Below are 72,089 nucleotides of genomic sequence, written 5' to 3' on the forward strand. Positions count from 1 at the left end.
CTTTTGAACGGCCTCCAAAATTGTGTCTACTAATTCTCACATAGTCGTTAATTGCATCAGCCGAACACCCATATGCCAAAATTTGAACAACCAGAATGCACTTCAACAGAGAGTTTGCACTTATTCGCATGCATTAATTTGAAGCTTGAACCATTCATCATACTTCTTAACAACTTTTACAATGGCTAGCAAAAGATGTTTGTGCATCCTAAAGCGTCGGCGTAAGTACTTCTCCGGATATGTTGGATATGGATCAAAATAGTCTCTCATGATCTTGGCATGGTCCTCCGATCTATCACAATTGAGTTGTATGCGGACAACTGTGATCCTCTCCTCGGTCGTCGAATATCATCATTGAAAATCATGCCAAAACGGGTTCAAAGTCTTCGTCATCTTCTTCCTCTTGTGATGACGATGAGTCCTCGAAGACCATCTCTTTCAAACTCTTCATGTGCAGTTCAAACGGCTATGTTCAATTCGATTGTATAAAACAAAACAAAATGAAAGAAAAATATATATCAGAAATCTCACGTAGGCAAACCCTCAAGAACTTGCAAGGCGGTGGTGGTGCATCGGCCGGCCAATGTCGTTTTGGCCAAACCACAGACGACAAATCGTGGGAATGACCTGCAACGATGCGCAAGCAAGGGTCACATGTGGCCGCCACCAAAGAGGAAAAAGATTTAAGAGCAATCCAATGAATCGGTTATGGGGATGATGGCGGCGTGTCACCATAATTGCGGTGACAATGACGAGTGGTGAACGAGCTCGGAGTTGAGCAGCAGGGCGCTAGGGCCACCGGAGGCAATGAGATAGCAGCGGGGCCGACTAACTTTCTCTGGGAGGTGCGCCGACAAATATGCAGTGGGAGGGGGGAGGGTGCTAGAGAGGCAGATTTTTTCCTCTGAGTTGAAGCGGACGAGTATATTTAGTCATCAGGTATGGGGCGGAGTAATTTTTTTAATCCTTATTCGGTTTAGAGGATTGGTTAAGTGTCGTTTAGATGTGTCAAACCAAAATTTTATTCTTATACCGCCAAATAGGGGATCGACTAAAGTTGTCCTAAGATCGTTCTAAAAGCCGGGATCCCTTTCGATTGGGACTATATGTGGCCATGGGCAGCCCGGCTCGGCCAGCCCGGTCCGACCCGGCCCGAGGCCCGAAAAAGCCCGACCTGACCTTGCACACGGCCCAGGCCTGGGCCTAGATTTTGAGCCTGGCAACGGGCCGGGCCGCGCTCAGGCCCGTCATATTTGCACTTTAAGGAAGAGGCCCGGATCGAGGCCCGATGGGCTTTTTACTAATGGACCGGGTTTGGGCCTGATTTTTAGGCCCGATGGTATTTTTTTGCTGATGGGCTGGCCTTAGGCCTGATTTTTAGGCTCATCTGCTGGGCCGGGCCGGACTCAGGCCTAGGTTTTCTGTGTCGGCCTTTGGTAGGCCCGGCCGAAACCCGGCCCGGCCGACGGATTGCCAGGTATACTTGGGACTGGCCTAGAAAAGTAGTTTCCGTCACATTCCTCGTTAAGTAACTTGAACAACTATTTACAAGACATGCATTGTTTCTTCAAATGCGTGTTACTTTCTTACAGATAGTATTATGCGGGTAAGCTTATGGATAAGGATGTGTGTAGCTCCTTCTGATTTTCATATGCATCGATACATGCATCTACTGCTTGCTGACTAGAATAGCAAAGTGCTCGGCCGGCTATTGTATTCCGCCCCAGATTGTGCACGGATGGCTCTACCCGTTGTTTCTCGGTGCACAACTTCAGAATTCAGATACAAGGCACAACAACTCATGAATATACATGCATCTACACCCCTGTACTGCGACTGCGAGTAATCCGTACTCCATCATACGTTCTCCACAGATACGAATGTTCAGTGCACATCATCTAAAACAAATGGATTGTTCGGTGCCAATGCTCGTTTGTTAACTCACTGGGTTGACTCATGATCTTCATGAAAATATCTTACTCCACCACCGTAAATCGTTGCTAATTTCGTACTGCACTTCTCAGGCAGACAGGGGGCCTGCACAACTCGCCAAACGAGAACACCTAGGCCTCTACTGAATACATAATCGTAGGAGTATGCTTGTTCTATGCTTAACTAGTAATCTCTGCTGCCTAAGCGGGAGACCCTGGCGGCAGCTCCCATGCCATTGCCAGTACCTTTGCTTTGGGTTAAAGAGACATGGACAGCTACGACTAACGCTGCGCGCCTACCTTCGCTTTCGCTTTCATGGGGATCGCGATGAAGCGCACAAGCACATCGGCATCAGTTAACTAACCGCCCACTTAGTAGCAGCCCATAATTGGTGTCTCCTCGGCCTAATCCGGGGGTTGTTAGCCATATTCCGTTTCTTCCCGCGTCCTGATACGATGCCACAAAGGACAGAGAGAGAGACACCGCAGCTGAGCTCTGCAAAAGCCAGCCTCTCTGGAGCTCGTGTCTTTAGCTCTGGATGGGTGCAACATGCTCGAATAATCTGGCTGGAGTCAGTCAATGCACCATAACCAAAGCTCAACTGTAAACAAAGATAAAAGCAATGTCAGCCGTGGCTATGCTCTTTTATGTCTTTTGAGAACTTCCAAGGAGCTTCTGCGTTTGGAATGCTATAGCTATCCCTTGTGTAATAGACTTTAGACAGTTCTGAAGTGTGCGTATTTATGCATCTTTGACTTTAGTGCTTTTCATAGAAGTTTTGAGAGATTCAGATTCTAGGATGATTCTTCTATATCGGTTGTTTGATTTGTACGATTGAATTCCATTGTTAAAAAAAATCCATATATTTCTTTTACTGTATTTAAAAAAATATCTGTTTTGGCTCAAACCTATTGGAAACGTATTTACTTTTCTCAAGATCTAATCGGGCAATGTTTAGTACAGATTTGTCACACTTCATTCCGGAAATGCACGTTTTAGTGTAGGATCACACTCTCATGCCTATGTGAATACAAAATTACTGAATTTTCATATTATTACTTGGCTATCTATTTAATTATAACTCCGAGTTTGTTAATGTTATGAAAAGTAAGACCCGAGGTTGCATCCTCGAAAACTTGCCAATGTAGGGACGGATCGGTAATTCGTCACAAACTGACAAATGGTTGAGCAAAATATCGTGTTCGTGTCAACCGAAGAAATCCTAATTATGTGAACAAAATTAAGAGGAGGTTCATACCATAGTTGGGCCCACATGTCAGATTGATAGGCTCCCAGTGACCTCCGCCACTGCCATCGTGCAAAAATATTCTTGTAGCAATAGAAGTGAACACACTGAATAATAGTGCAAAACAAAGGGCATCACCAAGGATATGAAGCTGGAGATGTATTGCGTGACTATGCCAATGAGCATGGGTATGACAAAGATTTGGTAGCAAATCACTACCATCAAACATACATGTGGTGTACAAGAAGTAGGTTAAGAGGGGAAAGATCAGCTCTCAAAGTTGGTTCGAAATAAAATTCTAGTATGATATATATCTTAACCTAGCATAAATTAAAAGAGTACCACCAATGTCAGGTTCAAGTCAAAATAGCACTTCTTTTCACCAAGGAAAAAGTGGAGTGGGTCGGGGTTGGGGCGGAATTCCAGGCACCCTCAAGCATGAGAAACAAAATTTTGTGATCATTTTAGCTTTTAGAGGGTGACTAAATGTTTCCATCTCGCTTATAGATTTTTTTAGTCTTCCAATCATAGGCCCGATCCAAAAGGCCCAAATAGTTCACGCGGCCCAACCCTAGGTCTCTATTACCCTAGCCACCTCTCTCTCCATCATACCCATCCTCCATTCCTATGTGCTCTGGCTGGCGGCGGCGCCTCTTCCTTTCCCATGGATCGAAGGGATCTCCCTGATGGTTTCGCATCTGGTTCCTACTAGAAGATACCATGCATGTTGGAGACCGTGGTCGTGCTAGCAAGATTAGCCTTGCCTTGACTGGTGGATCCTCACATGGAGTGACACTGTCTTTAGCCGCCGCAGCGGCAACTCCCGCTACACAATCTTCACCTCACAAAGTAGGTAAGTGACAAGTTTACCACATTTCCTCTTAGATAATGGGGTACTAAATTATATTCAGATGTAGCATAGCATCTAATAAGTTAATTTGTTTCATGATTTTTTAGTTAGTTATCGCCTATTCGGAGGAATTAAAATACTAAAAAATGCATATTATCTTTTGTGAATTTCATTTGATCTAATTTGTTTCCATGGCTTGCTTTGTGTAGACTGTTGAGATGAAGCCAACATGTTTTTATCATTCATCTTTGGTTGTTTATATTAAGGTGTTGGTTGCAGATGCACTTGATTATTCCATACTATTTGAGACATTTGATAGTTAAGTACTGCATAAGGACAATAGGGACGATGCAAGTAATATTATTATATTCTTATAGATAAATGAAAATATTATAAGTTAAAACAATTAGGAAAATCAGTTATGTTGTCATGGAGTGCATGCTTTACATTCATCGGGCATATTGGCTTCATTGAGGAAGGTCTCAATTGACAAAATTTAATACAAAACCGAAGATGGGGAGCGCCATCTCAAAATTTAACAACAACTTCAGTGAGAAATGTGTGGACACGCAATGATTGATGTTGACACACTTGATAACGATGACTTTGATGTCCAAGTTAATATCGCAATTGCAAGATCAATGAGGATTGGATCTTTGACATGGAGTCGAGATGAATGCTGGCATAAAATGCAGGACATGGAGGGGATTTTGCCTCTTGTGGTGGTAAACGTGGAAAGTTTGAGGTGTATCTCGCCAAAATCTACTTTGGTAGAAGAGAACTGGCTTCATATAATTCCTGATAGACAAAAGTAGCAAGAATTAGTGAAGTTTAGGCATGTTGGTTTTATGCTAATGTTATTCCTAGAGGATAGTCAACTACTATTACTTTTGAGTAGCATTATTTCTTTCTACAGAGTCGGGTGTAGTGAAGCCTCTCCAGGCTCTGATGTTCATGGGAAATGTCTGGCTACCAACCGGATGGACTTGAAGGAATAGTCCAGCAACTCAAAGATGACTATGAGCAATTATGGTGTGAAAAATAACATGTGACTCATGGTAAAGTCCTACCATCATGAGCATCACTAGTTTTACGGTGTACTTCAATGATGAAAATGCTATTTGACAAGATTTTCAATAGCCCAAAATATTAATTCAAAATGCAAGTAACAATAAATCTCCCGACACTTATGCCATAACCATTGTTCAATCTCATGTTGTTTGATTTCTATTGCCCATATTTGGCATGCATATTTCCCGTGATTTGAGAATAAGAATGCGATTATCGATGAGACTGATCATGAGTTGGTATCCAATAATGTAAAGTACACATTAGCTAATTATTGTCTCTTCTAGGTATTTTCTTGGTCCCTAGAGGACATACCAAATTTAAGGATAGCCATGATGCTGGATGCAGCTGACAAGTTAAGATGTGTGATATCAAAATCAGTGATGGGAGTGACACAATTCTTGGACTTTCATGCTAATACATGTAAGTTATCAAGGTGAGTTTTTTTATTGTTATTCCCTTTTGCAATGTGACGGTACCACTCCTTGATCCAAAAGTGTGATATTCATGTTGTCTCTAAATATGAATCATCTAGATGTTGCAAACAAATTTGGAGTCTCTTTGTTCCACATGAAGTGAACTAACCAATTGACTGATGAAGAATCGCATGATCTTGTGTACAAGAAAATAATATTGAGTGGGGGAAGTGGTAATTTCAGCCTATTTCCATGATGATGGATGTCACATTTTTTGGTGAAGATAACCCATTAGTGCAAGATCAATGAGGATTGGATCTTTGACATGGAGTCGAGATGAATGCTCGCATCAAATGTAGGACATGGAGGGAATTTTGCCTCTTGTGGTGGTAGACATGGATAGTTTGATATGTATCTTCGCCAAAATCTACTTTTTTAGAACTGAACTAACTTCATATAATTACTAGTAGACAAAAGTAGCAAGAATTAGTGAAGTTTAGGCATGTTGGTTTTATGCTAATGTTATTCCTAGAAGATAGAAACTACTATTATTTTTTATTATCATTATTTATTTCCATTGAGCTAGGTGTAGTGAAGCCTCTCCAGGCTCTGATGTTGATGGGAAATGTCTAGCTACCAACTGGATGGACTTGAAGGATTGTCCAGCAACTTAAAGATGACCCGGAGCAATTATGGTGTGATAAATAACATGTGACTCATGGATAAGTCCTACCAACATGAGCATCACTGGTTTTATGGTGTACTACAATGAGGAAAATGCTTTTTGACAAGATTTTCAATAGCCCAAAATATTAATTCAAAATGCAAGTAACAAGAAATCTCTGACACTTATGCCATACCATTGTTCATTCTCATGGTGTTTGACTTATATTGCCCATATTTGGCACACATATTTCTCGTGATTTGAGAATAAGAATGCAATTATCGATGAGACTGATCATGAGTTGGTATCCAATAATGTAAAGCACACATTAGCTAATTAACATGGATTGTAACACGTTTAGTGCATTATTGTATCTTCTAGGTATTCTCTTGGTCCCCGGAGGTCATACCAAATATAAGGATGGCCATGGTGCTAGATGCAGCTGAAAAGTTAAGATGTGTGATATCAAAATCAATGATGGGAGTGACACAATTCTTGGACTTCCATGCTAATACATGTAAGTTATCAAGGTGAGTTTTTTAATTATTGTTATCCCTTTTGCAATGTGATGGTACCACTCTTTGATCCGAAAGTGTGATATTCATATTGTCTCTAAATATGAATCATCCAGATGTTGCAAAAAAATCGGAGTCTCTTTGTTACACACAAAGTTAACTAACCAATCGAATGATGAAGAATTGCATGATCTTGTGTACAAGAAAATAATATTGAGTGGGGGAAGTGGTAATTTCAGCCTATTGCTATGATGATGGATGTCACATTTTCTCGTGAAGATAACCCATTAGTGAAAAGACCAAACAATTCAATGAATGAACCTAGTATAATTTTAGATGAAAGATAGTCACCCTCACCCATGCACACTTTTTGATGAAATAAATTGAGAGAGTACAAAGGGAAAACTTCCTCGTAAAAAACACAAAACCTATTTACAAGAGAAGAAATAAAAACAGAAAGACAAAGACACTTCATGTCCTTGCAAAAATAGAAGTTTGAGAAAAAAATATGAAATGTCGACCGAAGATGAGAAATTGGATGACTTTGCCAAAAGTGATGATGGCGATGGTGATAATGTAGATAAATACGAAGTTGACGCGATCAAGTCACTCGATGGTAACAATTATGTTAGTAATGAAGAAAGAATGAAGATGAGGACATATACCGCTCTATTTTCTTCAGGCGATTACATCTCCTCAGGCCCACTCCCTTCTTCATATAAATATTATAGTTGCCATCGGTTGGTTTGATCTCTTCATTCTCTTTCTCCTATACATTATCATCATCATCATCATCATTATTGGTGAACTCATCCTCGCAGTCAACATCTTTGGTCAGCCCAATATTCCTCTTTGCCTTTCTCAAACTTCTATGTTTTGCAACAAGCATTAAGTTTATTTTCTTTCTTTTTGTTGTGGTGACCAAGCTTTCCCTTTGCAATCTTCCTCCCGATTTACTTATTCAACAACAAATTTACATGGGTGGCTCTTCACGTAAAATTAGTCTAGATTCCACCCAATGAGTGATTTAGCCGTTCCATTACTAGGTTATTTTGACCAAACTTTGTGCGCATCCACCACTATGGAGATAGGATCATGTTCCCTCTCGTCTCTCAATATATTTTTGTTGTGTCTCGTGTTGTAGTTCACATACACAAGATCATGCATATTTTCATAACCCAGTTGGTTCCTTAATTACGTGTAGATCAGCAAAAATGAGTTTTGGTTGCATTCACATCAACTACATGATACACATTGGGCGAAAGTACTAAAGGCACACCGTTGAAAGATTTGGAATTCTCATATAATACAACAACCAAAGATAAGCTATGAAATGTAATGAATAAAATTTATTAAGGGAAGTACACTACAATGCAAACCAAATAACAAAAATACTATAAAAACTATGTTTGGTAACGGGGCATTGTTCGAAATTTCCTTTATTCCCACGTAAGTCCAGTAAACGTCTCAAGAACAAAAAATACAATGCAAAAAATAAAATAAAGTGTGTTACAATCCATTTCGATTATTTAACGAGTAGTTTATAACATTGGAAAGTTGTAAAGGTACCATTCATTACCTTCTTTGATCCCTTTGTATGTGTAAAGATAGTGAACCCTCGGAGCCATGTTACAAATCCCTACACTAAAACGAGCTTTCATTGAATGAAAAGCATGTGCCATCCTAGGTTGGAAATTATGAGCCATGGCATTTTTGTTGACTAGCATGTCATAGCACCATATATAATAGTTCCACTGCATAAGACCCCCCACTCATATTAGCAATCCATTGACAATTTGTCAAACAATGTTCTACATAATCAAAGTATGGATTACTTCTCTTATCAATGTCCTCAAATATGTTGATACCATCCATTCCAAGAACTTATCCCTCCTAAAAAATGTACGATGAAAAATAACCATTGTTCGAGTAAGTCTTACATTGAAAAATAACTTATCCCTTCAACTTACCCATTGTTGAAGGACATTGTGCGACACTATGTTTTAAATATGGGTGTCATAGGGGCTTTTAACTATGTGTGATGTACTTAACTGCACTAGTCAATGTTGTTGGTATCGCTCCATGGGAAGTTTATCCATGGAATGTCGAACCCTATCCGTCGCCGCCATCGCTGGACGGTAGACAACGAGCCCGGCTCTCCTCCTCTCTGTGCGAGGGGGTCTCTTGCCGAGATGCAACGGTGACCTTGGGCGCCCGACGTGGAGGCGGAGTTGGCATGATGGGGGCAGCGGCCTGATGGAATTCCGACGGTGGCTGAGCCACCACGACCTCGGGGCAGTGTAGGGCCTGCCATGGTGGTTGGCAGCGGAGGATTTGGGGTTCCCCACCCCAGATCAGTTCTCCTCCAGGTGGTGCGGGCTCGGGCGCCGGTCGGCATCCTTGAGCGGTGGTGGGCTGGAGGACCGACCATGCTAGGTATTAGGCGTGGTCCAGATCTAATGCACATGCTGGATGAAGGTTCGTCGAGAAGATCCAGGTGAAAGGCCTGCTCCCTACTTGGTGCCAAGGCCGGTGATGGCGACGATGTTCTGTGTCATCTGCTTCTTGAAGTTATCGTCGTGGAGTAGCTCGAGTCTTCTATTCTCTACCTCGAGGGGAACCCTAGACCAGTCGATTAGATGATGGTGGCACTCTTGTATCGGGGAGGGGGGGGGGTCGATCAAAAGGGAGGAGATCGGATCGGGGAGGGGGGTCGATCAAAAGAGAGGAGATCGGATTTGGAGGGAAGGGGAGCGTTGTTCATATAACTCAGCCTGGACGAGACGAGCGGTCTTTCGGACCGGCTCGTGGCTCGCTCGGTCCGGGCCGGCTCGGTAAAAAAACGGCCGGTCTGGGCTAAGAAAACAGGACCGAAAAATCCTCGGTCCGCTCCGGTTAAAGCTCGGCCCGACCGAGCGGACCGAGCGAAGCTCTAGTGGCATGGCGGGAGCATGGCCGAGGCAGGGCGGGGGCGTGGACGGAGCGTGGCTGGGGCTTGCCGGGGCCACAATGATGGTGTGTGAGGTGTGTGGCGAGGGCGTGGTTGCCGAGGCATGGCAGGGGTGGTCGCCGTCGTGGTGGCCGCCGTCCGTGGTTCCGCGCGGCCAACACACTCGTCGCCGTCGTGGTGGCCGCCGTCCGTGGTTCCGCGCGGCCAACACACTCTCTGGACCTGGAAATCGTGTCCACTCGACCCGCTCCACTTGGATCTATCATCTCCATAAAAAATATTGACGAGGGAGGTCCTACATCGCCGCATCAGCCATCGTCTCTTTCATCTCCGTCCACAGGCCGTCGTGTCAGATTCGTCGTCGATGAGCCCCCTCTTGTGTTCTTGCTGGTCATGTAGCTTCCTCTGATTCCTCTCAAGCTCCGAGACATCTTTTCGATGAGCTACGCTTCCTCCAGCTTCGATGAGCCGTCGTCGGAGCTCTAGAACACGCTCTGTCCATGTCTTGACCGGTCCTCTCGGTTCGGCCCGAGCTCGGCCATTGCCGGTCCGATCCCTAAAGACAGGACCGCGACGTTGCTCGGTCCGGTCAAACGCCGGCTCGGACCGGGACCGTGTCCAGGCTGACATATAATAACCATGTACCAATATATATTACAAAATTGCTCCACTATGCTCGATCAGAGCTGTTCCAAGGATCCCTCTCATTCATTCCCTCATGCATGCATCAAGCTCAGCTCGTTTTATTCTAGTACTAACCTGAGCAATACTGCTACTAAAATTTCGGCTCTAACACATGGAGTGGTCCTCCGTTAAAGAACATTAAACTAGCTAAACCTGCCGAATCGATCCTCTTCACATCACGCTGCAAGAATTGGCATTCTCGTCGTTGAACATGTCGCCGTAGGCCTCCCGCGGCGGCGAGAAGGCGCTCCTCTGCGGCGGCGGCGGCGGCGCTCCGTAGTAGTAGTCGTCGGCCGCAGAACGCTGATGCTGGTATGGCGACGGCTGGGGATCAGAGTAGTAGTAGGGCTCGTACGACGATGGCGCCGGCCGGCTGTAGTAGTTCGGAGGCGCGTACTCGTCTATGTAGCCGCCCTGCAATGGCCCCGGCCTCGCCATGGGCATGGGCATCGGCATCGCCGCCGGCGTTGGCGCCGCGGCGTAGTAGGACGAGCTCGCCATCGGCCGCGCCACGTTGTAGCTCATGACGTGAACCGGCGGCTGCCGTGTGGCTGGCATGTACTGCTGGTGGCCTCCGTAGCCGTAGATGCTTCTGCTGCGGGCATCGTCGAACTCCATCGTCACCCTGGCATCCATCGGCTTATCATGATGATCATGCTGCTGCTGCTGCGTCCCGTTCGCCTCGTTGGGTGGTTGTTGCGGCCCTGTCTCTGCCTTGGGCTCGTTGGGCTCTTTGCTTTCTTGAGCCGGCGGTGGCGTTTCGTTGGTGGTCTTCTCGGGCTCTGGCGCCGGAGGCTGTGCGTTGCTCGGCTCGGCGGCGGCGGCGGCGGCTGGAGCGGGACTCTCGGCGGCGTCGTTAGGCTTGCTGGCATCATCGGTTTGGTTCTTGGTTTCCTGACTTTGGCTCTCTGCAGGAGGAGGCGGCTCCTGCTGCTGCTTGGGCTGCTCCGGCCACGGCTCCGCCAGCTTGCCGGACTTGCGCAGCCTGGCGATGAGGATGCCGGCGTCGATCTTTGTAGAGGTTGTGACCGCTACCCTGTTGCTCCGGGCGTCGATGTCGCATCTGAACACGCCTGCAAGATCAAATGAACCGAAATTTTGGTCAGTAAACATACTATAACCATGTTTTATTTTGGTTATGGCATCTTCTATGCACATGCAACTGAACCTATCAGAGTCCCCAACATGGAAATTTCTACTAGGCATTTGAAACCACCGATCAATCAAATTGATGAGGCGTACCATCAACATGTAGGAGTACTTTCTTCACCTTCTTTTTGCACCCTTCACAATGGATGGACACTCTGAGCACCACAACCTACATCAGAACAAACAAAACCATATCATCAGCACACTTCCATGCATATCTTGTCAAGAAGCCAACAACAACTCACACATGACTAAATAGTAATCCAACCAAACAAAAATCTAGCAGCTGTTCAGCCACATGAACAAGCTAATGACCAGAAGGACCACTAGTACAACAACACAATTACAGAAAGGGTTACTAGCATGTTGAATGTTTTCACCTGGCACTCTACAGGTTCCGACGCCATGTCGAGCGGCGAGCGGAATGATTCGCAGCCGAGGGGAGGGGAAAGTGGGGGAGCCTTGTGGGGGAGGGCTGAGGAGATTTTATACCCGGCACTGATTTAGCAAGTGAAAGGTGTAGAAAGAAGAACCATGGAGAGTAGTGGGCGTTCGGTTGGGCATATGCATAAACTAGTTGGTTTGTGACTAGGGGGAGGTGGCTTTACATGTGGACAAAACACACCCTTTGAGGCTTCTCTCTTCTTTTCTGAAGAAACATTTGAGCAGGAGGAGGTAATATAAAGTTGCTTGGAACTAAACCTATTGCCTATGGAGGAGGAGGTACGTACTGGTGATGGCTCTTTCCCCTTCTTTTTGAGCTCATCATGAGCTGTATAGGTGAGATTTTGATGTAGGCCGGAGCTGCTTTTAGTGGACGAATGGCGCTTGAATGTGTCTTTCTGGTGCTGAATCTTTTTCAGTTCGCACATCGGTCGGTCAAATCGCCGTGTCGTAATATGGTCATCTCTGAATTTCTCAAAGTTAGGAAGCTCACAAACTTCACATGCAAAATTCCTCACGGCATTCTGTTAGCTTAACATTCAATATCCCTATCTATTACTCAAAACTAGGAATTATTATTGCTTTAAGATTTACATATCTCAAATATGTCCCCTTTTGATCTGTTGTTGTAATACCATTTTCATTTACGGGCAGCAAAGTTTCACTACTCACGCAAGATAAAGCGAGGATAGCTAGATTCCAGGAAGGCGACGGCACAAAACCACGACGCGCAAGGACACACAACCAAAGATAATCTAACACACACACCAGGAGAATTCCTCCCGTAGAGTTCTTGCTAAGATTCTTTGCCTCTTCTATGGAGTGTTGTGGTGGTGTAGGCAACCGGGCATGGACGGAGTGATTGATTAGTCGTGCATAGTGGCCGCCTTTATCATGCCAAATGCGCGAAAGAAAGGCCACCGCTTTCGCTCCCCTGCTCAAAGGAAGAGTTTTGTTTTGTCACAAAGTCGAACTGGTGCGTGTGCGTGTTTGTGTGAGAGAGAGATTTTATGATATGATATGCCTTTGTTTTTGCATGGAGGAGGAGAGGAAAGCATCTATTCCGGCCTCTCGGCCTCCTTTTGACGGTGCTGAGGTGTCCAAATGACAGTTATTTATACATGGCTTGCTTTAGTTTATTGTTAATTAAACGCCAAATTAGTGGTGTTGCTTGCCCACAATTGCAAAAGCTAAAGTGTGGATTCATCTGGAATCAGGGAAAACTGGGGCTGCAGCTTGATGCATGGTATATTTTGTTCCTCTGAAAAGAAGAAAGAAAATTTTACAGGTATGTGTATCCTTGGGACACATCATATATACGCCTGATTCCAATTGGCACCGGAAGGTCAGAAAAAGAAGAGCAAAACAATGGTGGCACGACCAAAAGTGAACCAACCCCTTGGACTGCTGCGGAAAACACCAGCTCGAGGTGCTAAACTAATCTGTATGAAATAGTCATGGCAGTCTGGCAGGAGAGCATATTGTGCTGATGAGCAACAAAACAAAGCTGTAGCCGTCAACGGCAGGAAGGGATGCAGAAAGTGTGAGCTATATGTGCACACTTCGATGGTAAGAGATTTTCCGTCACCCATGCCACTCTAGCTTCTGCTGTTTCTCACTCTGGGAAAGCAAGAAAAGGATGCCTTTGACCCATGGGTTTTACCAGCGCCATCAGTTTCAGAAGCAATGCCAATGCCATCACGTTCACGTATTCGATTTTTTCCGTGAGACGGCCGAGTTTGGCATGGAAAAAACACGTGATTTCCCATGCATACCGAGCCTGTACGCCACGAATTAAACACGTAGCTCATATTTACTCTGCTAATCTGTTTTTTTATTTATTTGGAAAGGTGGAACACCCCGGTCTCTGCATCTTGATCCATGCAGCGATATTATGAAAGAAAAACTTCAAAAAGAATCTATGGTTTAATGCAAGCTCCTAAGAAGAGCGAAAGTACAATGATAAAAAAGTAATCACGACGGATGAAAATAGATTCAGATGATTAAATATCTAATCTATCATTGAACGTCATCTAAACCATTTTGAAGTACTGGCGGAGCTAGCCAATCAATGGAGCAGGGCAAAATACAAGGGGTATTTGGTTCATGGGCATTTACCCACTAAAACTGATGATTGATTCTTCATCTCCTTCAGTAATCAAATCTTCAGTAATCAAATGGAAGTTTCTTGGTAGTCCGGACAACTCCCCACGGTCGTCGGGAGGTGGCTCCGATCACTGTTTGTAAGTATTCCGTGCTAATCTATCTTGTGAATGTTCTGTTTAAATCCTTGCTCTCCCTAGGAAGAAGCCTAGGCATTTCACATCCACGTGTGGTCGAGCGCGTCCCCTTCAGGAATCTCTTGCTGGACCCAACCTCTTCCCATGGCCACGGGACAGAAGAGCTCACATGGCCACAGGACAAAAGAGCAGCTCTCTTCGTCACTTCTTTCCGCTTCATTAGCTGGAAAAGAAAAAGAGAAAGAAAGAGAGATAATAACAGGAGCTGGTGCTTGCCCACCATTATTTATGTCTTACTTTAGTCCATTTCTTTTGCGGGACGTGTCACTTTAGTCCAAGATTAATCGACTGAGAATTAGTGAAATCTTAGTGAATGATGCAACTATTCGATTTTACATGAAGATTTGTATGCTTTTTTCTTCTGGGTTGTCGGTTGCATAATTAGATTTGCTTTTTTAGCTTCACAATTTTGTTCTTTTCTTTAATATTTATACTTTCTCTGAATAGTTGTCAAGTTGGGCCCTTGCATTTATGCATGTAACTCTTGTTGCAAGCATGGCATGACAATACATAACTAGAGGATCATTGGGGGTCGGTAAGGTTGTTATGTCCCTCCTAAGTGCACCACATAATGAAACTAACAAAAAAACAACTTCACAATTCACAGTACAGTTCCACGTCGCCACATAATGAAACTAACAAAGGAAAAAACAAGAGTTGGAAAAGAAAAAAACGCCCTACACTTAGTTGTGATCTAGGCACATCGTTGATTAACAGAAATTGCTGTCTCGGGTCCAATTGCACCTGAATTGAATATAACAACAACAACAACAACAACAACAACAACAACAACAACAATAATAATAATAATAATAATAATAATAATAATAATAATAATAATAATAATAATAAAGAGTTAGACATTTTAAAACAAACATGATCGATACTAAATAAAAATTACTAACGAAGGAATGTCTTTCCTGATATTCTAGATTTAAAAAGGTATTAAATAAAAGTTACCATTCACATTTTTTGGACTTCTAATCTTTTTTTTTTGCCGACAATACCCCGAAAGTCATTTCTCCGCGAATTATTCCACGTGATTGTTGTGCTAGGCATGTTTGTTACAAAAAAGTTGTAGAAGTTTTTGACTCTTTTTTTTATTTTTAAAAAATGTTTTTTAATTCGGGTCCATCGGCCCATGTTCGAAAGATCCATGTCCATTAATTAAATGCTAAATTAATCCTTGTCTTGACCACAATTACAATAGCTAAAGTGTGGATTCATATGGAATCAAGGAAATTGGAATTTCCACTTTATGGTATAATTTCTTTTTCTGAAGAGAAGAAAGAAGAAACCATGCATGCACAACTGCAACACATAAAAACAATTTTGTTCTTCCCCATTCCCTTCTATCACTGAGAGGCGGCTAGGGCTTGCTGATGTTCCCCACTAATTCCACTGGGTTCACCCCTCATCGTATGCCTCTCAGGTGATGTAAAGGGGTAGATATGTAAGGGTTAGAGTTCTGCGGCAATCCGTATTTCATCGTATCACTGGAAGCAAGTCTGGTAGGTATACTAATCTGTATATTTAGTCATGGCAGCTGGCAGGAGAAGTGCATGTGTCGAGCTGAGACCAGATGAACAACGGTACAAAGATGTAGCCGTCAACGACCGTGATGCGGCAAGACGGAGCTAGTGTTTTTTCAGGCATTTGATTTTCGCCTGACCGGGTTTTGACAAAGCATGCACTTGATTTCCCATACAAAACCTGATCAGGCACACCTCTTTTCCTTCTGCAGGATCCGTTCGCGTCACGTATCAGCAATGCTGGGCTACTTCGTGAAGAGCAAGAAGCTAGCCCAGACATTTCACGTCCCCTTCAGGAATCTCCTACTGGCATCAACCTCCCCCCATGGCCACACAACCCAACAGCTCTCTCCCTCTCTCGTTGCTCCTTTCCGCTCAATCATTAACCGGCCGGAGAAAAGGAGATTGCAACGGGAGCGATCTCATGGCCATCGAGGGCTGCTCCGTGAACCGTGACGAAAGCAAAAGCTTGTACTGCAAGAAGAAAGCAACGGCGTGGTGTGGATGCAGCAGAGAGGGACGGAGAGCTCGGCTGCGCTGTGGCTTTCAGTCTCTCTGCTTTCTTTGCCGAGGCCGGACATTCGTGTCGTCGTCTCCGGCCGTCGCTGTGCGGGGAGGAGTGAGGAATATGGCTGGCGTCCGTCGGCGTCGTGGCCGAGAGGTGGCGCCGTCGACGACGACGCTGAGGTCCGGATGGGCACGTATGCGGCAGCGCGGGAAAGCGGAGCGGAGACGGCGACCCGGGCATGGGAAAGAAAGAGGACGGGGGTCGTTGCGTTTGGTGTGCGGTAGTACGTGGGATTGGCAAGGCGGAGCTGGGGCTGGTGCACAGGGAAAAACCCAGACGGGAAACCGGAGGGAATTCTCGGGCCAGAACCCACCGGGATCTCCCCTTTGCCGGCTTGCCGCGCCAGCTGAGAGTTTCAGATGTTTCGCTCAATTTTCCGTGTCACGGAATCTACACATGAACTGCTAGGACCGAAAGATTACGGCATTGTTAGTTCTCATGGGGTGTTTGTTTTTAAGGGACTAGATTTTTTTAGTCCATAGACTAAAAAAAAAGTCTTTCAATAGAGTATTTTTTGTCTCTTAAAGAAAAATTCCTTCCGTTTGGTTACATAGGAACTAAAAATGATTTTTTTAGTCTAGTCCATGTGAACAAACAGGGCATCAGTTGATTGAAAAATAACTACTTCTCTATTAATTCCTAAACCATCAGTTTCACACAGTGATTCGTGCAGGGTTTTTTCTTCTTCTATATTTTGAAAAATCTGTCATACAATAAATATCTGCTGAATGGAAAATAATATTTCTCAATCCATTAGATCTAGCAACACCATTTTTTTAGGAGTGCCACTCATTCATTGACATCAACACGTACCAATTGCATGATTGTACAGTTGTAAGATTCCCGTTGTTGGATATCTTCACGTTTTCGGGTTTTTTCCCTCTGTGTGTGTGGGTTTTGTGGGCATGGCAACATGGGTTGATATTGAGATGCTGTGTTTTTCTTTTTCGCATAATTGGGATCAAATAGGCCTTTAAGTACGAAATCATTAATTAAGTTGTATCTGTAGCAAAAGTGTGACAACCCGAGACCGACGTTTCAGAAGATTTCCCTTTTATTTCGTTTTCGTCGTGTGTTTATTTTTATTTGTCGCATCATCATCGCATCGTGCGCATCATCAGCATTGCATCGGCATCCCGTTGCCGCCAGTTTTCAAAACTTGCATCCGTTGTTAGTTCCCGGTTCTCGTCGTTGTCCGTTCTGAGCCCGACCGCACTCGCACGCGCCCGCGGCATCGTCGAAATCTTGTTTTAAAAGTGTGTGTAAAACTTTCTCTGACTGGGTTGGAACTTGACGTGCGGTCTTATTTTAATATAGGTAGGTCGCCTGTCAAATTTCCTCGCAATCGGAGTTCGTCTGGTACCCGAACGGTCGACCATAGCGGCACCGTATTCGGTCTATCGTCGGACGTTTTTCGATGTTTTAAAAATCGCGTTGCCGCCGCATCGTTTCCCTCTCTTCCCTGGCTAGCCTACTCTACACGGTCACTTAGCCGACCCCGCGTTCGAGTTCGTTCGATTCCAATCGCGTGGGCGAAAACGGGGCCGGATTCGGATAACCCTAGCCCGTTTTGTCTATAAATAGAACCCTAGCCACCTAACCCTAACCCTGCCTCAAAAACCGCGCCCCTCAAACCCTAGCCGCGCAGTCTCCCACCTCCTCAGCCGCAGGGGCCGCCGAAGCCCATCTGGAGCCCACCACGGGCCCGAATCGGGCCTCATCCGATCTGCAGCTCCCCGCCGCCAGCTCCGCCTCCCGTCCCATGCCCGTGCTCCGCCGCCGGCCTCCTCGGTCGCCTCCGGCCAAGGAACCAGCCGGATCCGGCCTCCCGCCGTTTCCGCAGGCAGCAACCGCCCTGTCGGCCCCGCTCTCCACCTCGGCGAGCCGCCTCCGTCCCCTGCTTGGGTCGCCTCCAAGCCGCCATGGGAAGGCTCGCCCCGCCATGGATCCAAGCCCCTGCCTGTGTTCATCGCCGCCGGCGGGAATGGAACCGGCCGCCCCGGATTTGCCCGGATACAATCGCCTGCGCTCTCGCCAACCTTCGTCGCCCCGCCGCCGCCGTCATGACCTCGGGCCTCCTTCCTAGCAGGCGACGGGAGGGATACGAGGACCCCCTGGCCCTGTTGACCGCGCACGGAGGCGCGTGGGCCAGACCCAACCGGCCCCCTCCAGGCCACCTCCTCCCCTCGGCCTGCTCCCCATCAGCCTCGCCCTTGGCCCAAGTCTCCCCCGAACCCAGCTAGGCGAGCTAGCCTGCCGCCCTAACCCGCGCCCTGGGCACAACTTCATATGTTGCGCCATTGCTCCGTTTCGGCCCGTTAGTCGTATTAGGCCCAATAGTTTTTTTAGGGATTTTCGGAATTATTAATTCCAGAAAATTGTCGGATATTAAAAACGTCCGTAGAATTTAATCCATGTATCGGATCGCGACATATTGTATATGGATCTTGTGTAGTTTTCCGTGTAGATTCGTAATTTGCAACTTGCATGCATGTTTGGAATAGTTTGACCCACCGAATGCCTAGTTTTGCGTGCTGTTCCAATAGGTTAATTGCCCCATATTTATTTTCGTGCGTGTCTGGATTGCTCGAACTCCGAAGTTTAAATGCTCATGTTTTTAGGGACATATTTCCATTTTTTTTAGAGTAGTTGTTTGTATTTTTGCAAGTAGGATTTCGTCGCTAGTTCGTTATACCGAGTTTAGGATATATTCTCGCATATACGTGTGGCGATATTATTGTTGTGCCACCCCACATGTTATATATATTTTTGGGATAGAAAAATCCATAGAATCTAACTGTGCATTTAGTTTTAGCTTTTGAGCAAGTTAGTGCGCATGATATTTTGCCATGTTGCCCTTTTGTTTATTTTGTGGGATTTAATCCGTGTATGATTTGAATGAGTTGTCAACTAGGGATATGCCCTTGGATGTGTAGGCTAGCCTTTGGCAATTTTGCTTGCAATAGAAATCCATGTCTAGGTGTAGTTTGCTTGTTCTCAACTTGCTAGAAAATAGTGTTGTTTTGGAGATGCTGAAATATTTCTAAGTCTGAAATTTGTTATATTTTGTTGCTGTCTTTGCATGAGTTTATCTGGTGTTCTATAACTCTTTCGAGGTTGGTGCAATAGAGTTAGTTATAGACTTTAAGATTCTCTAGCATGCTGTCAATTTTCATGTCATTTGGAGTCTTGTAGCTTATGGTTTTGCTCCTGTCAATATGCCTTCAGATCAAAAATTGCACTTTCATAAACTGTGTTTTTCTCGAAGTTTGAAACTACGTGTGAGCAACCATTCTGTGACTTCTTTTCTTAATGATCCATGCTTCCATGCTAGATGTTGTTAGTAGTATGTTGTAGTGCTTCTTTCCCTCTATTGCCTCATGCCTTGGTTGAGCATATTGATTTTGTGTAGCTCATAGTTGTGGGGTGTAGAAAATGCTATGTGGCTGATTTTGGCAGATTATAGTGATTTCTTGTTTAGCTCGTAGTTGTTGAACCGTTGTTCCGTTTTAATCGAGTCCTATATGAAACTTGCTTAGAATGTCGTGTAGCTTCATTCTATCTTGCTGGTTGTGTGTTTTGAAATGCTTGTGACTGTCGTTGCACACATTTTGCATTCATGTCATCATATCTTGCGGTGTTTGTATTTTTTGATCCGTAGCTTCGTTGGAGATGTTCTCTATGTGTAAATTCCTTTTAACGACGCGTAGAACCACGTGAACCTATTTATTTTGCTGTTTAACAACTATTTAAAAGTGTTAGATCAGATCTGGACAGAATTGTAAATTAATGTAGGAGGTCATCTCGGAGGTGCTATATGTCATTTTTGACCTCATTTAAAATGCCTAGATAGGTAGCTTAATTAGGCTTCACCTCTTGCCATGTTTAACCATATCTAATACTTCATATACCTAATCGGGATAGAACTAAATAATTCGGATGTGGAGTTTTGTCAATATGCAACTCGTTGCATATTGAACTTCACTTAATGTGTAGTGTTTGATTGTTGTGAATTGGCATGCTATGTATTGCATATCTTCAGTTGATCATGCATCATATGTGGATTGCATCTTGTCGTGCATGTTCCGTGGTGAATATCGTGTGTTGATTCTTGTTTCCGGTTTGCTTCGTCTCGATAGAGTTCCGCAGGCGTTTCGGAATGTGAGGACCCGTTCGACTACATCGGTTCGTCTGCTTCACGGAGTCGTTCTTCTTCCAAGCGGGATCTTAGACAAGATGACCATTTCCTCAGATACCATTACTATTGTTGTCATGCTAGTTTTATCGCTTTTATCGATTATGTCTCGTTGCCTACCACATGTTAAATATGAGCCTCTCAACATTGCCATGAAAACCTTCAACCTGTTCACCACCTAGCAAACCACTGATTGGCTATGTTACCGCTTGCTTAACCATGTGTTAGCGTTGCTAGTTGCAGGTGCAATTGCTTCCATGTGATAACATGGGTTCCTTGTTATATCAACCTATTAACTGTTATTTAATTTAATGGACCTATATACTTGGTAAAAGGTGGAAGGCTCGGCCTTTCTAGCCTGGTGTTTTGTTCCACCTTTGCTCCCTTAGTTTCGGCTACCGGTGTTATGTTCCATAATTAAGCGCTCCTAACACGATCGGGGTTGTTATGGGGACCCCCTTGATAATTCATCTTAGATTAAAGTTGGTCTAGCAAGGCCCAACTTTGGTTCTACATTTGCCTAATAACCTAATAATAATGCATAGGGATCCGCCGGCACCCGTGGAGTAATTTAATCAACCCCCGAGCCAGTGCTCCTCATGAGTGTTGGTCCCACCTGAGCGATGTCCGGCGCTCCCTGGTCACCCAGGGTTTAGCGATCCCGACGTCTAGCTCATCCGTCGTGTTCTGAGAACGAGATACGCGGCTCCTATCGGGATCGTCGACACGTCGGGCGGCCTTGCTGGATTAGTTTTACCTTTTACGAGATCTCTTGTGCATCGGTATTCCAGTGATGCTTTGGGTAATCTCAGAGTTGAGGTTTTCCACTAAGGAGTCCGACGAGATCGCGAGCTTCGTGATCGAGGATTTCTATGCGGCTTGTGGTAATTTGCGATGGACTAGTTTGAGCACCCCTACAGGGTTAAATCTTTCGGAAAGCCGTGCCCGCGGTTATGTGGCAACGTGGAAACTTTGTTTAACACTAGTTCTAGACAACTTGAAGTTAACTTAATTAAAATATGCCAACTGGGTGCGTTACCGTGATTGTCTCTTTCGTGAGGTCCTTCTCCGATCGAGGACACGGTGTGGTTATGTTTGACGTAAGTAGGTGTTCAGGATCATTCATTTGATCATCAGTAGATCACGTCCGCTATGCGTGGATCATCCCCCTTTTATTCTTGTACTCGTAAGTTAGCCATCAAATAAATGCTTAGCCGCTTGCTGCAACCTCACCACTTAAACATACCTCACCCATTAAGATTTGCTAGTCTTGATACCTTTGGAAATGAGATTGCTGAGTCCCATGTGGCTCACAGATTACTACAACATGAGTTGCAGGTACAGGTAAAGGTTACTTGACGCGAGCGCGTTGATTGTTAATTTGGAGTTGCTTCTCTTTCTTCTTCATCGATCTAGGATGGGTTCCAGGCCGGCAGCCTGAGATAGTAAGGATGGACGTCGTTTACTTTTCTTGTTTGTTTTCGTCCGTAGTCGGACCCTGGTCTTCTTCATGTTATTTATGTATTGAACTGATGTGACTCTGATGTAGCTTGTGACGAGTGTAAGTCAATTCCATATACTCTTCTCATCAGTACATGTACTTGTAACAATATCCATTGTTGTGAAACGATGAGATGCGCTTCTATCTGTGTCGAGGCCCTCGTGCCTAAATAAGGATAGGATCGCATCTTGAACGTTACAAAAAGTCACTTTCACATTTTTAAATGATGTCAAGTGGTGCATTACATGTGCGATACTTGTCACACCTTGGAACTTCTGCGTTTTTTCCCCAATTTATATTCTCAAAGGACGGCAATAATTAGATGATGTTTCCAAGGGGAGATTGTCCTGCCGAACTAATTGTCTCCGCGGGATTCTGTCGAGCGATCGATTTCATTCACTAGAGAACCGCCTCCATGGCTAACCATGGCATAGGCAACCTATTTATTACGCCTCCCTCCCCATTCACATTTGTTGTGAAGAAACCCAAACTTTTGCCATCTTAAAAAAAGCAGGAAAGTTGCCATGTTCAAAAAATATAAGAATTCATAGCAGGCAAATTTGATAATTACTTGTAAAAAAGCACCCGAATATGCCATGGTACAATTAAAAAGAGTCAAAAACACAATATATTTGAAGTTGCTGAAAGTGCATAATTTAGACATGAGAAAAAAATGCAAAATCAATGCATGGATGTAAATATAAAAAAATAGAGAACAAAAATTCCATGACATGGAAAATAGCTGGATATTTTTGTAAATGATCACATGGAAATTTGTTGGAAAAAGGTTAATTTATCACGAGGGTAAAAAATTGTAATCAACATATTTGAAAAAAATCTACAATTTGCCATGTTGACATTTCAAAACAGTCCTACAAATTGCCATACGAATAATTATTTTCAGTATGCCATAGGAAACTATTTTTAAAACATTCCCATGCCTACAAACAGAAAAAATCTTAAAAGTTGCCATGAACCATATGGAACATTTGCATGGACACTGTTTATTTATGTTTGACATGGAAAAAATACAAAATACCATGCGACAGTACCAAAAATATAAAAGTTTGGCATGATAGCCTTATGAATGAAAAAATAATCAAAAGTTCATAATTATTTCCATGTGACATTGCAATTTTACATAATAACTGACACGACTTTGCAGCTGCAAAAAAACTGAATTTTCCATGTGAGTATAAACATGTCATTTAAAAATGCCATGAGTTAGGACACAAAAAGATAATCTAATTTGCCACTATGAAATGAAGAAAAATCATGTACATTTGCCATGTAGCAGGAAGCAAAAAATTGCCATGTTGTGTAAGATAAAATTGCCATGCTATTTACAATAAAGTTACCATGGATTAATTTATAAATTTGCCATGGTCAACCTAATAAAACTGCCATGGTCGAAATAATAATTTCGCATGCTACCCTACAATATATTTTCCATAGTAAATCCAGTAAATTTTCCATGGAAAGTATAATAAATTTGGAATGGTAAGTCTAGAATATTTTCCGTGGTAAGTCTAGTATATACATGATGATCCAAAACACATAATTTGTGTAGAATTAACATGATTCATATACATTACTTCCCACTAGCAAAAGAGCCCGTGCGTTGCAACGGGTAAAAAGAAATACTACGAGTTTTTTTTACTATACCCTACTACTCCTTACATGGACATAGACGTGGGAGTGCCAACAAAATTTCATCATTGACTTTAGAGGGTACTTTACACTTTTTGTATTTTTAATGTTAAGATTTTTCCCTTGATCTAATTTCCTAATAAAAAAATCTCATCTGATCGACTGCACGTCGCCTCCTCTGATCGTGCACAATAACGGTTGCCGCATCCTCCGAGAGGAATCGACAACTTAGCCGCTGACAAGTACTCCCGGCGACCCTGCCCTCCGCTGGATCTACCCACTATCTGCACCTTTGTTCCTAACATTGTCAAGCAATTCATATTTCTAATTCCAAAAATCACACAATTACTAATAGTTGTATCTCATTGCATCACATTTTATTCATTTTGAGATCTGATGTATCAATTTCGCTTGGGGATATGAAGAAGTCCTGCTCTATGGATCCCATGATTCTTGGCTTGGCCGACAGCTTAATCGGTGGCTGCATGTTGATCATAACCCTTAATTAATGGAGAATCAACGATCTAGTCCTAGATTACCAAATTACCTCTGAAGTGGTGGTACTCCCCACCTTTCAATGGTAGTATTCCAAGACATCTATACTGGAGTACCAAATAATCATATCCATCAGATGAGAACAAATGAAGGGTTTATATTTATTTGAGGGTACCATAAAACAACTCACTATTAAAATGGAGTGGGCCGAAAAACATTCATCGGTGATTGTAGGAAGTAAAAAATAAATAAATAATGACCAAAAGCCCAAATAATACATTTGCTTAGAGCATCGGCAAATTTGGCGCCCAAAATGTTCACGGACATGTCTGATCAGTGTATGGATGAATCTACTTTGAACCCCTATTTTTCATGGACCAAACCATGCTCCCTATTTTTTTCGTTCTTTTTCTATTGAGGGTCGGGTCGGGTTACCTCTTTCCTTTTCTTTCTTGTCCAGGCAATGACCGGGTTGTTAGTCCAGAGTTTACCTTCTTTTTCCTTCTCTTTTTTGCCTAGACAGTGATCAGGTTATCCGCCCAAACATTCGGATATGATTTGACGGGACTGGTTGTAGATGCTCTTAGAAAGTAAAAGATTACTGCCGGGTCAGAAAGCAAGCTGAACAACAATGCATGGAATTGACATTATTGAGATTTTCAATCCATTTTCCTATAGTGATTACAAAACAGGAGTTGAACAGAGTGTGATGTCGCAAAGACCGGGCTCCATGAAGCCTTTTTTACCCAAAAAAATCATTATGTACTTAAAAGTTTCAATAATATTAATTTTGTATACAAATAAATATGCATGGACGTCAAGTATGTAAAAAGTTTCATCAGGTATTCGATTACTTTGCATTCTACAAAAAAAAATGAATATCTGACCCAAAAACAACAAAGACACAGCCCATTTTAATCTGTGTATTTATCTTTTATGTATATGTTACATGAAAGCATATATGTTCATGAAAATTGTACGTGTATACTACAAATACACATCTATGTAGATACTTTTTTTAGTTTTTTTTAACGTGTGGAAATAGTAGCAGTATTAGTAAAAATAAAGAGCTATGTGAAGCTCGGTCTCTGCGGTGCTTTTCCATAATTGAACAATTGTACATAAAATCGCTGTCGTTGAGATTTTCAACCAAATTTCCTATAATAAAATCATCCTCTGACAAAAGTGATAAGGAAAGATTGATTAGTATTTTTTAGCAGGAGAGTAATTAGAGAATTGACAAAATATTCAAACAGAACTCACAACAAACACCAAAAATGCAAAGTCCACCACTATGTTGCATAGTTTTATAGCATCGTATATCACCATACTTGATAGTTGTTGATGATTCAGTTTATAACGCATGTTCAGAAATGCACCAGGAGCTGATATTTTCCATGCATGACCTCAGCCAAGACTACGATTGAGGAACAAAAATAAAAGAAGACCCCGATCATCAATAGATTAAAGTAAATGCATGTTAATGAATATAAATGCATGTTAACCAATTTTTTAATTGACTATACTGCTTAGTTTTGGAGCTTTTTGATTCGATTGAGGTATTCGATTTGGGATTGGGTTTATTATTTTAACTTAATCAATGATTTTTTAAATTAATCATGAGCAACCGACTTATAATAATATATCAATCTCGTGCATCCCTCGCCACCTAGAAATATACTCCTTCCATTCCTTTATATAAGGTGTATTTGTTTTTTTATGAAATTTCACAATGTAAGGTGCATCTTTTGTAAATCCTTGAAATTGCATAATGTAGCGACGGTTTTCGATAGGCAAGCCGACCAGGTTCGTTGTGCATACTTCAAACATTTGCTACCGGAGCAAAATTGAGTCTAGATAATCCAAAACTGTATGTAAAATAAATAACAGATATGCATGGTCTCCCTTAAAAGGACTTAGCACACATTCAAAACATTATGAAAAATTACAAAAAGATATGTATGCATGGTCTCTTGAAGAAGTCGTCAACAAATGTATGCACAAACAATGAACTGAATCTGAACCAAATACATATATGATAACTTTCTTCTCTTCTTGCTCTGCTTCAATTCTAACAAGTCTCCTCTTTTTTCCAACTTTGGCATACACCACTTCATGTCAGGCGGGGGCATCTATCTATGCTTACATTGTCCGTGTGAAAGAGGTGGATCATTAGATAATATGTAAAATAACCTACAAAGAGAAAGAAAGATAAGTCTTTTTTGTTGCCAAAAAATATATATTATCAATTTCACCACCCTGGATAAGTTGCATGACACTTATAATAAACATTGGAAAATTTGCAATTCCGGCCTTATCTTCTCTCTTTATGTGGCTATACCCAACCGATTCAATTGATTAACAAAACATAGAATGATTTTGTTGGTAATAGTCATGTCCGTGCCCAGCAGAGAGGCAGATGCACTCATGCACCAACAGCTGCCAAGCCATCGACGCGTGCGCCCCCGGACAAAGAGGCTTCACACACGCCGTCGGCGAGGCGATTCCACATCCGGATGGATGGGGAGACAAGTCCTACAACAATGATTCTCCATAAGCTGCTCCAAATTACAGTTAACTCTAAATTTCAGACAAACATCTCATCAAACCATGTTTTTTCCATTAAAGCCAACCATAACATGTGGCTGGGGTTACCAGTTTATAGGAAAATGCAGAAGCATCAGAGATGATGCTTGACAATATACAAGTCAGGGAAAGTGAGATCATCGAGATCAGAAGGACCGGAACTAAAGAGAACTCTCTAGACTGGGGATGGCATCTATTGTATACTGTAAATTTCTAGCTAGCAATTATTATTGTAGGATTGCACAAAATTTTGTAGCATTGAGGCCTACAATCACCAAAGAAACTTATACGCTGGAAAAGAAAATGATGGATACCTTTTGTGTGGATATCAACTTCGAGACTTATCTTGGCCTTCATCAACTTATACAGATAGTAGGGTAAACAATTTATATGAAGCATGCAAAATAAACCTTCATTTCTAGCATACCTTTTTGTTTTTTATGTAATATTTGCTAACTAATTGGATGATGCCCTTATGTCTCCTCAACAACTGAAAAATGTTTATTTCCTGTCCAAGTAGGCCAACAAACGGTTGCTCGCAATAATAATACTATGAAGGAGACATTGGCTCACAAGAACTTGAAGATGGGTCTTGTATAATTGAATCCTGAATTGTCATTCACCGTCTCACCTAGTCACTGCCAACTAATGCATGAAGCATGCACCAAAACTTAGCCATTCAAATTAACAGAAGCGGGCATCGAATTTATATTTAGAATTCTGCATACGGCATAAATAGGTAGCCATGTGGAAGAAACATTAGATAAATACTCCCTTCGTTTCAAAATATAAGACCTTTTAGAGATTACACTAGGAGACTACATACGGAGCAAAATGAGTGAATCTACATTCTAAAATATGTCTATGTACATCCGTATGTAGTTCATAGTGCAATATCTAAAAGGTTTTATATTTAGGAACGGAGGGAGTATTTGTCAGTGTATACGAGAGATACATACTAAGCGATCATCAATCATGTACTGCATGTCAGTTTTGCTAGTAACAGAAACAGAAGTCTCACTATTGTTATGTAAACCACCAATAGACCTAGGGTGAAAGTCTACAGTTTTCCATCAACATGATCGAAGACAAAGACTGGAGGAAGGTAGTTTTTACCCGAGGGGCATCGGCGGTGCCATGGCCTTGTCGGAGCCAATCGGGAAGTTACCAGTTTTGGGAGAGTGACGACACCGCGAGGGTTGGTGATGACCAGTTGACCACACATCGCCTATGGCCTCCCCGGCTGGTAACGAGTAACATCGAGGATTAGTCTTGCCAAAATGAGCAACAGGGAGTCACCTTCATAGCTTCCCTCACAATCCAGTTTGGATCCTGTCGTTTTCTACTCCTCCATGATATCTCTCCGTCTAGCAATCAGTTCAAGATTTCTTGTCTCGGAACAAAGAGCTGCAGCGGAGGCCATCACGACGCCGAGCTTCAGCCGCCGCGCCGCACTGACCAAGAGGCTCGCTAGACCACCTTTCGACTGACCAAACTGCTTCTCACTCCATCCATGCCAGAACCAAGATCTCCGCCTTGTCATTCTCGTCGAAGAATCGCGACTTCGGACCATGCCCTTCGATCTGCTAATGCCCTCCACTGCTGCAAAGAGCTCCATCGATACGTTGACGGAGACGCATACCTTGGCTAGCCACGGAGCGGGATTCGATCCGGCTAATTACCATCACGCTAGCATGCGTGCGCCCCACTTCATCGCCTGTGACAGATGTGCATGGGCTTTCAGGTGCGAGGATCGTCCCGACACACATCCCCGCCGGCTTGAGCTTGTCCTGGATGTTCCTCTCCCCTGGGCTTATGGGTTTAGGAGGAAGTGGTGGTGAGGATTTTGTTGGAGGCCACTCGGTGCCTGGAGGGAAGGCGACGTGCTTCATGGATATTGGCGGCGACGGCGGCGGCGGCGATCTGTGTGCTGAGAGGGGATGCGGCGTAGGGAGAAGGAAGCGTAGAGAAAACAGCGGTCATAACCATCTAGGCATGGCGATCGTGTGGAGGAGGACGAGACAGTGAACGGTTTCGTGATTGAGGGCTGGAGAACGTGCGGGTTGTTTCCTTTTTCGCTCGCATGGAACGTGGTTGTTTTCCCCACCGATTTTCTCTTCGTGGAATCGAACAAGGTGGTCGTAGCTAATGAGGTCGAAAGGTAGAAGGTTTTCCTTGTGAACCAATTTTTTCTGTATTTAATCGATTGGTTTATGGAGGGATGAAAAAAATCGATGGAATTGCTAGCGATGGCAGTGCTAGCCAGGGGATTGGTCGAACCATCACGACAGACGACAGATCCCTTTAATAATAGAGATTTGCGGTTTCATGCGGCCAGCGCCCGCCAGGCGTTAACTGCAGAACTGGCTGGACATGCCTGATTAATTGGCAAATACGGTGACACTTTGGGAGTCAAACCCGGGATTTACTATTTGGCGTCACACACGCTAGTTAACGTGCAATTTTGTTAACTTACGAGACTGTGGCGCTCCAACTGGACCGGCACATCTAGGCCTTGTGGTGCTTTCTTTAAAAAAAATATGAACTTATATGAATATTTATGATATTTTTTTAAAAAAATCAACGAATGCTTTTTAAGATTGATGAACTTTTTTGAATATTGATGAACTTTTTTGACATTTGATGAACATCTTTTTGAAAATAGATTTACTTTTTTAATATTTATGAACTTTTTTCAATTCAATTAACTATTTTAAAAAATAGATTAACCTTTTTAAATAAATTATGAACTTTTTCCAAATTTATTGAACTTTATAAAAGTTTACTGAACTTTTGCTAAATTGCATGAAATTATGTTTCATTTTCAATGAATGTTTTTTCAAATTGATGAACTTTTTTCGAAATTAATGTACTGTTTTTCAAATTCGTGAAGTTTTCTTTAAAATTGATGTTTTTTTAAATGCACCAACTTTCGTTGAATGCGTTTTTTTTATGAGAAAAACTTGTTTTCTGTTTTTTTGCGAGACGCACAATTTTGTTTCAGTAAGAAACACGGTTTTGCCTTCGCGAGAGGCACAGTCGTGCCTCTTGAAAAAGGAAAAAATACGTTGTTATTTTTTTACGAGAGGCACGGTTTTGCTTTCACGAAAGACACGGTTTTGCCTTCGCGAGAGGCACGCCCGTGCCTTTAAAAAAAGTATTTTCTGTTTTTTTACGAGAGACACGGTTTTGTTTTCGCGAAAGGCACGATTTTGCGTTCATGAGAGGCACGTGCCTCTCTCGAAAGAGAAAAAAAATGTTTTCTGTTTTTTTGCGAGAGGCACGGTTTTGCTTCCACGAAAGACACGGTTTTGCCTTTGCGAGAGGCATGCCCGTGCCTCTACCAAAAAAGGGAAAAACGCGTTTTGTGCTCTCTTTTTTCCGCAAGAGGCACGGTTTTGCTTTCGTGAGAGGCACGGTTTTGCCTTCGCGAGAGGCATCGTGCCTCTCGGAAAGGGAAAAAGTGTGTTTTCTGGGGTTTTTTCTATCGCGTGAAGCTCGGTTTTTTGTCTGGTTTTTTTCCTTCCGGTTTTTTTCATGAAAAAAAATTCGTCAAAACCTATCAACATGGTATCTAGTTTTGAAGATTTCGGTGCGAGAAAGCCAACGATGAAAACGGTTCGAGATTTGAACGCACGGTTTAGAAGATACAACATTTTGAAAATACGGATCTACGAAAAAGGCAAAAGTCCAGGTTGCGACAATTGACACGCATGCAGTACGCCATTTGTCGCAACGTGTTAATCGTTGAAAGTTGTATTCGCTAACTAGTGATTCCGGTTCCCGACGAACCCTAACCCTCGGCCTCCTTGGTGCTCGGTTGGGCTGGCAAAGGCAAGGAAGGCGAAGACCCAGGTTGGCTTAGCCCATTAAAATGATTTTGACAGAAAGGCCGAAGTGGTTGATGGGCATGCCCTTCCTTCCGCTGTAAGAGAAAAAGGACAGAGAAAAGGAGTAACATGTGCCCACTAGTTTGGGCGCGGTGCAGTTGTGGCTTACGATTTTTTTTCCACTTAGCCTTTTATCTAATTCAGTTTTACACATATGTGTATTTACGGTAATTTTTAAATATCATTGTATATTCCCTGCGTTCAAAATATATATATTTTTAAAATATTTTATTATAAACTATATACGAATGTATATAGACATATTTTAATAGTTTAGAGTGTAAATTCACTCATGTTGTTTCATATATAGTTCGTAGTGCAATATCTAAAAAGACCTATATTTAGTAATGAAGGGAATATAAAAGCAACACGTTTTATTAGGCAATTTGATGATTGCTTTTAATGCCAATTTCATGATTTTCCATGGTTTACGTTATTTAGTTATGATATAATCTTTACCTAATAATAAAGAGGCTACCGCTTCCGTCAGAAAACCCACCGAGGTGATTTTACAAAAAAAACCTTACTGTTTATGACATTAAACTTGTAGTATATATTAAATATTTTTTAAAATACACATATCTTTTAAACCGTAACTCCAAATTTAACATATTATACATGAAATTTGATTAGAAAAATATGTAGAATTTAAATAGGATATTCTTTTATCTGTTAAACGTTTAATAAAAATACTATCTAGGGTGCAATCTTAATAAATAAGTCATTATTCATCTTTCTTTCATACCGATACTCATCCGGGTTGGGGATGAACACGTCAACAAAATCAGGATTAGAGATGAAATTGAAGGTCACTTGATTGATTCTTTGTACATATTAAATCTACATGCAAGCCGTGTTAAAATAGAAGACCTGTGAAATTTTGGACTGCATTTTTATAGGATAGTACCATCTTTATTTGTATCGTAACTATAAATTCTTAAATTATAGACATTTTTTATAAATTAAGAGCGTGTGCCGTGTGGTATTTCTTTCTCCCGTTGCAACGCATGGGCCCTTTTGCTAGTATTAGTAATGTTAGTTGTTTCAAAATGAAACGATCAGTGACATAACATCTTACGAAAATGCCTGACCAACGAATTTTGCCAAACTGAAACACGCGGACCACAAAATGTATAACCATCACAGGCCTAGACTCGTTGTGGCCTCTCAAAGAGACATTACACGGTCTTGCATTGCCTCTGCCATTGGACTCCTCTCACAGTCTTCCAGATCTATATATAAGATAGATCAGAATTTTGCCAAATTGAAGATAGTGTCTTGAATTTTAGTGATATTCCTGATAGTTTGATTCACATGTTTGGAGTTCAGATAGACATCAAAACTAAACCACACCGGTCAGGTAGAATAGGAGATTCGGAAATTGGTCAGATAAACAGGAAAGAGGCCCGCGCGTCGCCCCCCGCTAGGGCGGCTCGAGTGGAAACCCTAAACCACGCCGCCGGATGCCTCCATCCCCACCCCCCTTCGTTGCCGCTAGAGGAAGCCGTCGGGCAAAGCCCCGGACAGCTGACAACGACGGCGTAGGATCTCTTCCCTCCCACACCATGGCGTCTGGGCGCTTCTAGCCGATCTACGTCATGGCGGCTTGGCAGATCGCCTCCGACAACGGTGCAAGGTGGCGGCATGGTGTTGGCCGAAGGTGGTGGAGCTGCAGGGCATCATGAAAGATCGGGTGGTACTGGCCAGGGGCGAAGCCAATATAGGAACTGAACCCAACGATTTGTCCTGACCAAGTATAGCTATACACATACCTATGTGCATGAACCCAATAAAAAAATATGTGTTGAACCCATCAACTTTACGTCAGGCTCGGTGAGAAGCCCAAAAGCTCACAAACGAATCATCTCCATGCTAGCCTGCTAGGCCTGTTCGTGTCTTTCTTTCTCTATTCCTCTCATTTTCCTGTACATCCTCTGTTTCCTATTACAGCATATAGAAAAATTGCCCGTGCGTTGCAACGCGAGAAGAAATAAAATACCACATACCTTTAACCAGCAAACCACGACAACCACTATGAAGAGGTGCACATCTAGGTCATCATAAACATTCTTGCTAAACCTCGTGTCAGTCATTTGAATAATTACAAAAAGTATGCTACATGACCTTCTATATTATTGTTCAAAACCTAAATAATGAATTTTATATATGCCCATGCTTGTACAATACAAAAGGTAAACTTGATTATATGTGGTTAATTTATTAGCTAGTCGATCAAAGTAAGGCGCAAAAGAAGGTTTTAGCCTTCAAAGTAACCTTTCAAGGGGAGACGAATTCGTTACTCAACATTGTTTGCTGCGTGCAACATAAACGGACATCAATTATGTAGTACGGTACGGACGTACATATCAAGTTCGCACTGACAATTCGAACCAAGGCACCATGGCCACATCGAGCCTTCCCCAGAAAACTTGAGATCCACAACATTGTAAGAACACAGAATCGGTAACTATAGTCTAATGCCCATCCGATTCAAGGAGTACACCACCCGCAGGACGTTGGAGTTCCCTACTTTCAGACCCAGTTGATAGACTAGTAGCGAAGCGAGCTTCTTTGCCAGCCTCCATCCGAATCGGCCCTTCAAGTGCTGCGCCATGATCACAATTCACAACATGTGTCAGTATCAGATGGTCCGCCGGCCAACGAGCAAACCATCAATGTATAAGACACGGCGATGATGAGGTAGAGGTACTTACGATCCTGGCTGTGTCAAGCAGGTTGCTGAGGACATGACTGGCGAAAGGATCACGCACCAGCTCGATAATCTGTGCCACGTCCAGGTTTCCGAACGCCTTGATGAGGCGCCGTAGCAGCTCGCCCTGGGACTCGTCAGTCGTCTTCAGGAAGAGTGACTGCACGACGTAGTGCCCGTGCTGGTGGCGTGACAGACCCACGAGGTTCGTCTTGATCCGATCCAAGATGATATACCTGTTCATATCGGTGCCATGCTCGACAGCGGTCTGCAACAGGTAGTTACTGCGGAGCATCGATAGACCATTATCAGTTTTAGCTTTGCCATTCAGGTGAGGTCAGACTTGAGACTCCAGAGCGGGCAGATAACTAAAGTAAAGTTCAGAATCATTGAACACAGGTTAACGCAAGGATTGAGAATCAATTAACCTGAATCTGCCCCTCACCTTCACTACGGGGCGGGCACTGACGGCCGTCTCGAAGCTGTCGAGCTCGCCCACCATAAACGCGTGCCTGAAGCATACTGCCAAGCTCATCGACCCGAATTTCGACGGCCAGTGCCGATAGCGTGCCGGATCAGAGCCTGAAACCCAAGTTACCCGATCAATGCACGCCAAACGATAACGACATATATACGTATGATCCATCAGTACCGAATGATTGATGAAGCAGCGGCGGTGGTACTTACTCTCAGCTCTTCCCGAGTCATCACGGCCAAGGAGCGCTCCACCAGTTCGGCTCCTCCGGGCCGGTTCATCTCGTCATGCAGATATGTCGGTTCTTGATCCAGCTTGGATCGAATCTCCTCTGGCGTCGGGCCCCCGAATGGCGTGTCTCCGGGTCCGGGATGGTGACTGCCGCTGGAGACGAAACCGCTGCTCTCATGAAAGCCGCTAGCTCCGCGATCGGTAGCGACGCGAAGAAGACTGACAGAGTCCCTTGGCCTTCCTCCGGGTCAGCTTCTTGGATTGACTCCATGTCCATCAGGTTCAGATCATGGAACAGGTTGTCGACGTCCTCGTCATCGTGGTTGGGGTGCCCGGCGCGTCCTGCGGGTCCATCTGGATCCGATCCAGGGCGCGACGGGGCGGAGACGTTCGGCGAGCAGGCGGCTACGGCATCCGGAGAGACTGGCAGGCGAGGCGTGCGGCAGGGGCGGCTGCCGGCGCAAGGTGACGGCGCAAGGAGAGGCAGGGAGCGCGGGGAGGCGCAGGAGGCAGGGCGGCGCAGCTGCTCGTGGGGGCGGTGTTCCGGATCTGGGCGGAGCTCCGGAGGAGGCAGGGATGGGGGCGACGGCTTCGGCAGCTCGCCGGCAGCGGGATCCGGCGTGGATCGGGGCCGGCGACCGACGGGAGGAGTGTTAGGGAACGTCGCAAGGGAAACAAAAATTTTCCTACGCGCACGAAGACCTATCATGGTGATGTCCATCTACGAGAGGGGATGAGTGATCTACGTACCCTTGTAGATCGCACAGCAGAAGCGTTAGAGAACGCGGTTGATGTAGTGGAACGTCCTCACGTCCCTCGATCCGCCCCACGAACAATCCCGCGATCAGTCCCACGATCTAGTACCGAACGGACGGCACCTCCGCGTTCAGCACACGTACAGCTCGACGATGATCTCGGCCTTCTTGATCCAGCAAGAGAGACGGAGAGGTAGAAGAGTTCTCCGGCAGCGTGACGGCGCTCCGGAGGTTGGTGATGATCTTGTCTCAGCATGGCTCCGCCCGAGCTCCGCAGAAACGCGATCTAGAGGAAAAACTATGGAGGTATGTGGTCGGGCAGCCGTGAGAAAATCGTCTCAAATCTGCCCTAAAAGCCCCATATATATAGGAGGAGGGAGGGGGACCTTGCCTTGGGGTCCAAGGGACCCTCAAGGGGTCGGCCGAGCCAAGGGGGGGAGGACTCCCCCCCCCCCAAACCGAGTTGGACTTGGTTTGGTGGGAGGAGTCCCCCTCCCTTCCCACTTCTTCCCTCTTTTTTTTCTTTTCCTTTGATTTCCTTCTCTTGGCGCATAGGCCCCCTTGGGGCTGTCCCCCCCCCCCGGTGAACTCCCGGAACCCATTCGTCATTCCCGGTACATTTCCGGTAACTCCGAAAACCTTCCGGTAATCAAATGAGGTCATCCTATATATCAATCTTCGTTTCCGGACCATTCCGGAAACCCTCGTGACGTCCGTGATCTCATCCGGGACTTCGAACAACATTCGGTAACCAACCATATAACTCAAAAACGCATAAAACAACGTCGAACCTTAAGTGTGCAGACCCTGCGGGTTCGAGAACTATGTAGACATGACCCGAGAGACTCCTCGGTCAATATCCAATAGCGGGACCTGGATGCCCATATTGGATCCTACATATTCTACGAAGATCTTATCGTTTGAACCTCAGTGCCAAGGATTCGTATAATCCCGTATGTCATTCCCTTTGTCCTTCGGTATGTTACTTGCCCGAGATTCAATCGTCAGTATCCGCATACCTATTTCAATCTCGTTTACCGGCAAGTCTCTTTACTCGTTCCGTAATACAAGATCCCGCAACTTACACTAAGTTACATTGCTTGCAAGGCTTGTGTGTGATGTTGTATTACCGAGTGGGCCCCGAGATACCTCTCCGTTACACGGAGTGACAAATCCCAGTCTTGATCCATACTAACTCAACTAACACCTTCGGAGATACCTGTAGAGCATCTTTATAGTCACCCAGTTACGTTGCGACGTTTGATACACACAAAGCATTCCTCCGGTGTCAGTGAGTTATATGATCTCATGGTCATAGGAATAAATATTTGACACGCAGAAAACAGTAGCAACAAAATGACACGATCAACATGCTACGTCTATTAGTTTGGGTCTAGTCCATCACGTGATTCTCCCAATGACGTGATCCAGTTATCAAGCAACAACACCTTGTTCATAATCAGAAGACACTGACTATCATCGATCAACTGGCTAGCCAACTAGAGGCATGCTAGGGACGGTGTTTTGTCTATGTATCCACACATGTAAATGAGTCTTCATTCAATACAATTATAGTATGGATAATAAACTATTATCTTGATACATGAATTATAATAATAACTATACATTTATTATTGCCTCTAGGGCATAATTCCAACAAGGAGCGGGGCGGCGGCGCGGTGAGAGATGAGGGGCTCGGGCGGAGGGGGCGGCTGCCTGCTGCCTTGGCCCGCCCCGCGACGAAACGTTTTTCCACTTAATGAAGGACCGCGGGTTGATTACGAAAAAAGGGGGATGTTTTTTGTAAAACTGCCACGACGGACGACCAGAAAATGTATTTGCTTTATTATTAGGGAGAGATTACAACATGCAGATCTTTCCGTTTGCACCTTTGACTCTACGATCTACTCTCTCCTGTTTGCTTCTATGGACGCCCTGATTTTATGCAGGAGTGATTTTTTATTTCATGTACCTTGATTGAGCTAGGCTATGGATCGAGCTCCAAAATATAGTCCTCATATTATATTTCTACTTGTTAGGTTGTTTTTTAGTGTTATACTATTGTCGTAAGATAATCTAAAATTAGAGTTTACACTTAACTAATTCCTAGCTAGTCATTATAACAAGTCAGTGCGTAAACCCATTGTTTGAAGCTGAGAACATTTTTTAAAATTCATGAACATTTTTGTGAAAATTATTTCTATATGCATAAATATTTTGAATCATGAAACATGTTTTGAACCAAAGAACCTTTTCTAATTCATGATAATTTTTATTTTGTATTATCGTTTTCAGAAACATGCACGAACATATTTAGAATTCCCAATTTTTTGTTACAATGCATGGACATGTTTGCTATGCGCGAACAATTTTACGGCATCATAAACATTTTTTAATACGTAAACTTTTGATGATTTGTAGAACATTTTTCAAAAATTGCAACCGTTTGGAATCCCGAATTATTATTTTAAAGAATGAAAAAAAAAGAAGAAAAGGAAAAAAGAAAATGATTTTTTTTAATTTTGAGACAAAAAAAATTAGGTGGGCTTGCTACCACGCTCCTCGGCCGGCCATTCGGGCATACTGAATTGGAAGGTCTGCACGCTGGAAGCTACTATTTGACGCCGTCGGAAGTAACTAGTTAGGGAGCGCTCCTTCGAAAACCTTCCAACGATCGCTCCCGCACGCCGTCACTTGGCGCGTTACCAGCCTCGTCACGTGACACGTTTTGAGCCTTTTTTTGGACTTTGTTTTATTTTTTTATTTTTCACTTTTTTGCACACGTTTTCGCCATTTTTTTAGTGGTTTTTTTCTGGAATTTTTTGGTGTTTTGGTTTTTACCAGTCTTTCGTAACTTTTGGACGGAAATCCAAATCAATATTTTTTTCTGAAAAAACATGTTTTCTGTTTTTTACGCGAAGAAACATGCTTTCTATTTTATTTTCCCGAGAGGCATGGTTCTGCTTCCGCGAGTGGCACGATTTTGCGTTCGCGAGAGGCACAGCCGTGGCTCTTGTTATTGGAAAAAAAACGCGTTTTTTTTTTGCGAGAGACGCGGTTTTGCTTTCGCGAAAGGCATGGTTTTGCCTTCGCGAGAGGCACACCCGTGCCTTTCGGGAAGAAAAAAAACGCGTTTTCTGTTTTTTTTGCGAGTGGCACGGTTTTGTCTTTGCGAGAGGCACGCCCGTGCATTTCGGAAATGAAAAAAATGTGTTTTCTGTTTTTCTTTTGCAAGAGACACGGTTTTACTTCCGCGAAAGGCACGGTTTTGCCTTCGCGAGAGGCATGCCCGTGCCTTTCGGAAAGGAAAAAAACGCGTTTTTTGTTTTTTTTACGAGAGGCACGGTTTTACTTTCGCGAAAGACACGATTTTGCCTTCGCGAGAGGCACGCCCGTACCTCTCCCCGAAAGGGAAAAAAGTGTTTTCTGCTCTCTTTTTTTCCACGCGAGGCACGGTTTTTTCTTCCGTTTTTTTTTTGAAAAAAGTGTTCGTCAAAACCTATCAACATGGTATCTAGTTTTGATGATCTCAACGCGGGAAAGCCAACGGTGAAAACAGTTCGAGATTTGGATGAACGGTTTAGGAGATAAAACATTTCGAAAATACGGATCTACGAAAAAAAGGAAAACTTCTAGGTTGCAATAAGTAGCATGCATAAAGTGTACCACTTGTAGCAACCTGTGCAGGTGAGAGTAATCGTTGTCAGTTGTACTCGTTAATTAGTGATTTCGGACGGCCTCCGCGTCAAATAGGTGAGGTTTCGCACGGGGGCGGCTGATCAGGTCCAGACAATTCTATTTCGCCATTTGTCCCTTTTGTTTTCATTTTTTTCTATTTACATTGCCCTTTCTTTTTTCTTTTTCATGTTCCTTTTGTTTGAAAATTTTAAATATTTATTCGAAATTTTATAAGCATGTTCTCGATCTCAAATTTTTCTCCCAACTAAAAAAATGTCCAGGAACTTCAAAAAATGTTCTCTTTGTTAAATTTTGTTCAAAATTTCAAAAAATATTCATGTTTCAAAACTTCTTTCTCTAATTACAACTTTTTTGTCACAAGTTCAGAAAATGTTCATGGTTTAAAAAATTTAAGTCATTATTAAAATACTGCTTTAATTTTCAAATTTGTTTATCTTCGTGTATTCAAAAATTGCTTAGGAATTTCAAAAAATCTTCCAAACAATTTTTGACAATTTTTTTGAAATTGTGAACAAATCTTGAAAAATAGGAACATTACTTTCAATCCCAAACCATTTTTGACAAAGACAAAAATAATTTGACAAAATATGATTTTTTTTACTACGAGAACAGATTGTGATAAATTGTACAGTTGTTTTACTACAAGAACAATTTTTAAAACACGAACATTTTTTTGAATTATGAACACATTTTGAAAGCAAGAATATTGTTTGCAATTCCGGATTATTTTCTAAAGCACAAACATTTAAGTATAAATGGTGAACAAAATTTTGAACACGTGAACATTTTTTTTCAGTTCAAAACAGAAATTAGATAATGTAAAACCAAAGGAATAGGAAAAGGAAAAAAGTAAAAATTAAGGAAAAATGAAACGGAAAACAATAACATTTTTGAAAAAACAAATTTTTTCGAAATCCTGAACTTTTTTGAAAAATCCAAAAGATATTTGAAGTTATGAATATTTTTAATAAAGGTCAACTAGTTGGAATTTAGAATATTTTTTTTAATTTTGATAACAAATTATCAAACATAAACTTTGTTTTAAAAAAATAAAATAACCTTCAATAAAAGGAAAGAAGAAGAAACAGGAAAAAATGAAATAGAAAGAGAAGAATGAAAAAAAGAAAAAAAAGGTGAACAACAAGAAAAAACTATTCCAGGGAACCTTCTAGAAGGTTCACAAAATCGATGGTAATCGAAAGTTGGCCGGGGGGGGGGGGGGGCCTCCTCAAATTTCCAGATAATGGTAAAAAAATAAATCAGATGCTGCACCCTAGGCTGTGATTCCTCTGAACATACAACCTACACCTACTTGCATGCGTATGACATCTCCCTTGATTAGGTAAACGCACTGCAGCCACGCAATTCTTATCCCCACGACCAAACATCAATTAGCCACTCTCAAGGAGATCCGTAAAATTTGTAGGGATACCGGAATCGTCATGTCCATGGCCGAAATGTATGTACCATGATTTCAAGGGGGAAAAAAGAAAAAAAAAGGTCTGCAGGTGGGGCTTGGGGGGCAGAGAACGACATGAAGTCAAAGGCAATAGTATCATTTCGCAAAAGCTTGGGTGAATGATTCTTGTAGTTGTCACCAATACCTCTTAGATTTTAGCAATTAGCAAAACTGTATCTTTTTTCCTTCTTGCTTTGCATCGGCATCACCATATCTAGCGCCTCTCTCTTGCGCCACTAATAACTTCCTTTTTTCATTGGTGTCATTGTCGCCTTTAGTGATGATTCTTGCGGTCGTCTCCAAGGAAGGATATCGGCGGAGGAAATCCGCCATCATACAAGTTGTTGGCAGTGACACAAGTACCGAATAATATGATGTGTACATTTGGTTTGAAATAGTGCGACACTGTAACGGTTTACAAATAGAAACATACTGAAAGTGAAAGTCACGGTTTATAACAACCTATAGAACATGACGTTATTCAAATTGTTGAATAAGGCAATAGAAATGCACAAACGTTGAAATCTGTGTGCGTTCGATGCTATGTTAGCGTGTGCGTCCTTATTGTACTAGAAAAAACATTTCTGAAGTGGAGAGCTTGTGTTTGTGCTTCCTCGAACCTGCACAAACGTTGCTCCCTGTTTTTAAGCCTCACAATTATTTTGATGCAAAATCATAAGAACCAAATACCATATTAACCTTCCATATTTCATCTGAAATTCATTTTTGCCAAAATGACGTTACCCAAATCAAGTTTACATATGTATGAATTGGTGAGAAGTAGGGACGAGCATCCACAAAAGAAGTAAAATAAATTTTTTAGACATGGACGTGCCACACACACTCACGCAATGTCGAACAAAATCTAAGGTTGACAGAATTTATCACAAGCATCTCATTATGGATAAGAACATCACCCTCCACTAAATATAATTCCGTCTTACAAGAAACACCTATAGTTAAACATGTGGTTTGGTATTCGGTGTACTCTGGGTCATACACAATCAAATGCCGATTTGCTTGCTTAATGTTAGTTTCAAAATATTCACAAAGGTTGGAACGGATAGACTAACGAAGATGGCGCATTCTGTGGTGCAATCTTCACAAACCGCATTTATGCCTGGGCGTAATATTCTTGAAGGGGTAGTGGTTCTCCATGAGACTTTGCACGAAATGCACTCAAAGAAACTAGATGGAGTTATCTTTAAAGTGGATTTTGAAAAGGCATATGACAAAGTCAAATGGTCTTTCTTGCAACAAACATTGCGGATGAAGGGGTTCGATGAGGTTTGGAGAAAGCACATAGATTCCTTTATCACAAGAGGGAGTGTCGGGATCAAGGTCAATGATGATATTGGTCACTTCTTCCAGACACTAAAGGGACTAAGACAAGGTGATCCTATGTCTCCTATTCTTTTCAATATTGTTGCGGATATGTTGGCTTTGTTGATCAAGAGAGCTAACGAAAAAGACCTTGTATCTGGATTAGTACCTCATCTGGTGGATGGGGGTGTCTCTATTCTACAATATGCTGATGATACGATTCTCTTTATGGAGAACGATTTACTCAAAGCCAAAAACCTTAAACTCATCTTGTGCCTTTTTGAGCAGTTATCTGGGTTGAAGATTAACTTTAATAAAAGTGAGTTGTTTTGTTTTGGTGAAGCCAAAAAGCAACAACACATATATAATCAGCTGTTCGGATGTGTGGCAGGGGAATTTCCTTTTACGTACTTAGGAATCCCCATTCACCATCGTAAACTATCTAATGCGGAGTGGAAATGTATTGAGGAACGGTTTGAAAAGAAACTTACTACTTGGAAAGGCAAGCTTCTTTCTTACGGGGGCAGATTAGTCTTGGTTAATTCAGTATTAACAAGTATGCCTATGTTCCTCCTATCTTTTTTTTGAAGTACCTGTTGGGGTACGGAAAATATTGGATTTCTACCGCTCTTGCTTTTTCTGGCAGAGTGATGAGGTTAAGACTAAATATAGGTTGGCGAAATGAGATAATATTTGCCGTCCTAAAGACCAAGGAGGATTAGGTATTGAAAATTTGGAAACTAAAAATAGATGCCTGCTCAGCAAGTGGTTGTTTAGATTGTCAATGGAAACCGATGGAATGTGGGTGCAAATTCTTACAAACAAGTACCTGCACTCCAAATCTTTATCGCAGGTGGAAGGGAGACCTTTTGACTCGCCATTCTGGAAGGGTCTAATGCGGGTAAAAAGCTCATTCTACCACAGATCAAGGTTCATCATTGGAAATGGGGAATTGACTAGATTCTGGGAAGACACCTGGTTAGGAGAAGCGCCTCTGGCTGTTCAATACCCGCGGTTGTACCATATTGCCCAACGTCGACAAGTGACAGTTGCGGTTGTATTGCGGGAGATTCCCCTTAATATTCACTTCCGCAGATCTTTAGTTGGGGATAGATGGGTTTCCTGGTTGCATCTAGTTAGAAGGTTAATGGAGGTTAATCTTTCTGATAGGTGTGATCGTATCTCCTGGAGATTAACACCAAATGGGCTGTTTACGGTTAAATCCATGTATTCTGATCTCATTGATTCAGTCCCAATTCCAAAATCAATACATATTTGGAAGGTTAGGGTTCCTCTTAGAATTAAAGTTTTCTTGTGGTTTGTTCACAAGGGAGTTATTTTAACTAAGGATAATTTGGCCAAACGAAATTGGAAAGGAAGTTCCAGATGTTCTTTCTGTCCAAGCCTAGAAAGTATTCAACACCTCTTTCTCGACTGTCTTTTGGCTAAACTTGTTTGGCGTTCAATTCATATTGCTTTTAACATCGCTCCTCCTGTTAACTTGAACTCGTTATTTGGAACGTGGTTACAAGGAATTTATGTTCAATTGGCTAAATCTATTCATGTCGGAGCATGTGCTCTTCTTTGGGCTTTATGGAATAGCAGAAATGATTTGGTTTTTAACATAGCTCGTGATATCCAATTCTTGCAGGTTATCTACCGAATTACCGCACTGATCCGCACATGGTCGTTACTAGCTCCTGTGGCAGCCAGGGAGCTTATGGTTACTGGGTGTGCCCGCTGGGAGATGGTAGCACAGGGTATCTTCAACCGGTTTGGATGACGACATATTAATAAGATAGGTGTTTAGTCATCTTGATCTTTCAGCCACTCCAGGCTGCGGCGCGATGTTCGCCATGTATCTTTTTTTCCTTTTTGTATACTCTGTACTTTCTGAATACTTAGTTTGATTAATATATGGCTGTATGCATCCCTCGATGCAGAGGCCGGGGCAAGGCCTTCTTTTCTAAAAAATAGTAGATTATCTTATAGCCACAACAAATTTGTACTCGCAATTTTTCAAAATACTTTCGTCTATCGATAGCCTAATAACACACCCGCAAAAAAAAAAGATTGCCTAATAATACACGAGTTAAATTTTTTTTGGACCAAGTAATACACGAATTAATTAACCATGATGCACACGCAGCATGCATAATGCATAACTATATATACGCCAATACACCACGTACATATACATACACACGTATATACGTGCAGGGCACGTACAAACACACACATACACAAGTTAACCAGCAGCGGAGATCGAAGGCGACATGGGTGCGACGGTGGCGGCCGCCGGCGCGCACGAGCTAGCTGCGCTTGCTTCGATCGAATGGCCGGATCAGCCAGCTGCGCGAGCTAGGCTTAGTAGGCTAGACGTCGATGACGCGGAAGGCGTCGCGGTTCTTGATGACGACGTCGTACATGTGGACGGAGCTGAACTGGCCGAAGTCCTTGGGGAGGGAGATGAGGTCGACGGAGGAGCGCTTGTGGAACCTGAGCATGCAGTCGCCGGCGGCGCCGCCCCCGCCGGCGTAGTAGCGCTCCCAGCCGAGCGCGACGAGCTTGCGCTCCAGCGAGGCGTAGGAGGCGACCACCTCCCCCGTGGGCGTGTGGAGCAGCGCCTTGCGCCGGACCGCGCCGCCGCCCGGCGGTCCCGCCGCCGACGCCGGGTGGTTCTCCACCAGCTTCACCACCCCGTTGCGGAACACCCACACGCCGGACATGACGACGCTAGCTAGCTAGGTGTGATGTGGTTATCTTTCTCTGGGCGTGGCTTATTGGCCTGGATGTGTGTACTTGATTAGTGTGGTGTGTGTACTTTGGTGGTTGTTGAGGCTGGGATCGATGTGGAAGGAAAAGGATGGGGGCGTGGGAGGATATAAATAGAGGCGGCCGGCGAGCGGTGCACTGCATGATACGTACGTACGTTCTCTGTCTCGATGGCGAGAACGCACGGGGGCCTGGCCCACCGCGTTTATTCACTCTGAGCGAGAGATTGCTCGATTTTTCTTTCTAGTTACGTGATCTTTATCGGATAGAGATAAGATCTACCAGTAAACAATGATGAGGAGCAAAGCAACCTGTTTGTATAGTTATAAAAGCATCTCCAACAACCGCGCTATATAAGCACAGTGCTAAAAAAACGAGTTTATTGCGCGTGCGCAGCTGCTCCGGATGCTCCATCGGATGCGTAAAAAATGCGTCTACGGCTTAAACGATTCAGCGCGCACGGTGAAACGGCATATCGCGCCACATATTTCGTGCGCCCGCTACCGCGCTGCACACTCGGACGCCCGCGCTGCCACTCCGCTCCCGCTCCGCGCCTTCGCCCCGCCCGCACCGCCGCCGTCAAAACCGCCTGATAGACAGCCGCGCCGACATCCCTCTCACCCCCTCTGACGCCCGTGATCCCTCAGCCGCCGTCGCCGCTGCCGCAAGTGTCGCCGCAAACCCTAGCCCGGCGAGCTTTGGGCCCGTCTCCGTCGGAGCTCCTCCGAGCACTGGTGTCGCGTGCATCCTTTTCATAGCGCCACGGACGACCTCGGCGGGTGGCGACGCGCCGGCGCCCTTCGTGACACTTGCCCCCCTCTCGAAGCTTCCAAATGTGCTCACGGTGAAGAAGACCGGCAAGAAGGTGTCCAAAAAGAAGAACAAGGCGACGGATAGCTCCAGTAGACCGCCGAAGAAGAAACTTACACGTTGTGCGACGAATGCGGCGGCAACCGAAGCGCCGGCGAGCTTGTTTATACCGCCGGCGGCCAATGCTTACAACGTGTTCAATGGAATGCCCACAAGGTATGTTTTCACCCACTTTTTTTCGTTGTTGTTTTTTACATGAATAGATATAAACAGATAGCTTATATATATATTTGTTTGTTATATATACTTTGTAGTTTCAGTGATGAGACATACATGACTACTATGGTTGTTGGCTCCAACAATTTTCATTGGTCTCAAACCAATGATGTGCATTTAGATGATCATGAGTTTGAGGTGGACGAGGATGGTGAGGGTATCGTGGATGCACCGAAAGAAAGAGCGGGCAACTACACCATGGATGAATACGTCTTGCTATGCAATACATGGTTGAAAGTGTCTAGGGATGCCACTGTTGGAGGGGACCAAAGTAGAGATGCATATTGGATCCGGATAAAGGAGCACTTTGATTTATAAAACAAAAGTGGAATTGACAGCACGAAAAGATCTCTTCGCTCCCGGCGGTCGACAATCAACAAAGATTGTGAAAAGTGGGCGGCCGCACTTAAGGCGGTTGACACGCTTAACCCAAGTGGCAGTAATGACCGAGATAGGGTAAGTGACATTTCTTTCATGATTCTTCCATGTTCATGCTTCTTATTTGGTGCTTCAAGTGCTAACTTGTTCTTTTGTTGGTAGCTCACTATTGCACAAAACTTATTTCAAGGAGAGGAGAAGAAGAGCAAGAAAGGAAAGATCAAGAAAGGGATACCATTTACCTTGCCCCATTGCTATGATGCGTCGAAGGATGATGATAAATGGAGGCCCCATGAAGGTGTCGATGAGGAGAGCAACAAACGCAAGCGAACTATTGATTTTGGATGATGACGAGGAAGGAGTCATCAAGTGATGGTGGCAAGAAAAGCCCTACACCAAACTCGGTTGCCTACTCCAAGCCAAATAGACCAAGTGGAGGCAAGAAAGATGGAAAAGAAAAGAAGAAGAGGAAAGGAGACGGTGAGCTAAAAAATGCTACGGAAGCTATTGTGAAGGCAAGAAAGTAAGCGAATGAGGTGAAGAAGATGTCAACGAACCAAGATGCAGCGGCTAAGGAGAGGAGGTTGGCAACCGTGGAGAGAAGGGTGGCAGTCGAGGAGAGGATGGTGGCATTGGAGGAGAAGAAATGGGCCATGAAGGAGCGCACTAGATTGTTGGAATGGGAGAAGTACTTGTTCTTCATCATGGAAAAATCTACCCTCGACGAGCAAGAAAAGGAGTACGTCAAGATTGCCCGAGAAGAAGTCTTGATCCAAAAACGAGGCATGGAAGCTACTATGGGAGGTATGGGTGGCTTCGGAGCTAACATGGGCGGCACGGAAGGCATGGGTGGCTTCGGAGCTACCATGGGGGCATGGGAGGCATGAGTTTTGCGTCTCTCATGGGAGGGATGGGAGCACCTGTGGATGGACACAATACCTTCACATGATGCCGTTGAAGATCTTGCCAAAACCTACCGAGCTCCACATGATGATGTGGCGCACGTCGATGATGAAGAGGAGGAGGAGGAAGAATCATCTTCGGATGAGGATGAAGACATGGAGGAAGAGGAGGACCAAGATGAGGCATCATTCTTGATGTGCCATTTCTTTGCCACGACTTTTTTTATGTCATGAACTTGGTTGGTTGATTTTGAACTTGGTTGGTTGATATGTCATGATTGTTGATGTGATGTGGAATTAAACTATGCTATGTCTTTTTTTTTATGTTTGAAATATCCATATTGCCTTCTCAAAATGAACAACTTGCAAGCGTCGGTTGCTCGTGCGCGCTGCACACTCTGGTGCGCTAAAATTTCCTATTTCGACGCTGCAAAATGGTTTTTACGCGCGTGGCGGTTGGGCATCTGTTGGAGATGCTCTAAGAGGACAGTGGCATCCTGAGCCCATGAGAGTTCAAACTTCTAAATCTGACGCGGGTATTTACATTTTTTTTTGAATTTATTCCAAGCCTTCTGGTAGTATTCATTCAGTGGAGGAGATGTTTCCATCGACTACAAAGGACATCTGTGATGAATTCGACAATCTCAAAATGATGTGTTGGCTTAGTCTTTTGAAAGAGCTCATAAAGATAGGATGTGTGTGGATGCGTTGTTTAAGTGTATGTGTCTTTTTTTTGCATGGTAATACATGTCTGATTTATATCATAACAACGTAGTACAAGTCACATAAAACACCGACATGAAAAACTAAAAATATACCATATCGCTAGCCTCTGCATAAAGGAACACCAGTCAAAAAAGAAAAATACAATCAAAAGCGATGAATCCACGAGCTTCACACCGATGTTCGTCATCTACCTCTGGTACACCAGAAAAATAACCACCAAAGGAAAACAAATGATGGATCACCTCCTTACCCGAGCTCAACACATCTCCATCATTGATATGCGGCTTTACGGATTTTTGAGCTGGATCACTAAAGACGAAATCATTGCCATTGAAGAGTCAGATCAGAGCAACACCCCAGACACACCATCGAACAATAGATCTGTTACCCCTGGACGATTAACACGTCGGAGGAGGAAACCATACCTGTCAGCCATCAACCATGAATCCAATGCATGATCCATCTTAAAGATGTCATTGATGCAAACCACTATCTGCATCAACTCTTTGACTATCTCCCAAGCTCAGCGTCGGCGTTGAAGCAGACATAGTTGCATTAGCGGCGCCCGATCACAGAAGGATACCATAGTCGACACGACATCTGCACTTGGATAAGCTAGTTTCCCAAATCACACGCCGACCATAGAGCTAATTGCCTCATCGAGGGAGAATTTTTGAGGTTCTTTGTTTTGTGTTGCCATCGAAATCAAGACGACGAACGACCCAAAACCTAAGTCACTAGGTCCCTAAAATCCTAAGCTACCTGAACATACGCTGGATCCGGCGACCCCCCCTCATCATTGAGGATTGAGAGGTCGTTGGCAGAGGGAGCCACTAGAGGATGGTGCCAAAAGATTGGACTCTCCTGATGGCGTCTAGGATTCTAGTCGGGTGGTACACTGCATGGCGTCTAGGATCCGAGAGGAAAATGCTTTGCGCGCAACTTATGAGTGTGTATGCACCTATATTGCGGTCAGTGCATTGATGCGAGTGGTGCATTGCATGATACTCCCTCCATTCCTAAATATAAGTTATTTTAAATGTTTCAGTAAAAACTATGTACGGTTGTATATAAATATATTTTAAAGTATAGATTTATTTATTTTATTGTGTATGTAGTTCCTTAGTGAAATTTCTAAGCAAATTTATACTTCATCTATTCTAAAATAAGTGTCTCAAGCTTAATACAAATTTATACTAAAGCTAGTACAAAGTTGATATAATTATTTTGAAATAGAGAGAGTAATATTTAAAAATGTAGGGAGTACTTCGTTAGGCTGGTCATAGTGGGAGTAACTAAGGGAGTATCATGTACTTGGGACTAGCAAACATGTTGACGTGGCAGACAGTTAAAAAAAAAAGGGGTTAGAGTAACATAGGCAGATACCCTAATATGTTAATGTTATGCTACTATGTGTCATCTATGTCAATAAATAAGGTCGTCTATGATACTACTTTATGATACTATGAGCAAGTATAATAAGGTGACATAAGCAGGCTATAAGGATTAAAATATTATATCTTTGCTTAGTTGGAGGAGAGAGAGGAGGAGAGAGAAGACTCTTGGTGAGTAGCCAGCTGCAACACGAGACCCAAGACACTTTGTGAGATTGTAAGGTGGACCAATTACTATTAAAATAGTACACATCTAAAATTTACTATTGTATATGACAGCTATTAGGTTGGCTCTATATGACATGTCAACTCCTTATAGCCGATTATTGTCTGTATTATTAACCATGCTCTATACACTATAAAAATAGTATCATACAATAATATCATATATATGATACTACTATATGATACTCCCCACGCTATGACCATCCTTTTAAGTCTCGATGGCGAGAGCGCACGGGGGCATGGCCCCGCCGTATTTATTCACTCTGAACGGGAGAGTGCTCGGCCGAATATATGTACTCTTTGCCGAAAAAAGAATATATGTACTCTTTCGCGCAAAAAAGAATATATGTACTCTAGTATTTTTCTCAGTTAAGATATCTATCGGATAGAGATAAGTTCTACTCGTAAACAATGATGAGGAACTTCGTACACCGCACACGTGCATCTGCAAGTGGTGATGTGCATGTCGGCGTGCACTGGCCGATCAAGAAACGGACGGCCAGCATGCATTGAACGGAATGTGCCTCTGCGCTTGTACGTGCAGCATCTCATTCGCCACACCGCATGTGCCAACCCTATGATGTAGGAGGAGACCATGCATGCATCTATACGATGCAGTAGTCATACTTGTACTAGCTACTCCCTCCGTTCCTAAATATAAGTCTTTAAAAAGATTTCATTAGTGGACTACATTTGGATGTATATAGACATGTTTTAAAATGTAGATTCATTCATTTTGGTCCGTACGTAGACTTCTAATGAAACATCTTAAAAGACTTATATTTAGGAACGGAGGAAGTAGTATATATACGTATAGGCAGTAGACTCTATGTCAGCCGTTAAGATAGGTACGTGCTCTCTACGCAGGTACGCGCATATCAAATGTGGTAGCTATCAAAGTTTCGGCCCGAATCTTGAGCATGTTGGTGAAGGCGATTCGTCAATTTTCCGTTATGTGCACGCATGCATGAACCTACCTACCTACTCCTACGAACGTTCTTCGATTCTTCTACGGATGCGAGGTGCAATTTGATGCACACGCGCGCGTACGTATGGTTAGGGTATTGTGATCCATGAACGACCGCTGCCGTGAAGCCGACCGCGACGGGAATCATGCCATACAACGCATATTCGCTGCCTGTCCGATTGTTCACGCATACTCCGTGTACACTTATACGATATATAGTACACCCTCTGTTTTTAAATATAAGATCGTCCGGTTGATTCAGTTTATAAATATCAAAACATATTATATTTTGAAACGAAGATAGTATTACTCCATGTTTAAGAATTCGTTTGATTAACTAGTTAACTTGTCGGTTAATCCCTACTCATAGGATCATCGAATAGCCGATAAACGGATAAATCGTTTGATTAATTAATTAAATTGCCGATTAACTTACCGATTAGTCTATTAACCCCCTACTCGCCTGCCAATCGAGTAGCTACCAGTTAACGATTTCTTTAAAAATGATATTAGTGTACGCGTTTGCTATAAGTAAGTTGCCTGAATTTGCAGCTGATGCTGGTCATATCCGGACACTGCAACCTTAGATGGAGTCGGCATCCCGGTAACGCCGGAGTCGGGAGCAACCCGAAGTTGGGGACGACATGGTTGTAGTGTCGTTCATGAAGGCGACTCCAAGGTTGGTTGGTTCGGATGCGATGCAAGGTGGAGGGCTTAACAGAGCTAGAGAAGATGGTGAGGTTAATTAGAGAGAACGATGGCGGGAACGGTGATAAACTGATTGTGGTGGCGGTTTGGGGATGGCGGTGAGGTGATGCTTGCGCGATATATAGAGTCTGCAGCCACCAGTGACGGTAGCAGGTGGCCTAGCCGGCATCGGAGGGTGGCAGAAGGAAGAAGGTGAGCTGATGACTATCCAAAGGTTGCCAAACCGATTGACATTATTTTCTCTAACTCAGCCTACAAATAGTTTGTACCATATATTTGTTGAATTATGTGCTTTAGACCCATATAACAAATAATTTCTAAAAAAACTCAAAAGGCCGATTTGGAGTTCATGACATCTGGGGAAATTTAGCTTCACCCGGTTGTGGAAGAGAGTTGAAATACCGACCACCTCTATATATTGGAGGTGCTCGCAACTCTAGCCTTGTCACAACAGATCGCATCTGCTTTACCTTCTCGTGCACTAACCCATCGATGTTCTTCTCGTTGCTGCTGCTTCCAACCAACTCCCTCATGATGATTGTGTGCACGGCTAGTCGGGGAAGAAAGCCTCCAGTACCTCGTCCTTTGTGATCCTGAACCGAAAGAAGTACAATAAGGTTTTTGGGAGCATCTGCACTCGACTACTCGCTATTGTTCATTGCCCCTTCAAAAGGTGTGCCCCCTGTATATATTTTGTTTTTCATCTCTTTCCTTCTACTTCCTCCATTTTTAAATATAAGTCTTTTAGAAAATTTCACTAAGGGACTACATACGAAGCAGAATGAGTGAATCTATATTTTAAAATGTGTCTATATACATTTGTATGTAGTCTCCTAATAAATCTTTAAAAAGTTTTATATTTAGGATTGAATGGAGTATATGAATAGGCAATGGTCATGCCGGTTGCTCGAAAAAAAAAATCGACTACTTCCTCCACCTCTCCAACACCACAGGTGACATGACCAATGTCATGAGCACCGCCGCCTCGGCTTTGTCCTTCCCGGTTGTAGGGTATGATTTATCCGTTCCTTTTTTTTACGGATTTATGTGTTAGCTGTACTTGGTTTGTTAGCAGAGTATAATTAAAGTCGCTCACATACACGAGCATACACTCACTTCTATGAACGCATGCACACACACCTTACCCTTATGAGCACCTTTAAGTGAGTGAGCCGGCATATTATCTTGAGATTGACAAATGCAAGCATCAATGTCAAATCTGAAATTTAAACTCTGATGAACAGAAGATACTACAACCCTCCTAACCATCCAACCACGGGCTGAATTGCATTAGCCGTACTTGTTGTTATCATAAGTTTACATGTTCTATGTCTATATTAGTATTAGACTATTAGTATATACTATGAAATAATCGAAAATGCTAGACCTACTAAATCCTACTTACGTTTACTAAACCTTCCAACTAATCTAAACATGCCTCTCTGATTTTCAAGGATGGGTGGGCCTCACCCTTCTCTTAATCCAGTCAATGATTGCCAAATCAGACTATCCCGTAAACGTACTTAAACATTTACGTAGACGTAGCATTACTCTGAAATAAATGTTGTTAGCATTGTCATCATGATTTATTTATGAATTAGATTAATAAAAAAATTGCAATATACCCAACAATATTAGTGGCTGTAGTATATTTAGGTAGCTGATGTGATCCGTGAGCCACGGCTGACGGCCGACGGGAATCATGACATGCATGCATAGTGCAAGGAGCAGTGATATCGATGGAATCCAATCCCTTGATCCACGGACCAAGACACCCCGTAGCTGTAGGCTGTAGCTACAGCTAGGCCTGCATATGGAAGCATCCAACGATTCGCCGATCGATTGGTCGGAACATGCATAGAAAGGAGAGAAGAAGATATAGGCAGCTACCTAGCTAGATGCGTCACGGGTGACTTCAAATAATCGCCCAAATGTTGATTCTTCTCGAGATCGGCTTTATGATATATGCTCAAGCAATTAGGCGATATGATAGCTTGAGTGATTGATCGCGACCGAACCATGTGTGCGTCCATCCAAGGATTCGAAGCCCATTTGCTCGGACCAATGCCCACTTGTAATATATATATATTTTTCTTCCTTCAGAAAAATCAGCACGAACCATTTTTTTAAAGCCTAAGAGCATCTGTCGTATTGATCTGTATATATATGATATATCATCACCCATGAATTAGCAGTTGGTAAATGCAACAAGTTTCTCTCTCTTCATCTCTCTTATAATTAGCTTTGTTAGCAACGTCCATTAGCGCCATCTACAAGTACTAAGTAGTGAGATATAACACTTCAAAGTTTATTTCATCTAGCTTCATTTGGATACTAGCTAGCCTAGCTAACCTAAGAATATCTACAGTGCGATGCCCTCCGTCTCAAACGCCCGGAGGGATGGCCTGGTCACTGCCCGGTCATGAAAATACGATTTAGTTGGTCTCCTCAAATAGGCTTCAAATGTGAGGGATGATCGACACACCTTATATCTAGCATAAATCTAAACCGGATTGACGATGAGGTCCTACGTGGAATCGTCTGAAAACCCGACGGTCCAACGTACGCCTCCTTCGGTGAGGGTGTGAACGCTGCATGGCGCCACTCTGGTTCGCCACCTGAGGCCAAATCCGGCTATAAGCCGGCCGACATCCTCCAACCCTAGCCAAATGCATCTGCTCCTATCCACATCGCCAGCCCGAACCCATCCACAGGATTTCTCCCGCTCTGTCGTCCGTCCCACGTTGTTCGGCTTCGACATGCCTGGCAGAAGAAGACTACCTACACTATGCTCATGCCAGAGAGCCACTTTCAGATATCGAGGACCAGATCCGAACGAGGCGTGCCGCCCGCATCGCTACCGGCCTGCCTCCAGTGCCGCCGAAGCCAGATGAGGAGGAAGAGCAACATCTGGTGCCCAATGAGTCGAGATGGCGGATCAGCAGGTCATCCTGGAGTCCATATCCAGGATGAGGACTATGTGGAGGCCAACAAGAGATTCATCTGACAGGAGCTGGCAGTGACCGACCCGCTTTTCTTCGAACACTACGGGGAGTCGAAATAGCCGGACGAGCGACAGGAGCCGGAGCTGCAGTTGCTGCCCATGTAAATGGAGCCGGGCACAGAGATATTGGAATCTCCGATGAGGACTAAGGTAGTTTAGGTTTTAATTGATCTGCATAGTAGGTCACTTACATGCTTTCGTATGGATCTAAGGTTTGTCATATGAGGTATCCAGATACGGAGGAACAATTTTAAGGCTTCACAGTTCATTATCCGTGGACGTGCCCGGACGTGTCTGCAAGCATTTGATGGGTCAGTTTTAGTGCATTACTATATTAATACATACTTAGAGAAGCTCTAGCAGAGTGGCTGTATTTGCAGCCTCCATTGCATATGAAGCACATCCACATGCGTTATGGAGGCTATATACTATACAACCAATCTTTCTAGAATTAAAAGCCTCACAATCAATTGAGGTCTACAATTGCAATTTGGTCACCCTATTTAGACCGAGTCAACAATTTCTTAAAACTCGCTCTTTTTTTTATACAATACACTATGCTTCCTAAGCTCCCTAGGATTAGAGGCCTCACAATCAATTAAGGTGTCCAATTAGAATTTGGTCACCCGGTTTTGATCGGGTCAATAATTTTTTAAATCTATCATTTAACTTTTTATACAATACACTATATATGCTTTCTAATTTTTAAATCTTCACAATTAGTTGCAATTTAGAATTGGTTCACCCGATTTTGACCGGATCAACAATCTTTCAGTGACCATTCTCATTCAATTCTTTTAATTCATATGCTTCCTAATTTTGAAGCTCTCATATTTGATTGACATATACAATTTTGATTTTGGTTCACATTTTTCCGGGAACGACGATTACTCAAATTAATAGGCAGCAACGGACCAAATAAAACATACCAACCCAGTACATTCTCTCACCACCTAGAGAAAAATAGTTTCAAAATGCAGTACTGTAGCACCAATATAGAACAGGTAGTTAATAATGCAGAGAATTTCCTCACATAAATATGTATTGAATAGCAGATAACACGATATCACACCACCGAAGACCAACCAAAACAGCGCATTAAGTAAAGAAAAAAACATACTTCATCATCTCACACACTCACTAAACCAAATATTCCCTCAATTACAAAATGTTAAGTGTTTGAAAAGTCAATTTTTATATATTTTGACCAAGTTCAGAGAAAAAAAAATCAACATTCACAATACTATCTCTGTAACTTAATATAAGATTTTTTGACATAGGTAATGTCAAAAATATTTTGTATTAAGTTATGGAGGGTCTACTAAGTGAATATAATTTGAAAATTTATTTCATGATGAATTCAATGATACCAATTTGATATATGAATATTGATATTTTTCTCTACATATTTAATCAAACTTAAAATAGTTTCTGCTTTTTGAAAAATAAATACACCATGTATTTTAAGAGGGGGAGTAAAGAAAAAAAAAGCAAACCCAACAACAGCAATGACGCAGCAAAGCACCCCTAACCCTTCTAGTTGAGGTGATGCCTGAAATAAGTGTCTTCATATTTGATGCCTCCATAATTATGGGACCTACTCATCGACGGGACATCCCTTTTTCTCAATCTTTCTACCATTCCATGTGAGGTGGAGGACCATGTGAAATTTCTTCGCATGAAACTTTCATATAGAGTGCTCCCAAAGGCAGCCCCAAATCACCAAATATTAAGGTTGGGAGTCTAAATATGGAGGGCGATGCATCAAGTATGACGGTTCTGACATGCATGGCGACTCTATTAAGTAATTTTTTTGTGGTCATGATGGTGATTTAACTAATGCGGTGACTCTGCTGAAGTTGCTCTTACATCTCTTAGCACCAATTTTGGTCACTTTCCTTTTTCTCCATGGCTTCTTGGAGAAGTGGTAGCTAGAATTTTTCCAGCATGTCATCAGCTCTTGCGTGGCTGTGTGTGTACATGTGTATGTTCTCAGTTCTTGGCACCGCCCGTTGCCATCGTCGCCACCATAGACAAGCTTTACGATGGCGATCACCGAAGCCATTCCAACTCTTCCAGACCACACACCATACACCGTCACCATGAGCTAAACTGAATTTGACCGAGGTATACGGCCATGAGGGACTAGTCAATCTTGAATGAAAAGTTTGAGGGACAGAAACATGCTTCACTCTCCTAAAACGGGCACAAAGAGCGCCGGCTTTAAATTGATAGGGACAACAACGTCCAGAGTTTCTTATTTTGAGGAAACAACGGAAGCTCTGACTTTTTATATAGAAGAAGAAGAATTAGCCAGTTAATAAGAAAAACTAACTGAAAACTGATACCAAAACGGCCCACACACTGATCCTGAGGCCGCGCATCCAACGAACCGTCAACTCCGTCGTCCGAGAAACCGAAATCGACACCCTACAACCCTTTTTCGAAGCCGCCGCTCCAACATATAACCAACAAAAACACACGCCAACCATAGGGTCATCCGCTTCGTCATCCGAGCAACCGAAACCGACACCCTACAACCATCTCCGGAGCCGCTGCTCTCACGTCGAGAGTCTTACTCTCCTTGTAGTCGCAGAAAATGACAATGCCAGTTTACGTTCGGCCCATTAGAGCTGGCAATGAATGACATGTGCGAGCCGTTGGCACACGTGTGGCACAGCATGTAATACCATCCGTTAATTAACCTGTCCTCTCCATTCTTTCCATCCTCGTGGCTGGATAGATTAGATGCATGCACGCACACACGTTACACGTACGACCTAGCTGCGCAGTACCAGTACGTACGTCGGCATCTGAGAAAGAACACTTGGTTGGTTGATCCATCGACCTGGACCACGTACGGCAATCATGCAGCATTGACGACCACGACGCTACGGGCCATGGCGCTCGTGACGATCACGACAGCTGCGATCCGGGCACGACCCGGTCAATCGCGAACGGCGAGTCGTGGCCAAATTCACCGTTTTGTTCCTTTCTCCCTTAATTTAGCATGATTTGATTTTATGTGTAAAATTATTTTGAATCTAATCTTTTCTATTGTCGTTATATATCTTTTCTATCGATCGTTATTATCTTTGACGGTAGGATAACACATTGTATCGATAGACCTTTGACGATAAGACTTACCTACGGCGGCGTGTTTGTTAGGTAAGAAAAATAACCTACTGTCAAGATCTTTGACGATAAATTGTATTACCGTACCTACTATGTACGCAATTATTATCTTTGTTATTATAATTTGCATGTAGGACCTTACCATATGCTATGACAGTAGTTTCTATTTTATAAATGGACACCTACCGTCAGGGGCGGACCCAAAAATGTTGTGGACCGGGGGCAAATATTTAGAGAGGGACACTTATTGTATAAATTTGAAGAATTTCAAAAATATTTGATAGAATATAAGCAATGTTTACTGAAATTTTAAAATTTGAGTGGAGGCCTAGGCACCCACTCAACACTATGTAGGTCCGCCCCTGCCTACCATCAAAGATAATAACGGTAAAGAAATGGTTAGAGTAAAAAGAAAAATTACACATAGAATTAAATTGTGTTGAAGATAAAAAAAAAAGTCAAAACAATGAATTTGTTGGCGAGTACAGCGGGGAGATCTTCGGAAGCCCCTCGCCGACAGCTGTGGCTAAGCTTTGGCGAGCACACGAGCCGTCGCGGTCGCCACTTGATGGCGCATAGTGCATGCATGCTCCGTGCATGTGGTCTCACTGGACGAGATATCCATCCCTCTGGCTGGCTGGCTGGTACTGCTAGCATGCACGTGCAGCTCTTTCAACGGTGCACAGCGACGCCATTGAAGCGCGCATGATGGCATGCATGGGGGTGGGCGCGCGTGGCCCAGCACGTCAATTCTCCGAGATCACACAGGAAGAGTTGGGTGAGAGCGAGACATCCGCGCAAGACCTTTGGCTGCTGGCGGTGCTGTTATTAACTTTGTAAAGTTCGCGTTTAACAGTGGCGAATACAATGGAGGATATGCTCGAAACATCAAGTTTCTTAGCACGATTAGTAAATGAACTGTAATTGTTGCATGTAAATCACCTCAACGGGAATTATCAAGTGGTATGTTTAGCTGAACACGTTGGCTACATGTAAGTCGTATGAATTCAGAATCTGGGTTAGTCGTTTTTTGGAGTAACAATGATTCAAATGTGCTACTAATAATTGGCTCGTCAAGGATGATTGAAAAGTATGCCACGATTTGCCCCGTGGTCCGCACGAGCATATATATATATATAAGATAAGAGGTGCATTAATTCCCGGCCACGAAAAAGATGTTGAATAAAGCTAAACTGTGGATACGGTCACACGCCATCTAGCTAGAGGAACAGTGTTTTTGGCATCAGACATTAATGAAAGACAAGCTTGTAATCATAGACACCATGCGCTTATGTTTATCGATCGATACCAAAATCCGAAAGTGCGCGCATTAACTTTTCTCTGTAACGAAAAGAATAGATGCCCCATGGAGTAATGTGTGGAATCTCGAATGGGAGGAAAGGCTAGATCAGGAATATCGGAAAGGTTTTCCTCATCAGCGAAAGATGAATGAATTCCATTTGTTGGATTACAATGCACTACATTTTTATAAGCCGAAAATAATACCTCAGAATGCCATTTTACCAACTGTGCCAAATCCGGGATTATAAAGCATTACAATGTGATAATATTCCCGTGAAGATAAGGCATAGCGTCATATTCTATAGATGATTAGAATATCAAGTGGAGAACAAATCTAAATTGTTCAATGGCGAGGAGGACAGTGGCGGTGGCACCAGGGATCACATCAGATGGAGAAGGACGGGCAATGTAATAAAACACTCTTCCTCATGTGTAAGATGCTCCATGCCTTAGACGTATGATTAGTGTAATCTACAACTAGTTTTATTTAATAGTATATCGACATTGTACCTGTACCACATTGAAAGCGCTAGTCGTCAACATGTGCGTACTACTTAGTTGTGATCTTTTTTTTTTTAGCAAATTAAAGCGTGGTCTCTTAAGATCCGAAATCAATAATTAGGAAGTACTCCTTTTAAAAATCACTTCCACCTTTCCACGTTACAATAATGATGTACTGCATGCGTGACACTTGTCACAATCTAGGAGTTTTCCTTTTTTCGTAGATTCGTATTTTCAAAACGTTTTATCTCCTAAACCGTGCGTCCAAATTTTAAACCGTTTTCATCGTTGGATTTCTCTCGTCGAGATCTTCAAAATAGATTCCACGCTGATAGGTTTTGACAAACTTTTTCTTTCATGAAAAAAACAGACTAAAAAACCGTGCCTCTCGCGACAGGAAAAAAACCCCAGAAAACATGTTTTTTCCGCGTTTTCTTTTCCTTTCCGAAAGGCACGTCCGTATCTCTCACGAAGGAAAAAACCATGCCTCTCGCAAAAAAACGCGTTATTTTCCTTTTTGGAGAGGCACGGACGTGCCTCTTACGAAGGAAAAAACGTGCCTCCCGCAAAAATAAAAAACAGAAAATGCGTTATTTTTTCCCTTTCCGAGAGGCACGGTCGTGCCTCCCGCGGAAGCAAAATCGTGTCTCTCGCGGAGGCAAAATTAATAATAGAAAACACGTTTCTTTTTTCCATTTCCGAGAGCTACGGGCGTGTCTCTCGCAAAAAAAAACAACAACCAGAAGACATGTTTTTTTACGCAATTTTTTATCAAAAAGCTAAGAAAGACCGATGCAAAATTGAAACACTAAAAAAATCGGGAAAAATAATCTGAAAAGACGAAAACGCATGAGGCAAAATAAAAAACGAATTCCGAAGAAAACGCTCAGAGCGCGACACATGACGGCGGCTGAGAACGCGTCAAGTGACGATGCGTGGAAGTGCTCGCTCCGAGGCTCTCGAAAGAGCGCTCCATAACTAATGACTCCCCCTAAGCTCCCAATCTTTTTCTCGATGCCTACTTGTTGTGTCGTTCTGAAGAAGCCTTCCCCCCCCCCTCCGCTCCCATCCACACTGCAGACCAGCCAATTATTGTTGCTCGCCCATTTAAGTTTTTTAGCCCAACTTGTAAAAGGAATCATGGGTTGATCTCCTATTATCCAAGGCCGGTTGTTTTTTCTTCTAAGGCCTCCTTCTCCACAAGACTCGGAAAAGAAAAATAAGACAGTTGATGGAGTTTGTGTGGAATAGGAGAAACAATAAAATGACAACAAGAAAAACTGAGAGGAGCCTTATAAGACATCTAATGCAGTTTGGTTAGCATTTTTTTTCATTTAAAAAAATGTTAAATAAGAACAGGGATTTTAAAATATGTTTGTAAATTTTAAAATATGTTCAGGAAGTTTCAAAAACATTCTTGGATATGAAAAATGTTCATGCGTTCAATATATATTCCCGGATTTGAAAAAATATTCACGAATTTGAAAAACCATGAGTTTAAAAAAGTTCACAACTTTCAAAAAAAATTCATGTTTAAAAAAAATCATGAGCATTTAGAAAAATAATTGCAGACATGCAACTCGCTGAAAATTCACTCTCGCCTGAGTTGTAGTCACATTGGGAGTCGTAAAATTGTAGTTGACTTAAAATGCTTGTACTTGCAATTCTACCGGTGGACATGCAAACTAACCAACAACCATCCCCTACCAGTTAGTTGCAGAGGCATTTGAGGCCATGCAGTTGTAGTCGCGTTGCAACACTTGTGGTTATAGGTTTAAGGATGCATATGCAACTAACCAACAAGTCTCCTAGTAGCCCCATTGTACTTGTATTGGGGTTATCTAGTTGCAGCCGGGTTACAACATTTGTAGTTGCAAGTCTCGTTGGTGCAGATGCAATTGACCGTCTACCCTAGTTGAAGTTGCATTGGGGGTCATGCATAGTCAGGCCGCAACACTAGTCTAGTGTTGGACATGCAACTGGGAGATAACCCCAAGTGTCGGTGTGCACATGCAATTGGCTATCAACCCTAGTTGCAGTCGCCTTGGGGGTCATGTAGTTATAGTCTGGTACATCATTTTGTTAGAAATATGCCCTAGAGGCAATAATAAAATAGTTATTATTATATTTCTTTGTTTAAGATAATCGTTTATTATCCATGCTAGAATTTTATTGATTAGAAACTCAAATACGTGTGTGAATACATAGGCAACACACTGTCGCTAGTAAGCCTCTAATGGAATAGCTTGTTGATCAAAGATGGTCAATGTTTCTTGGCCATAGACATGAGTTGTCATTTGATAACGGGATCACAACATTAGGAGAATGATGTGATGGACAAGACCCAAACTATAAACGTAGCATATGATCGTGTGAGTTTACTCCTACTATTTTCTGCATGTCAAGTATGTGTTCCTATGACCATGAGATCATACAACTCCCGGACACCGGAGGAATGCCTTGTGTGTATCAAACGTCACAACGTAACTGGGTGACTATAAGGGTGCTCTACAGGTATCTCCGAGGGTGTGTGTTGGGTTGGCATGGATCGAGACTGAGATTTGTCACTCCGTATGACAGAAAGGTATCTCCAGGGCCCACTCGATAATACAACATCACAACAAGCTTGCAAGCAATGTGACTAAAGAGTTAGTCACGGGATATTGTATTACAACGAGTAAAGAGACTTGCCGGCAACAAGATTGAACTAGGTATGGAGATACCGACGATCGAATCTCGGGCAAGTAACATACCGATGGACAAAGGGAAGAGCATACATGATTAACTTGATCCTTGACATAGAGGTTTAATTCATAAAGATCTTTGTAGAATATGTAGGAGCCAATATGGGCAACCAGGTCCCGCTATTGGTTATTGATCGGAGATTGTCTCGGTCATGTCTGCATAGTTTTCGAACCCGCAGAGTTTGCACATTTAAGATTCGGTGACATTTCGGTATAGTTGAGTTATGTATGTTGGTGACTGAAGGTTGTTCAGAGTCCTAGATGAGATCCCGGACGTCACGAGGAGTTCCGGATAGGTCTGGACACAAAGATTGATATATAGGAAACAGGTAAACGAGTTCCAGAAAGGTTTCGGGCATTACCGGTAAAGTACCGGGAGTGACGAATGGGTTCGAGGGCTTCACCGGGAGGAGCCACCCACTCCGGGGGGGCACATAGGCCTAAGAGATGGCACACCAGCCCTTGGTGGGCTGGGCGGCAAGCCCCTATGGTCCTATGAGCCTAAAGTGAGGACGTGGAGAGGAGTCCGAATAGTAGGAGGACTCCTCCTAGCACCTCCACCACCCCAATTGGAGGAGGACTCCTCCTCTTGGGGCCGCCGTCCAACCATAGGGTTTTTCCTTAGGGCGCCACCCCTTCCCTCCCTCCTATATATATTGGAGAGGAGAGAGGGTAGCCGAACCTAAGCCACGACGCAGCTCTCTCTCCCTCCTCTAGTGCTTTCCACCTCTAGATTGATTCAGTAGCGCACGGTGTAGCCCTGCCGGATCAGCTCCGCCAACACCGCCGCCATGCCATCGTGCTATCGGAGAACTCATCTACCTCTCCGCTCCCTTTTTCTGGATCAAGAAGGCGGAGATTGTCATCGAGCTATACGTGTGCTGAACGCGGAGGTGTCGTCCGTTCGGCACTAGTTCGTGATTGGATCACGCGACGACTTGCGATTTCGATCGTGAAGACGTTCGACTACATAAACCGTGTTTTTTAACGCTTCCCGCTTAGCGATCTACAATGGTAAGTGGATCTGATCTCTCCTCTCGTAGATGGTCATCACCATGGATAGATCTTGTATGTGCGTAGGAAAATGTTTGTTTCCCATGCAGCGTTCCCCAATAGTGGTACCAAAGCTAGGTCTATGCGTAGATGACATCTTGAGTAGAACAAAAAGGGGTTTGTGGGCGTTGATATTCAGATTTCTTCCCTCCTTTGTCTTTTCTTGATTCAACTATATTGTTGGATGAAGGGGCCCGAACCAACCTTACTCGTCCATGTATGAGAGACCTATTCCATCGACAGACATGCAACTTGTTGCATAAAGATGGTCGGCGGGTGTGTGTCTCTCCTACTTTAGTTAAATCAGATTTGACACAGGCGGTCCTTGTAGAAGTTTAAATAGCAACTTGCATATCACCGCTGTGGTTTTACATAGGTAAGAAGTGTTCTTACTATATACCCATATCAGCCACGTAAAACATGCAACAACAAATTAGAGGACGTCTAACTTGTTTTTGTAGGGTATGTTGTGATATGATATGGCCAAAGACATGATCATATATATTTGATGTATGAGATGATAATGTTGTAATAGTTAATATCGACATGCATGTCTATGCTACGGCAACCGACAGGAGCCATAGGGTTGTCTTTAATTATTGTATGACATGCATGCCAATCATTAAGCGCTTCGTAATGCTTTACCTTATCGCTAAACGGTAGCAATAGTAGTACAAGAATGGTTGGCACGGCAACCTTGATGGCAACACGATGATGGAGATCATGATGATAGAGATCATGGTGTTGTGCCGGTGTCGATGGAGATTACGCGGGTGCTTTGGAGATGGAGATGAAAAGCACAAGTTGATGGCCATATCATGTCACTTATGATTTGCATGTGATGTTAATCCTTTTTATGCATGTTGTTTTGCTTTGGACGATGGTAGCATTATAAGGTGATCCCTCACTAATAATTGGAAGACACAATTGTGTTCTCCCCAAGTGTACACCGTTGCGAAAGTTTGTCGTTTCAAGACACCATGTGATGATCGGGTGTGATAGACTCTACGTTCACATACAACGGGTGCAAGTCAGTTTTGCACATGTAGAACACTCGGGTTATACTTGACGAGCCTAGCATGTACATACATGGCCTCGGAACGCAAGAGACCGAAAGGTCAAACATGAGTCATATAGTAGAATGATCAACATAGAGATCTTCACCATAGAAGCCAACTCATCTCACATGATGATCGGACTTGGGTTGGTGAATTTGGATCATCTGTCTCTCGAATGACTAGAAGGATGCCAATTTTAGTGGGAGGTTTTAAGTAATATGATTAACTAAACTCATTATCTTGAACAATAGTCTAAGTAATCTTTGTAAATTTATGTTGTAGATCAATGGCTCGCACAGTAGCACCCCTGAATTTTAATGCGTTCCTAGAGAAAGCCAAGCTAAAAGATGGTGGAAGTAACTTTGTTGACTCAGCCCGTAATCTCAGGATTGTCCTCACGGTTTACCAAAAGGCTTATGTCCTTGATGCACCGCTTGGTGATGCGCCCCCCTCCCGGTGGCTGAAGACATTATGAACGTCTAGCAGTCGCGTCTGGATGACCACTCAGTAGTTCAATGGGCAATTTTGTATCGCTTAGAACCGGGACTTCAAAGACGTTTTGAACGTCATGGAGCATATGATATGTTCCAGGAGTTGAAGCTTATTTTTGAAAAGAATGCCCGGATCGAGAGGTATGAGACCTCTGATAAGTTCTATGCTTGCAAGATGGAGGAGAACGGGTCTGTCAGTGAACGCATACTCAAAATGTGTGGGTATTCCCACCGTCTTGCTGAGCTGGGAATTGTTATCCCGCCAAAGGCAATCACTAACAGAGTTCTTCAACCACTGCCACCTAGCTATAAAGGATTTGTGTTGAACTATAACATGCAAGGGATGAATAAATCAGTCGCCGAGCTGTTTGCGATGCTGAAAGTCGTTGAGTTAGAAATTCAGAAGGAACATCAAGTGTTGATGGTCAATAAAACCACAAGTTTATAGCCGGGAAAACAACTGCCGTCACAACCGGCATCCGATGTCAAACACAAGAGCGCAAGATGGACAATAAAGGAAATAAAAGCTGGCACGTCGCTTACCATTGGGGCTGGATGGTCCCGGTCGTAGGGGGCCTTGCCCCACCTCCAGTCGTCTTCGTCCATTGGGGTGGCGGAGATCAGGTTCACCCGCCTCGCAACATGGTGCGCCCGCACCTGCTTCATCGAGAGCTGACACGGGTCGTGCCAGCCGCTCATCTGGCATATGAGGTGCGGGCGGTGCTACAACGGTTGGACCCGCCGCGGCACCATGGTGGCGAGGAGATCCACGACCGTGAGGCCTTCCACCTCGACCATCTGCGCCAGCTGGGCGCAAATCGGTTCCACTTCCGTAGCCGGATGCGGCAGCTCTGACTTCCAGTTCAGCTTCTCAATCGGTGGCATGTCGAAGCAATAGTAGGAAAAGGGCCATTAGTCCCAGTTCTAGAGGGCCTTTAGTCCCGGTTCTTCAACCGGGACAAACCCATCGGGACTAAACGCCCAAACCTTTATTCCAGGTTGGCTTACGAACCGGGCGCAAATGAGCTCCATGTTGCCGCTACGGGGTGCCCAGGCAGGAGGCCCTTTAGTCCCGGTTGGTAACACCAACCGGGACCAAAGGCAGCCATGTGTCAGCAGGTCGAGGCGCTGCGTTTTTTTGAAAGGGGGGTTTAGGGGTTTTGGAGGATTTTATTAGGGATTTCATCTTGTGTTTCCCCTTTTTCTTTTTGTCTCCATCATCTTTGGTTTCTTATGCTTGTTGGTGTTTTCGGTCGGTGTCAACTAGACGCTAGCTAGTACATACATAAAGCATTGCACGACATCATATATTACTCCTCATCATTGTACATACTAGTTAAAAAACTCTTCGTCATTCTAGGTAAAATAGCTTAAAAAGATGAACTCCTCATCATTCTGGTTCGTATCATAGTAGCAAATGACCAAGTTATAACAAGGTTGAAACACCGACTACTAATTTCTCCTAGGTAAAAAAAGCAAAATAAAAGCGAACTCCGACATCTCCGTATTGAAGAACATAGATCAACCTATCTCCAACTTGTGGGATGCGCAAGGATTCCTCTCCAAATGGTATCTTGGATGCTTGTATTGCATTTCTCCATCCTTTGACTTTCAGAGTGTCTTCACTTTGAGATATCCTTTATTTACCACGGTAATTAATCAGGGTTGGCCGTAAGCTAACCATTTCCAAATCACCGGTGGTAAACATCCATTTAGGCACGGTCTTTGGCGGGAGTACCTGTTAGTAATAATAATATAGTTAGCAAATTAGTTTTGCTTAAGAACAATGTATAAAAGAAATGGATTAGTGACGCAATGGTATAAAAAATCTTACAAAGTTGTCTGAAGTGATGTTATGAGGGCTCAACTGGTGCACTAGTGGCAGATATTCATGATAAATGTTGCGAGTCATGTAATTTTTAGCATGATTGTCAACATCATGAATAAATGAGATGAGATGATTTTTCTCCAACCAAGTAAGGTTGGAGCCAAAACTGTAGTAGGTCCGATCTACTATCTCCCGTGTAGTTCTTGTAGCATGGAAATAAGTTAATAATTGAAAATAAAGAAATTTAATAGGGATGAGTACAAGATACTTTTCAATAATAAATAAAAATTACCTAACAAATGTGTTGACAAAACGCACCTGGAGGTAGAACTGGAATCAAGTCATCCTCCGCATGAACCCAAATTTCTATATTATTATCACGAACATCATCATTACCAAGATCGAAGGTAATGTTCATGTCCTCATTCAACCCATATGCCTTACAAAATGCTCTCCAATTAGAACAACCAAAATATGTGTGATCTTCATCACTTTTTTACCTTGAAAACAAAAGTGAAATGCTCTGTTCTTTGGTGAGCTATCTTAGGCTCTGTACTGTCCTTCTATTTAAAATGAAACTTGTCCAAGATAGGAAATCTTGCATGGCAGGGAACACACTAGTCGAATTGTACAAAAGAAAATTAAAGGTTAACTAAGGCAAAAAAGCACACGTCATACTTGACTAACAAAAAATACATGCCGTCTTTACACCGTAATAATCACGAAGTCACTCGTCAACTTGACGGTGAAGGACGTATAGTTCTCTAGGTGAGGATAACGATCGCATATACCCCTATCATCCCAGCACAAATGGCACCCAGGGGTCCTATCGTCATCAGACCACGCCATTTCCTGTGTTCATAATGCTATATAAGATTAAAAATCACAGACATTGGACAAATAGAAACATATCCTAAAAGCTACAACAACAAAAAAACAAAAATCATACAATGATGGACCTGCCCACACTAAGAAGCTTATTTTTTCTAGCAACAAAGTCAAAAGCGCTTGTCCTGCAATAGATCTCAAGAGGCAAAAAAAAATCTCTTTCAGTTACAACCAATAATCGACTTAATACATCTCGAATATTATCGAATATAATCTTGAATACATATCTAGTATAATCTAGTTCACTCGCGGTTCCTCATCAAACTGATCACCAAAGAGCTGTCACTGTACCGAGGCACATGCGATGGACGCTCACAGAGAAGGAACCATCACATGATCATAGCTCGGGTGAGATCCGTGAAGAACCTGCCAGGTATTGGAAAACCAGTCATCCAACACAACCAAGTAGCAAAGGACGTGCTCGTCCTCTTCCCTGACACGGTGAAGTACCTCCTCCTCAGGGGTCGGCTGCCTCCGCACCGATAGTGGCCCACACGACTTCCACCAAAGAAGCTCTGGGTCGATGACGGGAGCCTGGTTCTTCACCAAGATGTGCACCCTAGAAGGTAGCACCTCATAGTGCCAGCCTGGCAGAGCCGAGTTCCGGACATGGCGCTTCTCAAGCAGGTTGTCGCCACCGAGTCGACGACGATGATGCATGACTGGCTTCATCGACGTCGAGAAAAATTTATAAAACTATTTAAATTCCTATTATTTAAAAAATAAATCTGGAATTAATATATGTCGTGGATCACTTGCTTGCAAATTTCAATTTAGGTAGAAGTAGGAATAGAGAAACAAATACGTACTAGGATGCTATGAGCATCAAAACATTAAATAAAGGACAAACAAAAACACAGAGTAATTGTTGTGGGGGCATACATGTTCTTATAGTTACACTAATCATATCTAACACACATCACTAGGATTTCATACACTTGGATGACTTATTAAATACCTCATATTGGAAAATTTCCTAAAGTAATGTTGAACACTATCAAAAAAAGGCTTAGGACATGGGGCATGTGATTGTCCATTGTCCCTTGTTGCAGTTGCTCCTTCTTGATTAACCAAGAAATAGCTAGACATCTAACAAGTGATTTGTGTAACCACACAAGCATGTTTATATAGCCCCACCTTTAGTCCCGGTTGGTGGCTACAACCGGGACTAAAGGCCACCCTTTAGTCCCGATTGCAACCACCAACTGGGACTAAAGCTCATTTTTAGGAGCGCAAAGGGCGGGAACCGCATACCTTTAGTTCGGGTTAGTGGCTACAATTGGGACTAAAGGGGGGACTTTAGTCCCGGTTGAGGCCACCAACCGGGACTAAACTCGTGCGGCTGGCACAGTGTCGTGCGCATGGATGTTTAGTCTCACCTCGCTAGCTGAGAAGCGTCGACAGTGTTTATAAGCACGGCTTCGCCAGCCCTCTCGAGCTCCTCCCTTATGCAGGCCCGCGGGCCTAAAATCACTATGTCTACCTGTGGGCCTACTCGGCCTGCATCCTGGCCCAACTAGCCTGTATGGTTACTAGTCGTATGCACGCCGTGGTGGCCCATTAGGTGGCATTTTTTTTTCTGTTATTTAAGTTTGCTATTATAGATTTTAACAAAAAAACTTTTTGAAAATCTTCGTAGTTGATATTTTTTCATTCTTTTTAGTTCATTCTTTTTAGTTAATGTTTTACTTGATTCTTTTTAACAAATAAATACTTTGATAATTTTAGTTAATTCTTTTTAGTTAATATTTTAGTTGATTATCTGTAGTTCATTCTTTTTAACAAATAAATACTTTGATAATTTTAGTTAATATTTTCTTGATTCTTTTTAGTTCATTCTTGTTAGTTAATGTTTTACATTCTTTTTAGTTTATTCTTTTGACTTCATTAGGTATTTTTCATGCATTTATTTTCAGCTAAATGACGGTGATATTAAAAAGCAATACAAATGAACTCTCAATAGGTTGAAAGTTGGCATGGTATCATCATTTCACCCACATAACATCTGCTAAAAAGTTGAGAGGGTTACGACAAAAACTGGATGCACTTCGTGTACAAAATGGACAATCTCTTTCGAAGCATCAAGGTTTCGGACGAAAAGTCATTTGTTACAAAGAGATTTCATTTTTTTGAACTTATTTCATCTCCAGACTTTTTGTGCGTTCAACATGCACCATTCAAAGCCACATCATCAATTATCAAACCTTTCTGACTTCATTAGGTATTTTTCACGCATTTATTGATTATTTTGAGCTAAATGACCCTGAAATTGGAAAGCACTACAAATGCACTATGAGTAGGTTGAATGTTGGCATGGTATCATCATTTCACCCACTTAACATGTGCTAAAAAGTTGAGAGGGTTACGGAAAAAACTGGATGCACTTCGTGTACAAAATGAACAATCTCTTTTGAAGTATCCCGATTTCGGACGGAAACTCATATGTTACAAAGGGATTTCATTTTTTTGAACTTATTTCAACTCCAGACTTTTTGTACGTTCAACATGCACCATTCAAAGCCGCATCATCAATTTTCAACCCTTTCTAACTTCATTAGGTATTTTTCATGCATTTACTGATTATTTTGAGCTAAATGACCCTGAAATTAAAAAGCACTACAAATGAACTCTGAATAGGTTGAAAGTTGGCATGGTATCATCATTTCACCCACATAGGATGTGCTAAAAAGTTGAGAGGGCGGGTTACGACAAAAACTGGATGCACTTCGTGTACAAAATGGACAATCTCTTTTGAAGTATCAGTGTTTGTGACAAAAACTTATGTGTTACAAAGGGATTACATTTTTTGAACTTATTTCAACTTCAGACTTTTTCTGCGTTCAACATGCACCATTTAAAGCCGCATCATCAATTTTGAACCTTTCTGACGTTATTAGGTATTTTCATGCATTTACTGATTATTTTGAGCTAAATGACCATGAAATTTAAAAGCACCACAAATGAACTCTGAATAGGTTGAAAGTTGGCATGGTATCAACCCACATAACATGTGTTAAAAAGTTGAGAGGGTTACGGTAAAAATTGGATGCACTTCGTGTACCAAATGGACAATCTCTTGTGAAGTATCAGGGTTTCGGACGAAAACTCATCTGTTACAAAGGGATTTCATTTTTTGAACATATTCCTACTCGAGACTTTTTGTGCGTTCAACATGCACCATTCATAGCCACATCGTCAATTTCAACCCTTTCTAACTTCATCAGGTATTTTTTCATGCATTCAGTGATTATTCTGAGCTAAATGACCCTGAAATTGAAAAGCACTAGAAATGAACTCCGAATAGGTTGAAAGTTGGCATGGTATCATAATTTCACCCACATAGCATGCGCTAAAAAGTTGAGAGGGTTACGACAAAACTTGGATGCACTTTGTGTACAAAATGCACAATATCTTTCGAAGTATCACGGTTTCAGACGAAATCTCATGTGTTACAAATGAATTTCTTTTTTGAACTTATTTCAACTCCAGACTTTTTGTGCGTTCAACATGCACCAATCAAAGTCACATCATCAATTTTGAACCCTTTCTGACTTAATTAGGTATTTTTCATGCATTTACTGATTAGTTTGAGCTAAATAACCCTAAAATTGAAAAGCACTACAAATGAACTCCGAATACGTTGAAAGTTGGCATGGTATCATCATTTCACCCACATAGCATGTGCTAAAAAGTTGAGAGGGTTACAGCAAAAACTAAATGCACTTTGTGGACAAAATGGACAATATGTTTCGAAGTATCAAGGTCTCGAACGAAAACTCATATGTTACAAAGGGATTTCATTTTCTGGAACTTATTTCAACTCCACACTTTTTGTGCATTCAACATGAACCATTCAAAGACACATCATCAATTTTAAACCCTTTCCGACTTCATTAGGTATTTTTCATGCATTTACTGATTATTTTGAGCTAAATGACCCCGAAATTGAAAAGCACTACAAATGAACTTTGAATATGTTGAAAGTTGGCATGGTATCATCATTTCAGTCACATTGCAGGGTCTAAAAAGTTGAGAGGGTTACGGAAAAAACTGGACGCACTTCGTGTACAAAATGGACAATCTATTTCAAAGTATCACGGTTTGAGACGAAAACTCATCTATTTCAAAGGGATTTCATTTTTTGAACTTTTTTAAACTCTAGACGTTTTCTGCATTCAACATGCACCATTCAAAGCCACATCATCAATTTTCAACCCTTTCTAACTTCATTTGGTATTTTTCATGCATTTACTGATTATTTTGAGCTAAATGACCATGAAATTGAACCGGGATAGAAGACTGACCTTTTATCCCGGTTCTAGACACCAACATGGACTAAAGGTTCTGCGCCAGGGGCGAGGACCATTGGTCCCGATTCGTGTCTGGAACCAGGACCAAAGTGGTAACACAAACCGGGACACTGGCCAGGCCGACGCCCTCGGCTCATGAATCGGGACTCATGCACCCATTGGTCTCGGTTCGTAATAGAACTAGGATTAAAGCTCTTTTCTCACGTGGACCAAAGCCTTGTTTTCTACTATTGAAGAAGGTGGGCAGGTTGATGTGGTCATTCGCCACGTTGACGTTCTTCACGTAGAAGAACCCCCTCTGCCAGTTCTTTACCGAGTCTTGCAGGGGAAGCTACGGGAAGCCGGATCCAGAGCGGTGATAAACGAGCGCTGATGACGAGTTGATGTATATACTTCTCGCCCCTCGTTGGTTACCCCAAGTGGAAGGTGGAGATGTAGTCAGCAACAAATTTCCCTTACATGGAGACTGTAAGGTTTATCGAACCAGGAGGACTCCTAGGCTCAACAAGTAGGTGTCTTCCACCCTGGTGCCAGTAGAGGAGGTAGACCTGCACACACAACAAATAACTTTGCTCCCAATGAGTACAGAGAGGTTGTCAATTTCTCCGGCCTTGTAGTTTGCAAAAGATCAAAACACAAGCGGGAAGTTAATAGTGACTACAACGGAAAAGTAAATAAATCGGTAAATGATGGAGGTGTAAACAATGATGGTGATATGGACCGGAGTCACATGACGTTCACTAGTGATGTATTTCTCCCAAAAGACGATAAACAACAATGCTAGGGTAAACAAATCACAGTTGGGAAATTGACAGAATTATGATCGCACGGCATTGCTAATTATGCTCCTTGATTGTTAGAGGTTCAATAGTAATGGGCAGTACGCCAAGACAAGTAGACCGTTTATTCATCGGTATATACTCACTAATCATCCACCTTGAGATATCTATCCAGAACATCTCTCCGGTATTAAGTTGCGAGCCCCACCCAAAGTGTAAACTCAAAGCAACGAACAACTGCATTAACGAAGTATGCGTAAGGTAAACAATCCTTGCAACCGTGGTCACAAGCACCGTTGTTTTCTCCCTGGTGGCAACAAGCACATCCCCTAGTCTCATGTTTCTGTCACTCAAGCTAGACATCGAGGGGCCCGAACTCACAATCATGCATAACACTCCCTCTTGGAGTTACGATCTACTACTTGGCCAAAGCAATAAAAAGTAACGGAGAACATGCACGAATCACTAAAGAACATAGTATAAAAGTATAATCAAATATATAACTCATAACAATCTGAACATAATCTCATAATCCATCGGATCCCAAC

General features: G+C 42.9%; 3 protein-coding genes across 3 annotated transcripts; all 3 read right to left on the reverse strand.

Annotated features, from left to right (window-relative positions):
- Positions 1-10,293: 10,293 nt before the first annotated feature.
- LOC123440782 (heavy metal-associated isoprenylated plant protein 35-like) lies at positions 10,294-12,140 on the reverse strand. The gene is made up of 3 exons (XM_045117330.1): positions 11,855-12,140; positions 11,568-11,643; positions 10,294-11,398 (listed from the first exon to the last, which is right to left on the reverse strand). The coding sequence occupies exons 1-3, from the start codon at positions 11,879-11,881 to the stop codon at positions 10,497-10,499; spliced, it is 1,005 nt and encodes a 334-aa protein (XP_044973265.1). The 5' UTR covers positions 11,882-12,140; the 3' UTR covers positions 10,294-10,496.
- A 20,758-nt stretch (positions 12,141-32,898) lies between these two features.
- Positions 32,899-33,708, reverse strand: LOC123440784. Its single transcript, XM_045117331.1, has 2 exons — positions 33,350-33,708; positions 32,899-33,240 (listed from the first exon to the last, which is right to left on the reverse strand). Exons 1-2 carry the CDS (start codon positions 33,638-33,640, stop codon positions 33,103-33,105), a joined length of 429 nt encoding a protein of 142 aa, XP_044973266.1. The 5' UTR covers positions 33,641-33,708; the 3' UTR covers positions 32,899-33,102.
- A 9,703-nt stretch (positions 33,709-43,411) lies between these two features.
- On the reverse strand, positions 43,412-44,154 carry LOC123440785 (flowering-promoting factor 1-like protein 2). Its single transcript, XM_045117332.1, has one exon. It carries the CDS (start codon positions 44,014-44,016, stop codon positions 43,663-43,665), a length of 354 nt encoding a protein of 117 aa, XP_044973267.1. The 5' UTR covers positions 44,017-44,154; the 3' UTR covers positions 43,412-43,662.
- Positions 44,155-72,089: the final 27,935 nt, after the last annotated feature.

Source organism: Hordeum vulgare, chromosome 3H (genome assembly GCF_904849725.1).
Source record: "Hordeum vulgare subsp. vulgare chromosome 3H, MorexV3_pseudomolecules_assembly, whole genome shotgun sequence".
NCBI lineage: Eukaryota > Viridiplantae > Streptophyta > Magnoliopsida > Poales > Poaceae > Hordeum > Hordeum vulgare.

What these genes read in the sequence shown, in the direction of transcription:
- LOC123440782 (XM_045117330.1), bottom strand. Translation starts at nt 11,881, where the DNA reads ATGGCGTCGGAACCTGTAGAGTGCCAG. An exon ending in CGGAACCTGTAGAGTGCCAG is followed by an intron (nt 11,644 to 11,854) that starts GTGAAAACATTC and finishes GTTCTGATGTAG; the next exon opens with GTTGTGGTGCTCAGAGTGTC. An exon ending in AGTACTCCTACATGTTGATG is followed by an intron (nt 11,399 to 11,567) that starts GTACGCCTCATC and finishes TTGATCTTGCAG; the next exon opens with GCGTGTTCAGATGCGACATC.
- LOC123440784 (XM_045117331.1), bottom strand. Translation starts at nt 33,640, where the DNA reads ATGCTCCGCAGTAACTACCTGTTGCAGACCGCTGTCGAGCATGGCACC. An exon ending in TGCTTGACACAGCCAGGATC is followed by an intron (nt 33,241 to 33,349) that starts GTAAGTACCTCT and finishes ATCATGGCGCAG; the next exon opens with CACTTGAAGGGCCGATTCGG.
- LOC123440785 (XM_045117332.1), bottom strand. Translation starts at nt 44,016, where the DNA reads ATGTCCGGCGTGTGGGTGTTCCGCAACGGGGTGGTGAAGCTGGTGGAG.